This window comes from Tursiops truncatus, chromosome 11 (genome assembly GCF_011762595.2).
Source record: "Tursiops truncatus isolate mTurTru1 chromosome 11, mTurTru1.mat.Y, whole genome shotgun sequence".
Lineage (NCBI taxonomy): Eukaryota > Metazoa > Chordata > Mammalia > Artiodactyla > Delphinidae > Tursiops > Tursiops truncatus.
Genome location: NC_047044.1, coordinates 24,083,572 through 24,144,950, shown reverse-complemented (window position 1 = coordinate 24,144,950; position 61,379 = coordinate 24,083,572). Strand labels below are relative to the sequence as shown.

At 36.2% G+C, this 61,379-nt stretch overlaps 1 protein-coding gene across 4 annotated transcripts; it reads left to right on the top strand.

Moving 5' to 3' along the window:
• Nucleotides 1–1,692: 1,692 nt before the first annotated feature.
• On the top strand, nt 1,693–46,876 carry NEDD1 (NEDD1 gamma-tubulin ring complex targeting factor). 4 transcript variants are annotated; one of them, XM_073788325.1, is made up of 16 exons: nt 1,693–1,781; nt 4,013–4,156; nt 7,028–7,122; nt 11,125–11,241; nt 14,054–14,194; nt 26,402–26,631; nt 28,271–28,472; nt 28,853–29,048; nt 32,603–32,731; nt 35,172–35,219; nt 36,150–36,352; nt 37,221–37,374; nt 38,313–38,469; nt 41,715–41,885; nt 44,630–44,696; nt 45,176–46,876. In XM_073788325.1, the coding sequence occupies exons 2-16, from the start codon at nt 4,021–4,023 to the stop codon at nt 45,278–45,280; spliced, it is 2,151 nt and encodes a 716-aa protein (XP_073644426.1). In that variant the 5' UTR covers nt 1,693–1,781; nt 4,013–4,020; the 3' UTR covers nt 45,281–46,876. The 4 variants fall into 4 exon arrangements, with proteins under 4 accessions (XP_073644426.1, XP_019774072.1, XP_073644427.1 ...); XM_073788326.1 differs by lacking the exon at nt 1,693–1,781 and adding an exon at nt 1,911–2,048; XM_019918513.3 differs by lacking the exon at nt 41,715–41,885.
• Nucleotides 46,877–61,379: the final 14,503 nt, after the last annotated feature.

Here is a 61,379-nt window from a genome sequence, read left to right as displayed (position 1 = left end):
CATTTGGCTTCTATTACTTGTAGACTGTATTATACAGAACTAGGAAACCCTATGCGCATAGATAGACACAGAGGTAGGAACAAGAATGGCAGGACCATTCCACAACCATGTCAGGTGATGAGGCTGTAGGACCAGCAGCGAGAAAGCAGCAGAGGTTAACATTTTGCCCTTTATGCTCTTGACAATATAGCATAATGGTTAAGAGCACAGTTTTTGTAGTCTTACAATTCTAGGTTTAATTGCTGTCCACCATTACTTAACTGTGTGACCTTGGGCAAGTTACTTAACCTCTGTTTCTTCATATGTAAAATGGGGACATATAATAGTACATGTGTTTTACAAACATAAAATTACATATATATAGTATATATATATACTTCATATACATATCTACACACACATATAGTGCTTAGCAAAGTATCTGTTCCATAAATATTTTTATGTCATTGTATAATATATAATATGATATATTGCTATATCACATATTCATATATTCTAGTTTCCACTTTCCTGACTTCAAATTTTCAGAGATTTAGTTAATTGTCTTTTCTTTCTCCTATTTGCCCTTATTCCTCCTGCCCCTACTCCTACTCTATTTTCTTATTTCCCAAACTTTTTGGTCCCCACCCCTGCCAACATGTATTTAATAACCTCAAGAACTGTAAACTACAATTAAGGCGGTTGCTGCTTGCTGTCTTTGTTTTGAGGCTCCCCATCCATCTTTATAGCTTGTCTAGGGCTTCAATTTCTGCTCTGAAAAAATTTCTTCTCTGCATTTATTCGAGTTTTCCGGTTATTTGCAATATTGTTGCAAATAACCGGGGCTTACATACCTAGTTCAGAAACACACTCCAAGTATGTACTTGTGCTGAAAGAATAATTACACTGTTTACAGAAGAAATGCCCTATATTTTTTAAAAGGATTCTCAGCAGAGCTTATTAAAAAAAAAAAAAAAAGCCCTGTTAGAAGGGGAATATGAAAGCTCAAGTCACCTACTCCTTTTCCCACTCTGAGAAGCATCTCCTTCAGAAGAATTCCCAACCAGATGGTGTTCGATGTTCCTGACCCTGCAGCATGATTTGGAAAAAAGATCATAGGTTTTGAAGTCGGATAACTCAGACACTTAGGCTTTCTGTTATTTCTTAGCTTTTCCTAGCATGTCTCCTGGTTTGTAAATTGCATCGGGTATTATCGGCTGTCCATGGTTTCCTCTTCAGGGAAGACATTCCCAAACCCACATCCATGTTCATTTCCCTTTCATACATTTTGTACCTTTCATCTGAGGCAACTCTCAGAGTTTTTGATTTTCATTTAAGTATGTATTTATTAACGTCTGCCCCTAATACTGGACTGTAGCTCCACCAGGCCAGGGACCACGAGCGTTGACCGTACCCCTGTATTCCCAGGCTAGACTCAGCACTGTGCACCCAGAGTCTAGCAGAGTGCCTGGCACACAGTAGGAAGCCAACGAACAAATGGATGACAAAAGGGCAGCAGCCTCTGGCCCTAGCGCCATCGGTGGGGTGTGGAGGGAGCCGCCCAGGCCCGCAGATCCGTCCCAGGCACTAGGACCAGGACCCCCACCAGGCCCAGCACCGCCCCTGGCCCTGGCCCTGCCCCCGGCCACCAACCCGAACCATCGCTTGCGGTAGCGCCTCTCCCGGTGACGCCATCCGGGGGCGGGACTTCCGGCCGCCGAAGTTTAACAGTCCAGGCGGGAGCCGGAAGCCCAGCGCCGGAGAGGGCCGCGCCGGGGCCCCCGGTGTACGGCGGCTGAGAGGTGAGGTTCCGGAGGGTCCGGGGTGGGGGCCGACGCCTGCCGAGTACTTGCCCACTACTGGTGCCCGCTCTCCGGTCAGCTCAGGGGGCGGGTCGGAGGCCCCTGGGGTCCCGGGGCTCCGGCCGGCCTGGCGCTCCGGACGGTTACCGGGCAGGGGTGCGGCGGCGCTTTTGGCGCGGAAGTGCCAGGGAGATGCGGGCCGGGGTCGCGCACCTCCCCCTGCGACGGGCTCCGGTCGGGCCTGAGAGGTGGCCCGGGGCAACTGGGGTAGGTCGGTGGCGGCTCTAGGGGCTGCGCTGCCTCCGGAAAGTTTGCCGCTTGTCCACAGTCCCGTTCTCTTTTTGTAAACCGCTCAAATCCAACTCGTTTAGCAGGCGCTCAAATGCATTTTACGAGGTAACCCCAGTTGAGCAAGACTCCTGCAAGTAAAATGCATTTTGGGTTTTTACTGAAACTTGTAGAACTTTTGTTTAAGCTAAGTCGTAGTGGAATTGTTTTTTGTAGCCGCACTCCCCGAATCCGGGGCTGACGGTGCTACCGCCTTGTGTCCTGACAGCTCAGTTTTGATGGGAGCCTCTTTCTCAGGCTGATATGATGCCGCGCCCTTAAAATGTGCTCAGTTCTCGGAAGACTGAGGTTGGTGGGCCCTTTCCCGCTCCACTTTGAGAGGAGGAGACCGACGTTGGATGACTTGGCCAAAGTGACTGTCACCTAACTCTGGGGCAGATCATCTGAGCCAGGTCTAAAGGGATCTTTCCGCTACATCACGCCGCTCAACAGGCATGTCTAAGATTATAGTAAAGATATCTTTCAGTGGTTTTTACTGGGTTTACAGATGCCTTTCAGCACTTCATTGTTGTTGAGTAGGGATCCGAAAGGGCACATGTTACCACCTGTTAAGGCACCGAATCCAAACACTATGTCTACATTTCAGCAGATGACTAACGGCTCTTAGTAGAACTGTATTTATCTGATGAATGGAGCATAGTGAATCACATAGGTGGCTTTTCTAGTTAACAAAAGTTTTAGCTTCTTTATAAACACATTGAAAATTTTGTCTCTGGAGAATGAAAGGGCCCTGTAACTTGTTAGGCCTTTAGGTTGTCCTCTGAAATAGAGTCTGCTCCTCATAATTGTGATGTTTTGTTGATGACTTGGGAACCTGTCTGTAATATCACTTATGCGCTGCTGCACTCTTGCACTGTCCACACCAGGAAGGTGTGAAGGGTATATTTCTAGGCCCCCATCCCTTCCCTTCCCCTTTCTCCCAGGTATTTCTCAGCATTTTTTTCTTACCCATCATGCATTACTACTTGCCTTTTGTCTTCTAGACTGCCTTGGTTTATGAAATCACTTTGTCAGAATTCTGTGTTTGAACTGTATACTGTGAACAGATAATACAAGCGAAGGCATTGTAGACTGTGTGTTGGTATAGGGACTTAGTGACATCTTCTTAGGCTGTATTTGCTAATTTTAGACTTATTTGGAAAGCCTGCCATGGCGGGATTCTGACCTGCAGGAGTACTACAGTTTATCATAAATTTTTTAAAAGGTAAGGAAGTTACCTATCCAGCAGTTATTTGTTGAGTACCAGCTGTGTGCCAGGAATGTTTCAAGACTGGTAGTAAACAAGATGAAATCCCTGTTCTAAGGATCTTTATTTTGTTCAAGTCAAGGGGAGTCAGACATGAGAGTAAGACTGCAGATAGCAGGAAGGGCCATAAAGAATGAAACAGGGTAATGGGATATAGGACAACTGGTGTGGAGCAGCTTTAGCCATGGTGGTCAGGGAAGGCCTTTCTGAGGAAGAAACATGAGCTGAGACTGGAATGATGTGAAGGAGATGACCTTGGGAAATCGGGAAAGACCATTCCAGGCAGATGGGGCTGCAAACAGAAAGACTCGGAGGTGAGAAAGAAGGCCAGTGAGTTTGGTGGCCCTGGGAAAGAGAGGTAGGAATGTTACAGCAGGCCAGTTTGTGTAAGGCACGCTAAGGAGGTTGGATTTCATTGTAATTGTTCTGGAGAGTCATTGGAAAGGTCATCTAAGAGAATATGATCTGGTTTATGTTTTAGAGAGATCACTCCAAAAACTTTGTGGTGAGCACAGTCTCTGAGACAAAAGTGAACGAGTAGAGCCACTTGTTTTAGATAAGATGCCTCATCTTAACTCTTGTTTTTAAAACCTATCCTTAATTGTTTTTAAAATATGTTGTTTTAAACTATTTGCAGGTGCAGTCATGCAGGAAAACCTCAGATTTGCTTCATCGGGAGATGATGTTAAAATATGGGATGCTTCATCTATGACATTGGTGGATAAGTTCAACCCACACACATCACCACATGGAATCAGCTCAGTGTGTTGGAGCAGCAATAGTATCCTTTTCTTTTTTAAACAACCACTTTTTGTTAGGTTAAATAACCAGTATCAATGAAACTTTTGCATGTGATCCATAATGAGAAATATATTTGGCATAGCTGTGAAATAGGAACTTAGTAAACAGTATGTCATATGATGCACACTGATATTCTCTGTTAATTTCATTAAAAACTTATTTGCAATTCACTACATTGAAAAGCACTGCTATTAAAAATATGTTAGCTACTAGATGCAGATCATAGAATTAGTTTTGTTATTAACAGTTTGTTATTGAATCAAATGGAATAAGGTAGGTAATGGTGGGAAAAGTTCTGAAAGGTTCTGGAATGATGTTTTGTATCTGTGTTTGGATATTTGTAGTTGGGAAATTAAAGACAGAACTTGAAGGCAGAAGCAAAGGTTGAGGGAAGAGATAAAAATAGTCAAACATTCCCATCTTACTGATGTATTCTCTGTATTTCTCTTCCTTTCTATCTGTGATGAAAATAGTCTTGTTTCCCAAAAAGACAGGAAAATTATCTAGATTGAACTTTCCTAAGGTTTTTATGTTTCTGATTGACATCCTCCCTGTCTTAATAAGTTCCTAGATGTGGATAAAATGAACTCATAAATAGGGATTTCTCAGTATCTCACTATTGACATTTTGGGCAAGATAATGCTTCGTTATGGAGGCTGCCCTGTGCATTGTAGGATGTTTAGAAGCCTTCCTGGTCTCTACCAACCAGATGCCAGTAGCCCCAGTGGTGACAGCCAAAAATCATCTCCAGAATTGCTAGATGTCACCTGGGAGCCAGAATCACCCTCGGTTGTGAACCACTGCTGTAAACAAAGTATTCTTACCACCTTTTGTATGAAAATGTTCTGTATACTTGGTATGCTAGAAATAATCATTCGCCTGTGGAACTCATACGCATACACTATTTCTTAAACAACAGATTAAGCTTTAACATGTGTCTGATCTTATCAGTATCAAAGTAGTAATATTCTGCTTCCTGATGAAAGTAAAAATATCAAAGCTTTAAGATATGAATGATTCATGAACAAAAACATTAGAAGTTTTCATGCTCAATCTAACTATTCTTGCAAATACATAACAAAAATGATGAATTTTCTTATTGAATTAAATTTACCTCTTCATCATTCCTTGATTTTGTATTAAAGTATCAAAATAAATAACTTTGGTGCTTTATTAATCAAACTCATGGTGAAGGGACTGCATTTTTGAAGGACTCTAGATGTAGAGTGGGGTAAGATGTTTTAAAAAGAGTCACAAATGTGTGAGGTTCCTTCTATTAGATTTTTATTATGTTTAGAGCTTAATTTTCCTTGTTACTCACTGCATAAAAGTAGCAGTTCTTAATGAGATTTATTATTTTTTTCCTCCAAGGAATTTTATTAGGAGTTGATACATTTACTGATAAACCACTTAATGCTCTATCAACAAAACTGATGTAACTATGTGATGGTGTCCTATGACTTTTGGAAACTGGTCTTATTTCTGTATAGTTTTGTTGTACAAGTACATGTGCACTGAAAACCTTTGTATAGTTTTATACCTATTGAGGCTTTGATGCCTTCCATAGAGGTTAGTTACTGAAGACCAAGGAATTCCCAGACTCAGAGATTTAGGGACCACTTAGCATGGATCCCAAGGACAGCGTTGATGGTGAGGTGCCAGGGAGATTAGTTTTCTTTTTTTTGGTTCTCTAGGTAATATTCCTCACTTTCTCATGATTTCTAAAACTACCTGAGAAATAAAAGGAGTAACTAGAGTACCCTCTTGTATTGTTTTCTCTCAGTCCTTTCTTTAATATATTCTAAGGAGAAAAGTAACAATAAACATAGGAAGAAGCCAAGGAAAGGGAAATGATTTATTTTTCTCAGTGCTGTAATATCTAGGTAGGTGGAAGTGATTTTGTTTGAATCATATATCATAATAAAATTACAGTCCATGGTATGTTCACAAAATATCTGAATGTTATGTAAATCATCCAAAAGTAATGCAGTTAAGACTTGCTTGTTAAAAGTATAGGTTTAAACTTCTGATATTTTAATTTGTTTTGACTCAAAATCAGATTCTTGGTCTTGGTTATATTATTGTATTTAGTCATTTTAGTTTTAAAATACTTACATTGTTTTGTGTTTACTGATTATTCCACTTATAATTTATGTAAAATAAGGAAATTATAATTTTAAATTATTAAATTAAATTTTAAATAATTATTTATTTTAATAATTTAAAATTATATTTTAAATAACTTGAATTTAATTGAATTGAAATAAAGTCAAAACTCTCATAACATAGTTGCTGTGTAACCACACTTATTTATATTTGCTACATATACTGTAATATTCTTAATACATTTAAGATTAAAACACTCTATCACAAAAATTCCATCCTGAGAAAATATCAGGCTTTATCTCTTAGTAGAAAAATAGGAGACTAATGTGGATATTTGCTTCCTAGCTTAAATTGATATCAAGCACTGCGTTACTAAATAGCTGTCTTAAACAGTATTTATAGATGAAAAGGTTGATTGATATTTCCCTGATGTTGCTTTTATCATGCTCTCATTCTTGAAGGATAAAATTAGACCTTCTGGCCTACTCTTTGAAAATGGAGTAGTATTTCACATGGGTTAAATAGCTTTCAAGTGATAGCAGAGTCAGAAAGGATGGTTCTTCCCTGCAGTAGTAGTAAAGAGAATTAGTCTTAGTAATTAGTAATCTGAGCCAGTTTTGAAAGCTAATGTATCAGCTATATTCGTTGCTTAGTGTGCTTGCTTTTATCATCTCAATTCTTATAATGATGGTCGAGTGCTAGAGCTGCTCATGGATTGTTCGATTCTCCATAACTCTTCATTTAGATAACTTTCTAGTGACAGCATCTTCCAGTGGTGACAAAATAGTTGTTTCAAGTTGCAAATGTAAACCTGTTCCACTTTTAGAGCTTGGTGAAGGGGTAAGTGTTTTTTTAACTTTTAAAAATCTGTTTTGCTTGGGTTGTAATTGCTTATTTATTATGGTGCTGGCAACTAAATATGAAGGTGTTTAAAAGCGTTATTCTTAACCTGAGCTTAAAATAATAGAGTAACACTTAAAGGTTAAATAAGTGTGCTTACTGAAACATCTTTAGGTAAAATAATATTGGGTACTAGGGGAGCAATCAAGGACTTCATTTCGTCAACTAGGCAGTTACTTTCTCCATTTCCCCTCTGTGGGAGGTTCTCTGGTATTGCTGTGGTTTTTCAGGATGATGTTCCACCACGGTCACTGAGTTGATTTGAGCAAAAGAGTCCTAATGATGTAGCCCTACCTTTGCTGACATTGGGCTCAGGACCATCAGCTAAAGAGCCTTATCTGATGGTAGCCTTCTGCTTTAGCTTCTGTCCACATGGTACTGCCTGAGTCTCCCCAAGCTCTCCTGCAACAGAATGCCTTTGTCCCAGAGCTTTGGTCCCAGAGCATTTAAATGAAGCTCTCACTATATGTTCTTACCCTTTAGTTTTATAAGTTAATCCCTCTGATTCAGGATAATGCTGGCTTTCTTATTTCCAATCACACACTTCTTGAAAGCTATTTCCATTTTAAATAAGATCTAAATAAAAAGGAATAAGTAGTTAGTTGGTAGCTTGTTCTTTTTTTAAATTTCATAGTTTTCATAGCAGACTCTAAACCATTATGAATTGTCATAATTTTACACACTGGAGTAGATAAGGCAGCCCGATTAATAATTGTTCTACTCCAATTACAGTGGAGTAGAACACAGCAGAGCATTGGAATATAAGCTCATCTAACGTAAAAAGGACTTAGGATTTCTATCAGTCCTTTCCTAAAGGTATCTGTTGGATTGATCTCAGCATCAGTTCCAGCCCACAGATATTAAGAGACTGGGGCGGAGAGAATGTCTGCTAAGGGTAGGAATGACGTTTGCCTATCAACCTCAGTAAGTGAAATTGAGGCAGAGAGTGTCGCTGCTCAATAAAGGCAAACTGTACTCTTCAAGAACAGGCGGAACATCTTAGTCATCTTTGGATCTTCAGATCATGTCAAAGGTGGGCAGCAAACATTTGTGAGTTAAATATCAACATCAAAACAATTTAGATTTCCACCTCTACCACTATTTATCTATCTACACACATGCGTGCACACACACACACACACACACACACACACACACAAACACACACACACTTATGCGTTGCCTTAGAACCAGTTTGGGACCGTTTTTTGTTGTTGTCAATGTGTAAAATATAAAAAATGACATGATATTTACAAGTGTGACACCACTTTAAGGATTTTGTGAATATTTTACATTAGTTGCTGTAGTTCTGTTTCCCACAGTTAAGTCATATCAGAATGCAGGTTGATGCAAGTGAGATCATTGTAGTTATAATTTAAATCTGCTTTGGTTTACTTACAAAACATATTTTACAACCATTGGTTTTTTAGTCTTTATTAGTAATTTCTTATAACATATTAGTGTGTTGGTAACCTTTGCTTCATAGGATCCAAGTCCTATTACTTATGTACCATTTGAGATATTAGACCTTTGCTCATTGGGAAAATAAGGTTCTGTCGTACTTATTTTAACATTATTTTTAAGGTGGAACTTTATTAAGTTTCATATTTATTTTCTTTGATTTTGTATTTTACCTCTTTAAAGTAGACATATTGGTCTTAACAGTATTATAATGGATACGATAGGCTACTATATAGCCTAGAAATTTGACCTGATGTTATTTTCAGATTTTAAAATTCCACCCATTGCTTGTGTCTTAGGGTACAGGATTTCTGTAGTAAGCACTCAATTTCCATTAATTATTTAAGTTCATTAGCTACGTTAATAATCTATTAACATAAAAAGATCTTCTATCATTATGGTAAGCAGCTATAAATACAGGTTTTGTTCTGAGCCCTTAAGAATAATTTGAGTGGTTTTTGATGATTAGAATCCTAATATATTGATCTTTGATGGATGCCCTTCTTCTCTGTTTTCTTTAAAGGTTATTTTATAGCTCTTAGCACACTGTCCTGATCTGCAATGATCACCAGATTCTAACTTTTACTAGTCTGTTTAGACTAAAGTCAATTCCTAGAATGACCTGCAAGAGAATTATAGCAACCATACTGAAACACTGATGGAACGTGCTCCTGATATTTTTGTATGTGTTAATAATTTTGACTCAGTCAGAATTTCAGAGCTGGAAGAAGCCTTGGGGGAGGGAGAGGGGGTTATCTGTACCCTTTTAAGAATCTGGTGCTCTCTTGAGCAGAGGATGTTTTTGAAGATGCAGGACTCTCAAGAACAGTAGATCTGGTCCTCATCTCTCGTTTCTCAGATGTAGAAATGTAGGCTCGGAAAGGTGAGATGACTTGCCTAAACCTGCATAGTTTGCCTTTTAACCTTTAACTAAGTCACAAAATGTCCCCTTTGGAATTCATTTCTCTTTTTTCCCCTCATGGTATTCAGGTGGAGGTGAGAATAATTAATGTAACTATGCAGTGTATCTAAAAATTAAATAGAGAAAAACATGCAATACTGTGCTCTTTGTAGCATAGTTACTGATGGTACTACCAGATAGATGACACTCATAGATAATCATTGTGAGAAAAACTTGGTTACCTCTGTACTTTAGCCGTTTGTTCTATAAATATTTATTGAACATGGATATGGTCTTTGCTCTAAGGAAACTGACATTCTGCTGAGAGACAATAAACTAGTAAACAGAATACTGAGTATAGTGATAAGTTGTTATGCAGAGAGCTAAAATAAGATATTGAGATAGCAAGTTATGTTAAGTGGCCAAGGGAGGTCTCCTGAAGTTGTGGCATTTAAGTTGATATCTATTGACCAGAAGCAGCCATTCAAGCCAAGATTCAGGGAAATTAACTTTCCAGGCAAGACTAGCTGTGTAGAAGCCTTGAGGCAAATATAGTGTTTACGGAATGGAAGATGGTCAGTGTGGCTAGAGAATTAGTGGATAAGGAGGAAAATGGTGAGACCAGGTAAGAAGGGACAGATGAATAGGGCTTTGAAAGCCAGGTTAATGATGAGTTCGGAATTTATTCTAGGTGTGATTGGAAGCCATTGAAGATTTTTAAATGAGAGACACATGATCTGATTTACATTTCTTAAAGGTCACTCTACTTACGGAGCATGGGATGTAAGGAAGCAGGAGTGGAAGCAGGACAGCCGGTTAGGAGGCTGCTGTTGTGTTTTGTCAAGGTTTGGATTAGGGTGCTAGCAGTGACAGTAGATAAAGGGGGGCCCATGTGGGATAGATTTTAGGCTTGGAGTTTAGAGAACTTACTGATAGATTGGGCAGAGGGAGAACAAGGAATCAAGGTTAATTCTGGACTTTTATCTTGAGGAACTGGATGAATGGGACCTTTACAGTGGTGGGGGAGAGTGTAGAGTTAGGTTCTGATGACATGATGTTTGAGACTTGGGCCATTAGGGGGAGATTTGCTGTGACACTGTACTAGTATCTTATCCTCTTTATAAAACTTTGCCCTTCTGTAAAACGAGGGTTTTAAACTAGGCATTCTTTACAGTTCCCTCTACCTTAAGAATTTTCTGAGCTGTGGGTTGATTTTAATATGAGATATTCTGTGGGAGTCTAAGACCAGGTTTTATTAAAGGGAAATATTAAGGGCAAGTAAGCCCTGATGGGAGCCCAAGACTTGCTGGTATTTCCTAAGCTTCCTCTGTCACCACGTTTCTGTGGACTAGAACATGAATCTTGAATCTGGTTGATTTCCTTAAAGCCTTTTTGAACACTTTGCAAACTATTGAATCCATGTGACAGATAATGAGAGGTGACTCTTTAGTACAAGAATTGGCATGTTTATAGCATTTAACTCAACAAATATTTTTCATGTGCTTACCAAGTGTTGGGTGAGACTTGAAAGTCAGCTCTGGGCTCTGTTACGTTAATGTGACTTTTTTTTTCTTTAATAGCAAAAGCAGACATGTGTCAGTTTAAATTCAACATCAATGTATTTGGTAAGCGGAGGCCTAAATAACACTGTTAATATTTGGGATTTAAAATCAAAAAGAGTTCATCGATCTCTTAAGGTAAGCAACTTTTTTTTTTTTTAATCCTTACAGAAATGGGTATCCCACAATGTTTATTAGTAATAGTTACCAAACTTTTAATTTTGAGCTTTTATGATAAAAATAAGCTGCTTCAGAATTGAAGTGAGATTTGTTAGGGAAAAGAAAGATGCTGTGTAGCCAAAAACAATTTTTTTGGTTTATTTTTCCCTCCACATATGTTACTATATTGCTATATTGCTGGGGTTAAAACTTTTTCCTTATTTTTTCACTTTGGTCTGCTCTCGTGTGAGTGAACCACTTACTTCATTTTAAAAAAAAATATGGTTTGTTGTCATTAGAGATCTTTTTAAGGCACTTTGAAATAATGAGAGTGGTTTTGGGATGACAGTATTTGGGGATATGGCTTCTTAGTTCTCTGCTACAGTTTGTATGTATGTATTTTCATCTCGGTAATGAAATGTTTCTAAAATGGTTTACAACTTACAGTTAGTGTTTCTTTAAATAGTTAGCTTTTTGCAGTTTCAGAAAATGAAAATAATCATCATGAAAGCCCCTGGTTGCAATTGTTTTTTTGGACTTCTGTCTTTTTAATATTTGGAAGTTCATTTATTAAATTATTTTTAATTTTTATGTCTTTTAAAAAAGTTTTAATATGCAAAATTTTAAACATATTTTTATCTATACACACACATACCTATATACACAGAGAAAGAACTTCCTTTAACTCATCATCCATGTATTCATCACCTGATTTCAGTGATGATCAACTCATGGCCAGTATTGTTTTATTTATGTGCTCATCTACTCTCTCATCTTCAGACCTTCAGAGTATTTTGAAGCAAATACCAGAGATCATTATAATTTTATTACATATCTTAATGTCATTGAGTTACTTCTTACTAGAGAAATAGTATATAGAAAATGGTTTTCTCTTAGCTAAGTTGAAATATAATCTTATGATTGCTGTTTAAAATATTACTTTTGGAAGTTCATTATTTTAAGTATTAACTAAACTTTGAAGAGTCTTCAGGAAAATTGAAAAGTTGCCAATAATGAGAATACTTAACTTTTATTGAATTCTTTGACATGCCAGCCACTGTGCTTAACATATTTATTCTATCTATTCTACAACTCTGCAGAGCAGGTAGTATTATTCCTAAGTACAGATGGAGAAACTCCGACTCAGAGATGTTAAAGAACTTGTTCAATGTCAAGCAACTAGTAAGGGCAAAGATGAGAGGCACACTCAGATACTATTCATTGTTTAATATTTTAAATTATGAAATAATTGAATTAAAGCTGTTTAGGGGGATATACCTAGTATGACTAAAGAATATCTTAAAGAATTGAGAAGAGATTAGAAGTCTGTGGCCAATTTTGTCACACAGTGTCACACGTTTTAGGAGCATCACTTATTCCCATCCCTCCTTACATGGCAAAATTCTACTCATTTTTCCATCCTCAGCTGAATGACTTATTTTCCACAGTTGAAATCAGGAAGACACACCTGCCTCTTTACAAAGTCATAGAAATTGTATTGGACCCCACGTTATAATTTCTCAAATGGGAATGATGCACTATATGTCCACTCCTTTTTCCTTTCTTATCAGATATTCTTTTCCTCAGGATGACATTTGTTTGATTTAAAAAAGCAGTAAAATGTAAAGGCATTTCCCAGCATGCTTCAAGGACCATTTGAAAAAGTTGTAAAATAAGTGGAATATTATAGCTACTATTCTTGATATTACATTAATCTAATTACAAGATACAAAGGTTGGTTTGTTTATCTTATTAAGGTATGACATCAAACTTAAAAACTATGCTGATCACTATGCTCCTAGGCTAGATATCTCTAATTTAATTTTGGAAAACATAGTCCTTGTGAACTCAGTTTGTTTAAAACTGAACAGTTTTATTTCCTCAAAGTGGATTCCCCTTTGGATTTGGGAGACAGTCGAGTATAATGAGAGGAAAATAAGCTTTGGAATATGACCTGGATTGAATCCTGGCTCTACCACTGGCAGTTCTGTGAGCTTGCACAGTTTCTTAACCTTAGTTAACTCATCTATCAAATGGGGAAAATGGCCTTGCCTCCCATGATTGTTCTAAAGATTAATAATAATATATAAAACTCCCAGCCTTAGTCGGTACTCAGCAGATGGAAGCAGCAGCCATCAAATCTCAAACATGCTTTGCTCATTCTGGCTTTGGGGCTTTTGTTTTTTGCTCTCTTCTATTTTGCAGTGTCAGTTTTCTTTCTCCTCCCCTAACTTACCTCTTATTACTTTTTTTAATGTTGAACTCAAGCTTTCTGTCTTCCATAAAGCTTCCTCTGTCAACTCAGTTCACAGTGATAACTCTCTTTCCTCTGACACTTTGCCTCTGCCACTCATTTAGCATTCATTCTGCCATTTGCATGTTCACTTAAATGTCCTGTCTTCTCAGTTGAACAGTAATATTCTCAAGGGCAGGGACTCTCATAATAATCAACTTGCAATAAATGTTACTTGTCAGTGGAAGTGAATTCTTTAAGGTAGACATAATGCCATTTAGAAAATTACCTTTCCTTTTTGTCTCTTGTTTCAGGGTGCCTGACCATTATTATGATTATGAAAAATAAATCTTTGTTCCCTGAAAAGACTTAGTGTTAATCAGATAGTTTACTACTCACTTGAGTAATTTTTTGGGGGTTATTTGAGGAAAATGTTAAAGCATATATTAGATTGACAAATACATAATAGTTACAAAACATGAAATTTACAAAAAACCGTGGAAATATGCTGTTTGAAGGTTGTGTGGCACTGTATTTACTTTCATTTCTTTCATTCAGGATCATAAAGATGAAGTAACTTGTGTAACATATAATTGGAATGACTGCTACATTGCTTCTGGATCTCTCAGTGGTGAAATTATTTTGCACAGTGTAACCACTAATTTATCTAGTACTCCTTTTGGCCATGGTAGTAACCAGGTACAGTATGGATTTATTCAAAATAAAGTTGATAAGATAGATTTTTAAATTACCTTACATAAGACAATGAATTTGAGTTTTTAAAATTGAGTATTTTAAATTTGCATTTAGCTCACTCAAACTTAGGTAGCTATTCTTTAATGGTAGTATGTAAAAGCTAATTCATACTAGATGACGGTGCTTACCTGAGTTCGGTTATGCCACTGAACATGCTCCTAGAACTTAACTATGTATAAACAATACAGATAATTGCTAATAGATTAAGCCCAAAACATGGATATTAATTATGACATTATAGAAGTGTTGCATAGCTTAAACTATGTCAGCTACAAGACAGATACTTATGTTCATAAATACTCTGTTTGGTGGACATGGAATAATTGTATTGGGTTGGCAAAAAGTTCATTTGGTTAATGAATCCATTGTTCAATAAAGCTCTTGGTGAAAATGAAAAATGTCTTTTATTTTTACTTAAAACTGAATGAACTTTTTTGGCTAACCCAATATTTAGGCACAGGGTAAATTGAGTTTTCTTGTTTGTTTGTTTCAAGTATGTGATAGTTAAAGTATCAAAGCATATTTATGTATTTCAGGTTAATACGAGTATTTAGGGAAAATTTTTATAGAAGAAAATTAGTCAATTATTGAATTTTTTTTCTTTATAAAAATTAGTCTATAAAATTCTTAAAAGAATATATTCAGTTTCTCAAGAAATCTAATTCTTGGCTAACTTTCCATGAAATTCTCCACAGGAATTTCCAATGAGGTGAAACTTCTTTTAATCTTTTTATTGTAATCACTTTGGCCATAAGTATTATTAGATAAAATATGGGAGCTCTTCAATTTTGAAAAGCATTAAAATCATTATTTGAATAGTATTTAGTGTTTAAGGAAAATTTAATGGATATTAAAAATGTACAGAAAAAAGTCTTTTCTCAGATTTCATATGTATTGAGGTAATAAAAGAGATGTACATATAAATGATTTTATGGAAGATTGATGAAAAACAGTCTCATGGTGATCCAGAACAGAGAAGACTGTCTGATTGGGAATAAAATAGAGAAAGTTGAAGGAGGGAGGATTTCATCTGGGTCTAAGGCTTATAACTGATTTTGTTTTGTTTTGTTTTACTAGTATATTAACTGGCCTCTGACAGTTATTTGATTCTAGCTTGTATTAGGGTTAGCTCTTTACATGTCCACATTATAGTTGGAACTGTGTCTTGTTTCTTTGTACTCAGCCATTGTCTAACTTTGTGCCTTATATGGAAAAGATCCTCAATAAATATATGAGTATATGAATACATTTAAAGATAACAAAGATCTTAATAGGCTAATAAAGAACTTTGGGAGAGGGATATTTTATATGGAGGAAATCATATGAAGAAAAACAAGGAGAAAGGAAAGCATATGGGTTTTATATAGGGCTAATGTGAGAAAAAGATTAGAAAGGTAAGCAGGAACATAGTGTTGAAGTGGGACTTTGAATGCCAGACCAAACTTTGGCTTTTATTTTGGAAGGCATTTAGGGAACTCAGAATTTTTTGATTAGTTGAATATTAGAATCATAGAAACCTTGAACTGAGAAAAGACTTTAGAGGTAATCTCACTTTCTGCATTTTATGGTTGAGGATAAGTGATTTGCCACAGAGAATGTATTAATATTGTCATAAAAATAGGAAATAATATTTTGTTTTTGTAATTTTTTTGGTTATTATGATAATGGAGACATAAAACCTAAGCCCACAGAAGTTGGAACTATTGGAAAAAAATCGTATCTAGTGTTCAGATGCCTTGCTTTTTAAAGAAATAGAGTAATCTTCTCCTCCTCCTTCTTCTTTTCTCCTTCCTCTTCCTCTTCTTCTTTTTCTCTTTCTTCTTCCTCTTCTTCTTTTCCTCTTTCTCCTCCTCACTTCTTTGGTATATTAGAAGCATGCTAAATTTAGGTTTATAAATTCTGGGTTGACTTTTCAGTAACATAAATATTAGGTCATATACTACCATGTTTATTCTTAGATTTCAGTTTTTATTGTATTTTGCTAGAGGGTTTTCTTATTAAAACAAAAGATGAAGGAATAGTCGTGAAAACATTAGGTTTGGTTACTGCTCTTGGCCTTATTGTGTGTAAAATCTTAAAGTTTTAAAAATTGAGATAACTTACATATAATAAAGTACATATATCTTAAATACACAGCTTGATGAATTTTTATACATACATACACCTGTGTAACTACATACTACCAGAATCAAGATACAGAATCTTAATCCTTTCCAGTCACTGCCTCATATTTCTTAAAAGAATTATATGTGTCTGGTTTCTCTTAGTCTTCATTATGTTTGCTTTGTTGCATGGAATAATAGTAGTTCATACTGTTTTACTACTGTGTAGTATTCCATTATATGGATGTGCCACAATTTATTTATCCATTCTACAGTTGATGGACACATGAACTGTTTCCAGTTTGTAGCTATTGTGAGAAAGCTACTATAAATATTCTTATATAAGTCTTTTTATGGATATATGTTTTCATTTCTCTTGAGTAAATACTCAGGAGTGAAATTGCTGGGTCTTAGGGTAGGCATCAATTTTTACTTTATTAAAAATTGCCAGAAAGGTTTTAAAGTGCTTGTGCCATTGTCTACTTCTCCCAGCAATGTATGTGAGATCCAGTTGCTCCACGTTTTTGCTTATACCAAATATTGTCTAATTAACTTTAACCACTTTGATGGTTGTGTAGTTGTATCTCATTGTGGTTTTAATTTGCATTTTTCTGTGTTGAATGAGTTGGCACACTTTTATATACTGTGAGGTCACTGTTCAAGTCTGTTTATCCTTTTTGTTTGGGGTTATTTCTGTTTTTCTGATTGATTTATAGTTTATTCTGTATTCCAGATGGAGTCATCTTTTGGATATACACGTTGCATATATCTTCCTTTAGCCTACGGCTTGCCTTTCCACTCTCTTAAGGCCTTTAAAAAAAAATGAACAGAAATTCTTAAATTTATGTCTGTTATGCTCCATTTCAAATTAATTTTTGTATATGGTGTGAGATGGGGTTCATCTTTCTATACAGGTATATAGTTATGCCAACATTATTTATTACAAAGTCCATCCGATTGCCACTGGGGTGAGTGTAGGTGGTGAGAGGGTTCAGAGAGCATTCAGGCAGAGGTTATATCACCTTGTAGAATTCTTACTACCATTTATTGTGTTTCAAGTATAGTGATCATTGCTTTATATTACATTTTCTCATTTATTCTTTGCTACTCACTTGTGAGGTATAGGTTATTCTCATTTTACAAGTGAGAAAACTGAGATTCCAGGACTTTCTGATCACAAGATTCTTAACTGACTGATCTGAAGGTCGACTCTTGAAGAGTGGTAGCATTGTTTCCTTTTGAGTGTCTTTCTAGCTCAGAGACAGCTGAATGTATAAGGATTTGAGGATCCAAACTTCTGGAAACTTTGCAGTATTCTCTTGTCACTTTGTGCAAGAGTCCAACATTTATTCTTATCTCTTCTTCGCATGAAGAAAATTTTTTTAAATTCTAGGTGACAGGTTGCTGTATTGTTGATTTTCAAAGGATTTTTTTCATTGATTACTTTGCATGGCAAAACTGAATATATCTTCTAGTTTAGGAAAACAGTAATGCTCAAAGCTTATCTCTTGTGCAAGGTCAGATGAACCAGAACCTAGATTTTCGCGTTCTTGCTGCCTCTTGTTTGGGCAGTTGGCATCTCTATAAGCTTTTTTGGTATAGCTCTACATTGTAAATCCCACATTTATTTGGAGAGCTAGCTGTGTGAGCCTGGGCAAGTGACTTAACTCTCAAGCCTCCTTTTCCTTAACTGTCAAGTGAGAATGAAAATATACTTTCAACAGGGTTTGGTTTGGTTTTGGTGTTTTTTGTTTTTTTTTTTTTTTTGGTCTAGATGAGATGCTAACATAGTTCCTAACATGTGGAGATTAGGGAACTTTAGTGTGAACTTTTAATGAATAATCATATTAATTTACTAAAATAGCTTTTGTGATTTACTTCTGCAAACTGGTTTGAACATCTTTAGGTTTAATGTGTTCCCTCCAAACCCCTGCTAATTAACCAGTTGTAACTTGACCTCAGTAATCATATTTTGTGTTTTAGAGCAACTTAGAATAAGAAGAGCATTAAGGAAGGTGAAGAAATCGAACTGGAGTGTGTTGGTTTTTTTCCCTTTTCCTGGAACAAATGTTTATATATTTTTCGTGTACTATATTATTTCATTTTTCTCTACAGCATTAAAGCAGAGTGCCATGGGTTAGGAAATACCACTTGGCCTCTTTGTATGTAAGTATGCAGTCTCAGTTTTCTTAGTGAAGAAAGTCACAGTTATGATTTTGTATACTTACGTTTCCATTTTACAGGCAGCATAATTGAAATCTGTGGAGGTTTTTTTTTATTAAGATTCCTCACAATTCATTTATGATTTCAAGTATATTAAATATTCATTTTTTTAATTTAAACAATGTTCATAAAAATTTCAAGTCTGTCTAAAAATTGACATAATTCAATTCTAATACACTGTCACCCAGCCCATTTTCTACACTGACAGTTTTACTATAGGGTTTGGGTTTTTGAGAAAAATAGTAGGTAGGGCACATATAATGATTAAATTAAAATTTTCTATTTTTGTTTCTGTGAACAATCAAGAATTTGAAATCTTTAAAAATCATCAAATTGATTTCTTAGCAAAAGTGACAAAACCATGGAGTCTCACTGAATCTGTATTATACTGAATTTCATATTGGAAATGAGATTGCCTGAATATATTGAGAATCTTACTTTGAAATGTCTGAGCTGAATTGAAGCTGTTAGTTTTTTGTGGATCGCAGTGTCTGTCTGCAGGGGAGAAAGAGCCTTACTGCTTCTGCAGAGCTGCCAGGGCTGACAGACTCCTTAGCATTTAATTGCAAGTCGCTATTTGGCAAGTTCAGCAGCTTAGGCTCACAAATAGGTTAACCTGTGTTGCCTTTCTCAGACTGCACCCTTTTTGAAAGCAGTTAAAAAGTGGATCTATTTTATTGATTTCTTAGATTTAAAAGTGATTTTTAAATGCAATGTCTGTGAGATTTTAAATATAGCATTTTTCAGTATATGTTAAATAAGTCCATTTTCTTCAGTTAAATTTTTGACATTTTAGGTATAGCTTTTGTAAGTATTAATAAGCCTTATGAGTATGGAGATCTGGTAAATAATTATTAATTACATTTTAAAAATAATTATTTTATCAAGAATGAATTTAATTCCAGTTTAGTTAACTTGGTTGACTGGTTTTGTTTACACCTGAACTTTGGCGCTCAAATAGTTTGACTGACTACAAAGCTTTATATCAAGAATAGTGGTTTCCTTTATGTTATATGGGAATGTTGGTATACAGTTGTATACTATGGTATAATATGTTCTTGATTCTCTTTATATATTTCTTTAGTATTTGTATACTTTTCTAGCCTTTATATTATGTTTTTGAGCAGTTTTATGATTGACATGTTGGCATAAAATAAACTTCCATATGTTTATATATTCTTAAAGTATAATTTTTCCTTTTGTTCTTCTCTTCTACATTTTAATAGGAAGTGATTTGAAGAATGTTTTCTTGCAGTTTCTCTGTATAGCTCTGTCTTCCGTCCATAAAGTTATAATCATTCTGTTGGTCCAATCTTGTCTTCTGCTTTTTCTTATTAGTGTTCTGTCCCAGGTATTCTCATATTGCTAGTCTTCATAACTATAATTTTTAATGGCTACATAATATTCCATTGTTCAAATGCCACAGCATATTTAAACATTTCTGTACTTTAGGTGTTTTCCAAATTTTTATAATCACAAGTAACATATGTTAATATTGTTTCCATAAGTGTATGTTTTCTGCTTTGACTTTTTCTTTGAGATTACAAATTCTCTTTCAACATAACTCAGTAGCAGCAGGCTCACATTTTCTTTCCTTGAGGAGTTCAAGTGTGTTACTCTATCATTTTTGGTCTCAAATGTCTGATGATAATTTAAGTATTTTTTTCTTATAAGTCACTTGTTCTTTTTCCCTGTATGTCCAAAAGATTTTTTTTTTCCTTTAAAATTCAGTAATTTTACTAGACTATGTCTTGGTGTTGGTCATTCTGTATTGTTATTCATAGGTACATGGTATGCTCAATTAACATGTAGTTTCAAATCTTTTCTTCTTTCAGGAAGTTTTCTTGAATTATAGTTTTTAGTATTTGATATTTTCTTTATCTCTGTTTTTTTCCTTGTTGGATCTTCTTATCTTCAGTGATTTACTACTGTCTCTCAAATCATTTTTAACTTTTTCCTTATTTTTGACTTTTAAAAAGTCTTTCCTTTTGACCTATCTTTATGGTATTATTTGTTGAATTTATTCATTCTGTATTCCTTTTACCTTTAATGAAGGCTACATAATGTAGCCTGCATTTTTAAAAGGATTAAAATTGCTAATTGTTTTCCAAGTTCTGACATCTCATTTCTGAGTTTTCTAATTCTGATTTATGTTGTTTTTTAAGGTCTTGTATCATTTTATTGTCTTTCTGGTCATCTGTTGAGAATGTCTTTCTTCTTATTCTCTTTGTTCTCATAGTAACTTTGTATGGGATTTATCTGTGAAGTCAGTTTCCCTGAACTCCTAGACAGAGATGGAGTTTAGAGGGCATCTTTTCTAACTTTTCTGAGGTTGCTTGGCTTTGTGCTACTCCTGTACTTGTATGTGAATTTTCACTTTCCTTCAACTATATTGACTCCATCCCATTCAGTTTGTTTCTGCTCTTAGTAGTGTCTTCTCAGTATGGTGCCCTGACCTGGGAAGGAGATACCTTGGCTGGACAGTTTTGGGAGTTCATTGGAGCTAAACTGCTCTAGCCCTTCAGACCTTTCTGCAAACCTCTTGCATAGAACCACTAATGCATTGGATATTCCTGGTCTAGCTGATGTTGTCAATTGGTCACCATGCTTTCCTGTGAAAACCTTTCGGCTCTTTGGGGCTTTTCCTGTTCTCAGATCTGTCTCAGTCCCTGTAATTTCCTTCTGCTTCCTCTTGCACAGATACTAATACTATGAAGGACTATGGCTGTTAAATGTTTGACTTACTAGTGTGTATTTTGGGGCTCATGGGGATACCTGATAGTCTAGTTTTGTTGTAAATGTTTTCATGGGGTTTTAGTTCTGCTATTTGGTTTGCTATCTATCTGTAAAACACACACACACATAACGCACACACTCACATACTTCTACTCACTGTCTGTGCTGGGATTCCCCAAGACCAGGTTTGATGTTTCACTAGGAGGACTCACAGGACTCAACATGTAGTCATACACATGGCTATGATTTATTACAGTGAAAGGATACAAAGCAAAATCAGCAAAGGGAAAAAGGTGCATTGGGTGAAGTCCCAAGGAAGCCAAGTATAAGCTTCCAAGAGTGTTATCTCAGTGGAGAGGATGTACTTAATTTCCCCATCAAATTGTGACAACATGTATGGAACATTGTCTACAGGGAAGCTTGTTAGAGACTCACTGGCCAGGGACTTTGTTGGAGGTTGGTTACCTAGGCACCCTCTACCTAGCATGTACCGAAATTCCAAACTCTACTAAGGAAAGCAGGTGTTCAGCCATGGTTCAGCCATAAACCATATCTTTTGCACAAACAGTTTAGGCACAGTGAGCCACTCTTATCAGTCGGTGAGCCACTCTCTTCAGCTAGGGTGGTGGGAACCCTCCAAAAATCCAAGTTCCAAGACTCCAGCCAAGGGCCAGTCTTGAAAGCAGGACTTTCTAAAGATAAGCAGTCTCAGGCCTGCTTGTGCACACATACACACAAAAATGGGGGGATTCAGGGAGATTAAAAAACTCTGCCACCATCATAACCTCTGTCTTCTCAGAGCTCTCCCGTTACAAGGACTTTAAGCAAGACAGAATTATGTTCAGATATCCAGTTTTGAAGAGGTTATTGCTGCAGTAGTGTGAAGGATGGATAGCAAGCCATTGAGAATGGAAATGGGCAGTAGCTCAGGTGACAGATGATTGGTGCTTGAAATAAGACACTGGGAATGAAGAAGAGGGAGGAATGGAGTTGAACGGATACTGTATATTTACGAGTGTGTATATGTATGTATGTTTGTATATGTACATGCATATATATATATAGTCATATATGTATCAGAGACTATAAAGCTATAAGAATGTGAATGTACATTCCTATCTCTGTGAAGGGGAGGCTTTTCTAAGTGTAGGAACAACGTCATAAGTCATGGGACAAGTTTGATGTATTTAAGTACATAAAAATCTAAAATGTGACAAAAAGCAAGATGATAAAAATCAACAAAGTTGAAAAGAAAATGGGGAAAATATTTATGTCTATGAGAGCATTAATGTCCTTATTATATTAAGATCAATTGCAAATTAGTATTTTAAAACTCTTAATAGCCCAATAGAAAATAAGCAAAATAGATTAATGGGCAGTTCACAAAAGAAGGACGACAAATGGTCACTTAGCATTTTTCAACCGAGAACCTTTAAAGCGTGAACAACAATAAAATACAAATTCTTTTATAAAGTAGCAATTTTTAAAAATAATAGTAGTCAGGGTACTTGGAAATTGGAAATAGCCTGTGTCCATCATTAGATTATTTAGATAAATTGATATACTCGTACATTCATATATTATCCAGCTATTAAAATCATGTAGTAGAAGATATTAATAACACAGCTAACTTTATAATAATAAAGTATGGTCCCAAGTTTGCTGTTGGTACTTTACTCAAACGCAAACATACATATACACAGAAAAATACTTAAAGGATATCCTCCAAATTATTAACCAGTTTTTCTCTAGGTGGTAGGATTATGGATGGTTTTTCTTTTCCTTTTTGTGATTTTTTTTTAAAGAAACATTTCCAAATATTTATAGCAGGGGTCAGCAAATTATGACCTATAGGCTGGCTGTTATTTTTCCTAGAAATATCTTGAATATGGAACAAGATAGGGACTTAACAAATGCTGTTGATACTAAAATGAGTTAATACTTATTTTAAATATAATTTAGATAAACATTTCATTTATCCAGGATCATTAGATATTCTCTTGATATTCTAAATAGATGATGACTTAATAGATGTAGAAGGCTCAGAAATGAAGGTCTGTTATCAAAGAGTTGGTGAGTTATTGACAGAAACCAGTGTGGCTACTTAAGGGTCTTTTAAAAACTTATATGTAAAAGATGCTCAAATGTATGGTACATGAATGAATTCTGTTATTGACAGAAACCAGTGTGGCTACTTAAGGGTCTTTTAAAAACTTATATGTAAAAGATGCTCAAATGTATGGTACATGAATGAATGTGTGAGTCATGAACCTGTGAGAATAGTAGCAACACCTACTATGTACATGGCTTTTTGCAGAAATGCTATTTAATCCTTAAAGTAACCTTGACAGGCAAACAAAAGTGTTTTCTGTGTTGTTCACGAGAACACTGAGGCTTGGAGAGTTTAAGAAGTTTTTACCCAAGTCATACAGAGTTTCGCTCTACTTGAAACGCAGGTTCATCTGAGAGGAAGATTTATGGTTATCTTTAGTCTTGTTTTTCTTTTCTAAATGAGTTGCCATATAGGTCCACAGAATTTGAGGCAATGTATGGAATTTAGGTTTTGACTTAAATTCATTTTAAATTATTTATTAAGTTTTACAGTGGTCCCTCCTTATCTGTGGGCGGTGCATTCCAAGACCCCCAGTGCATGCCTGAAACTGCAGTTAGTACCGAACCCTGTATATACTATGTGCTTTTCTACACATGCATACCTATAATAAAATTTAATTTATAAATTAGGCACAGTAAGAGATTAACAACAATAATAAAATAGAACAATTATAACAATATACTGTAATAAAAGTTTAGTGAATGCGGTCTCTCTCTCAAAATATCTTACTGTACAAATTTAACGCCATTTCCATCCTAACTAAGCATTTATCACACACTGTGGCTATAACTCACAGTTTGAGGTGCGCAGCAAAACTAGCATTAATTTCTTTATCCTTCCTCATAATTTCACGGTTAGAAGATTCATTCTTACCATAGTTTTTTTTCTTTTCTTATTATGATTAAGTTGAGAACTTTTACCTTTTCACTTAACGGAAGCACTGCACCCAGCTTCTCTTTGGCATATCTGAATTGCCAATATCATTAGTGTTGCACTTTGGAGCCATTATTAAGGTTACTTGAACACAAGCACTGCAATACCTTGATAGTTGATTTGACAGCTGAGATGCCTACTAAGTGACTAATGGGCAGGATACCCTGGACAAAGGGTATCCTGGCGTACTGGAGTGAGATTTCATCATGCTACTTAGTGCTCAATTTAATATTTTTGAATTGTTTATTGCTGGAATTTTCCATTTAATATTTTTGGACTGTGGTTGACCACGGTACGTACCTGAAACCATGGAAAGTGAAGTTGTGGACAAGGTAGGGACTACTGTATATAAAACAGTAAGCTCCTTGTTCCCTGCTGTATTCAAGCAGATTCTGGATGGCCCGTATTTTAAGGATGTTTTAGCAAATTACTACTGTGCCTAAGAGGTTGAACTTTATGAACTTTGAGTATCTAGAAGGTCTATGATTTTATGGTGATGTTTTGTTTTTAATGTTCTGCTTGTGCATTTTATCCAAATTTAGATTATGTGAAGGGCTATAACTATATGAACTCTTAAAATGCTACAGAAGTCTTTTACAAATTAATATTTTGCTTATGTTTAGGTAGGTTGGTATATGACTCTGCAAACATTATAATTCACTAAGGCTCTCTATATCTTGTATATAGTCAAGGTCCATGTAGTTTATTTTTTCTTGAGTGCAGACCAGAGGAAAGATTTGTCTATTCAAATGAATATGCTTTTCCTCAACAAAAATGGAAAATATAAACCAAAATTTTGTTTGTACTTTAGCCATATGAAAATGAGGAGCCCAATTTCATGGTTGACCGTAGTGATTATCTTGCCTGAGGTGTCGGGTTACAAATACTCGTTTCCTTAGACAGAATTTGTGTTATGTTATTCCTAAATATTTTTTTGTTGTTGAGGGCTAATACTTACTATTTTGAAACATCTTAGAAGTAGAATATGAGTTTTTTAATATATAAAAGCTGGTGGTTTTAAATCTTTTTGGAGTGTGCAAACAAAAAGCCCTCAGGTTTGACTTTTGTTCTGTGGCAGTTTTATCTGGGACCTATATGTGTAGTTGATACCTGCCATCTAGAACATGATTCATTGCTTGACTCCGGACTATAACTAAACTGTTTGAAGGTGTCTTATAGCTAGTTTCCCACTCTTGTGGATTCTACTTAATATTCATTTCTATACTTACATTGCTATTTCTGTGTGGGGGGAAAATAGCTTAAATGTAAAATACTTAATTCTCAGCACGATAAATGATAATATCAGTCAAGTTTGAAAGCAACATTTTAGTAAAAGTAGATAAAATTCATCCAGTTTTAATCTAAGACCTGTTTACTCAAACTGGATCTTTGTATATTCTTGTCCAGCAGAAACTAGAAAGAATGTCTCCACTGCCTCTAGAGATGAGTGTTTTAGAGAAAGGGAGCGTTGCCCTCAGGCCAAAGCTTTTGAAAGAATGGGTATATAGTCCATCCCCAGTCTAGAGTGTTGCCAATTCCCCTTTGTGTTTTAGTTAATTTTTTATTGTGCTTCAAGTGTTGAATTGCCAGCACATCAGTTTCAAGCATATCCAGATATCAAAAATATATACTGAAAACAAATGCAAAATATTATTGCTTATTCTCTACCAGCGTTCCCTTATACTTATTCACGATTTGACTGTGACTGGGCCTTTTATTTAGGTGGAATGTTCTAATCCTGATGAATTAATGTAGTTTACCTCAATATATTGTATTTTTCTTCTGAAAAAGAGGTGACTGAGGTAACTCTACTCCAACATAATAAAATCATGACAAATATTCAGTTACTAGAATTAAGATGTCTTAGGGTCATCTTATAGCCCACTAAATGATTTTATGGTTGTCATGATTGAAACCTGTTATGCGATAAACCAGAGAAGTTCTAAATCCCTTGTGAATAATGTGGTTGGCCATATTTATACTTTATATAAAATGTTCTTATGTATGCTTACAATTCCGTAAAATTTATTTTTATTTTCATAGTCTGTTCGGCACTTGAAGTATTCCTTGTTTAAGAAGTCGCTACTGGGCAGTGTTTCGGATAATGGAATAGTAACTCTCTGGGATGTGAATAGTCAGAGTCCATACCATAACTTTGACAGTACACATAAAGCTCCAGGTTCAGGCATCTGTTTTTCTCCTGTCAATGAATTGCTATTTGTAACTATAGGCTTGGATAAAAGAATCATTCTCTATGACACTTCAAGTAAGAAGTAAGTATAACATGCTCATTTCTTAATTTAGTAACAAATAATTCTTTCATTAGCAGCCATATTTGTGATTTGTATAGACCTCTGATTAATGTTAGAAGATGTAAAGTTTGTGTATTTGTTATCTAATAAGGTAGAATTTTCTTTTTTTTCCCATGCAGAAAAAACTAGATGAGATGTGGGTGTTCTTTAGAGCAGCAGTCCCCAACCTTCTTGGCACCAGGGTCCGGTTTTGTGGACGGGGTGGGGTGGGGGGATGGCTTAGGCCGTAATGCGAGTGCAGAGCAGCAGATGAAGCTTTGCTCGCTCGCCCTCAGTCCGCTCACTTCCTACTGTGTGCAGCGCGGGCCGCGGACCCGAACCCATCCGTGGCCTGGGGGTTGGGAACCCCTGCTTTAGAGTACTTCTGGATGATGAATGTTGAGGGGTAGCATGTTAATGATTTCACATCTTTATTTTAGCATGCATGCATATTACTCTTTTTCAGAATACAACTAAATTTGTGTATTTTTTAAAGCAATATGATTAATTTGCTTTAAAATTAATTCATTATCTAGAGCAGGGTTTCTAAACTGTTGACATTTTGGGCTGGATAATTCTTGGTTGTGGGGAGCTGTCCTGAGCATTGTAGGATATTCAGCAGCATCCCTGGCCTCTACTTACTAGATGTCAGTAGTACTCCCCAAATTAAAAGTAGTAAAATTACCCCCAGTTGAGAACCACTGATATAGAGCTAAAGGGTACATAATTCTCTAAGTATCTAGGTCTGTTATGCCTTCTTGTTCTTCTTACAGTTATAAGTGTGCTTGGTTAGCTTAAAAAACAAAAAAAACCTGCAAGACTGCAAGAGGTGTATTCAAGACACCTAACAATATCTAATGATCATGTGAAAGGAAGTGGCATTATTATAATATTACTGCTAGGGAAGGACCTACTGTGAGCCCCTTTTTAAAGTTTACTGTTACTTATTTTACTCTTCTTTTTTTTTTTTTTTTTATTCTTTTCTGTTTTGAACTAATTTACTGAGAACCCTAACAGTAAACCATTCCTCTCGTATACCTGACACTCCAGCAAGGAGTTCAGCTTCAGCAGATCAGTATCCATACTTCTGTATTAGCTTCTGGGGGGATTAAACCTCATGAATCCTTTTAGCTTTTGGGTCAAGAGATGCATAACCAAGAGCAAAGTAGCAGCTGCTTCCTTGTCAAAGGTCATAATCCTCTTGAGGCCTAAGCAGGTCACTAAATGGAAAGGGGATACTTGGAGCCTCCTTAACCCTGAGGCTATAGAGCCCTTATTTGTGGAGTAACATGCAGGAATTCTATCATGTTCACTGCCAAAATAATAATTACTCAAAGAAATAGGTCCTGTTTCTAGAAGATGTAGAATGTATTGTATCTATTGGAAGTGAATAGAAAAATAGGATGGAGTGCTTAGCAGTTCCTTTACATGCCATTGTAGTAGAAATGTCTCCAGGTCTAATTCTGCATTTCTGCTTTAAACAAACATTTGAGATGGGTATTCCAAGTAACTGTGCCGAAATCTAAGTAACTTTGGTTTTGGTTTACAGTTGTTTATATGTCGTATAAGCTTATATATATACATTCACATATCTACATATACTTTGCTCTCCTTTCCAAAGGCTAGTGAAAACTTTAGTGGCTGACGCTCCTCTAACTGCAGTAGATTTCATGCCTGATGGAGCCACTTTGGCTATTGGAGCTTCCCGTGGGAAAATATATCAATATGATTTAAGGATGTTGAAATCACCAGTTAAAACCATCAGCGCACATAAGACATCTGTGCAATGTATAGCATTTCAGTACTCCACTGTCCTTTCTAAGGTAAGATATTTTCTTTGTTTTCAGCATTTTTGATTTTACTAAATAAATCTAGTTCAGAATATAGAAATCATATGTTGTCAATTAAACACAGTGTAGTTTTGCTTCATAATAATTTTTATATCAAAGCATTGTAAATAATTTTAGTACAAATCCATTTGATACTTAGTTTTAAAACTTTTTTTGCGCTTTTCACATTTCTCTCTCTTCAAAAATATTAAAAGGTTTTTATGGTTCAGAGGGAAACTCTCACATCCACCAGCAAGCTTAAGATTTCTAAGGGAAAAACAATATTTTTTAAACTAATAGGGAATTTATGAAATATTAATGTCTCGTGTGGAGCATTAGAAACCTGATCTTTTAAATATTCCCTTCCGTTTCAGTCAGGTTTAAATAAAGGCTGTTCAAATAAGCCCACAGCTGTGAACAAACGTACTGTTAACGTGAGCACTGCTAGTGGAGGAGTCCAGAATTCTGGAGTCGTCAGAGAAGCAGCTACCACTTCCATTGCCACAGTTCTGCCACAGGCCACGACAGCAGTTGTGGGGAAAGGAACAGTTGCTCTTCATGACAAAGCAGGTAAATGTTGTTTATATATAGTATTTGGAGTTCCCATCCTGTCTCCTCCCCAAATGGATATCATTATCACTTTCTTTAAGAACCTAGAACTTAAATTCACTTGAGTATTTAGGTAAAATTATTAGTAGATAGTGAAAATCGAAAAAGTGAAAAATTTAACTTTAGCTATAAATGTTTAAAAGGTTAATGAAAGGTACTTCACTTACTCTGTTTAGCTGAACTTCCGTTGTAAGATATTTTAAAAACAGAATAATGCCCTCTCAGAAGTACCGCTACAGACTAGATGACTTTTCATTGTGCTTTTAGATTAATCAGTAGATAATATGAAACTTTGATGCTTTCATTATGATTTGATCTCAGTTTAAAAGAAAAAGCTATTAATGGCCCCTATACTTCAATTTTCAGACTGGAAAGTAAGTCAGGTGATGAAATGAATATATTTAAGTACTGAATAGTACCTGGCACATATTAAGCCGTAAATTAGTCATTTGTTAAATAAAAATAAATGAAAATGTTGAAATTTTTAAGGAATTTCTTCTACTCTGATAATCGTATTGATGAAACAGTTTTTAAAGAAGAGTTCATTTAGACTTTGTGAAGGTATAATATGGTGATAAGCTTCCCCATACTTACTGTAGAAGATATTCTTTGCCTACAATAAAGATCGTAATTCCCTAAATTCCTGAAAGCCTTTTTGTTTTTATTTTAAGAAGTTATGCTATACTGTCACTTTCAACATATTTTTAAAAGTCTACATGATATACCAGTATGTCTCTAAAGTATTCTTACCAGAAATGAATGTACTCATGTCTTTTTGAATTTTCAGGACAAGTACTTAAATTGAGCACAAATATTTGTTGGTGCTTTTTCAATATGAGTTTACTATTCCCAAGTATAAGCAAAACTTTAATTTGTTAGTCTTGGTAGTGTAGAATTTTTTTAAAAATATAATAAGTATATTCACTATAAATTATCTTTGAATATCTATATCATCCTTACATAAAAATCATTATATATTATGTAGAAAAATAATAAGGTCCTTATTTAAGAACTCCTAGAAACTAATACTATTGCTATCTGTTTAAAAGAAGAAATAATGTTTGCCAAGATGTTGAATTAACTATGTTATGAAAATTGGTATTAGTTTAAAAAATTACTATTTATTTTATTCATAATTTTCAAAAATTAAAATAAAGATTCTCTCATTTATTGTAAACTTTCTGAAGTCTCAGTGTCTGTCATTTAGTTTTTAATAAGGAAGTTTATGTGTAACAATGGCAGCATTAATTAGATGTGGAAGACTTGGGTCTGCAGGGCCACCAGTTAATGATAATTCTTGGCTGATTAGCAGTTTCTGGCAAAATGCGTGCTTACTGTGCACCCACAAGGAGAAATTTCGGTTTATTGATTTTATTTGGAAATAATTGCAAACTTACAGAAAAGTTTCAGTAATAATACAAAGAACTCTTGAGTTCTAGTATATCCTTGAGCAGGTTCACCACTTTATAAATTTTACCACATTTGCTGCATCATTTTCTCTCTCTCAACTCACACACATGTACATTTTTCCCCCTGTGAAACATTGAGAGTATGTTAGACTTCAGTCTCAGATCTATCACTTTCCTGCCTGGATGACTTTAGGCAGTTTTCTTTTTTATATATATATTTTTTATTGGGGTATAGTTGTTTTACAATGTTGTGTTAGTTTCTGCTGTACAGCGAAGTGGAGTTCCCTGTGCTATACAGCAGGTTCTTATTAGTAGGCAGTTTTCTTAACCATGCTTTTTTCTCATTTTTCTCTTCCATAGATAATATTTAACATTTGAGGTTATTGTGAAAATCGGAGAAAATGTATCAAAAGGGCATAGCACATGTAGGCACTCAATAAATTATAGTGTTGCTAATATTGTCGTTATGATCATCATTATTGCTATTACTTTAAGCATGGTGTAAAATAAATTTAAAATTTGAAATAAGTTCGTATGGTTTCTACTGAAGGTGTCCTAATTTAGTTATTGAAAAGAACCTCTGCAGGTACTTCCCTGATGGTGCCATGGTTAAGAATCTGCCTGCCAGTGCAGGGGACATGGGTTCCATCCTTGGTTCGGGAAGATCCCACATGTCACGAAGCAACTAAGCTGGCGTGCCACAGCTACTGAGCCTGCGCTCTAGAGCCCGCGAGCCACAACTACTGAGCCTGCATGCCACAACTACTAAAGCCTGTGCGCCTAGAGACCATGCTCCGCAACAAGAGAAGCCACTGCAACGAGCAGCCTGCGCACCGCAACGAAGAGTAGCCCCCACTCGCCACAACTAGAGAAAGCCCGCGCACAGCCTTGAAGACCCAACACAGCCAAAAAAAAATAAATATATTTTAAAAAAAGAACCGCTGTCTGCAGACTTGTTGCTAGTGCTCATTTTCAGTAGGAAACAGCCATTTAAGAAGAGAAAAATAAGGCTTTAGCACTATTTTCAAATGATACCAAGCTTCTATTTCATAAAGTTCCAGAGGCTAGAGTTATGCATCAAACATGTTGAGGACCTAGAAAAGGCAGAGAAATTTCTTCTTTATAACCGATTACACTCTTGGTATAAACACCCTTCAATGACAGTGATGTACAAATGTTTGGTCATAACTTTTGTGAGGTTATTAGGTTTATTTCATTAGCCAGGCTTGGACATTTTTGAATATTGTGAACAAAGCTAATCTTTGTTTTTATCCCAGGCTTTTCAGTTTTCATTTGGGACCAAGATGGCAAATAAAACAGTTTTAAAAATGTAAGACAGTAATATGCTACCGATTCAAATGCCAAGATTTCATCAAAGTTCTTGAATCTCTAGAACTCAGTCCTTGACCCAAAAATGAGCAAGAAGTTACTGAGCCTGCAGAGTTCCTATTATAACGTCCTTGCCCTAAAGTCATGCAATATATACTGAGAGAGGAAGTAAACTGCATGCCTCTTTATTGTTGTCTACTGTACTATTCTTTATGAGTTTGGTGTTCTGGTTTCCTTCCTCTCAGTAAACTATCCCAAGGTTAATGAAGTCATTTAAGGTCAGTAACGCTGAGAGCAGTGTTAGGTTCCCACTGTTAGTGAAGAAAAAAATAAAAGGGAAAAAAGAGACCCATTCACTGCAAGCTGGGGAAAGGAACTAACGTTGCTTGAAAACTGCTATATGTTAGGCATTGTACTATATGCCTTAGAGACTTTTTTTTTAATCACTGGTAGATGATCCTAACAGTGAGTCAGTCACTAACAAAAATAAGTTGTTTAAGAAAAGTACATGAATTATTTAGAAAAGTTCTATCAAAGTAGATTTAAAAAGTGGTGTTATATGAGCAAATAAGTTATTTGCTTTTGAGGAGCCCTTCATTCCATGAAAAGGATGCTTAACTGAGCTATTGTTATATTCTGCTTTCTTTTCCTGATGCCCACAGTTGTAGTGTTACCAATGATATAGGTAAGGCATTCATTTTTAGAGCCTAGCTTCTCATGATAAATTTATTATGAGAAATAATAAAAATGTTTATTTTTATATCCAATTTCTATAAGGTCTGCCTCGAAGCATAAACACAGATATTTTATCTAAGGAAACAGAGAGTGGGAAAACCCAGGATTTCTCCAGCTTTGATGATACTGGAAAAAGTAGTTTAGGTGACATGTTCTCACCTATCCGAGATGGTAAGTCTGTTCAGATCAGAGGATCATGTCCTCTTGCTTGGGTCGTCATGACATTTTTATTCTGGCTAAAAGATGTGGATAATAGCTTCAGTCTCACTCTATTCATGACAGTTGCTAATTTTCTCAATCCCTGAGATGGTATCTTTCCCTTTGCCCAGATATTTCAAATGTTATCATTCCAAAATATATGCTAGTAATTTTCACATAGGAACCAAGCAAATAGCTCTCAAGTTAGCATTTTAATTTCCACAGAAGTTTCTTAAAGGAAGTTTTGCCTCCATAGGCAATCTTTTACTTGTGTCTACTTCTAAATAAATCTTCCCCAAATCTTGGATATTTTGATAGGCAAAAAATATCTTCCTAACATAAAAAAATTTGTTTCTTTGATTATTAGTATTTAACTGGTATTAAATGTTTTCATGGAGAAATATGGCTGGGGGTTAGATTGCCTCATCTTTTACACTAACTATATATGAAAGTACCATACACATACACACACACACACACACACACACACACACACACACACACACACACACACACACACACACACACACACACACACACACACACACACTCCCCATTGCTAGTAGACGTTGCCATTAAAAAGAAAAAAGCCAAAAAAAACCAAAAAAAAATACCTTTGCCAGTTTGTTAAACAGAAACATATATCGTTGTTCACTCTATATGAACTAGGCACATGGCTTGGCTGTGCTATTTTGGTGCTAATGTTCATACTGTTTTCTTTACTGGGATAGTCTCACTACTAATAGCAGTATTATTAACAGTATGGGTTAATTTCTAGAAGACGATTTGGCAGACTTAAATATTCATTCTTTTTGTCCTGTTAATTCCATTTCTATAAATTTACCTAAGAAAATATTCAGAGAAGCCCACAGAGATTTGTGTGTTTACTGTTTATTTATAGTATTGAAAAACAGGAGTGAATCTAAATGTCATCAGTAGCAGGGTGTTTAAATTATTACATCCACTCATGATCTTATAAAATTTAACTTTTTACTTTAAAATTGTCTGGTTTCAAAATTTTCTTCAACTAATTTCATAAGCAGAAAGAATAAATATATACGTAGTGGTACAGAATTATTGAGTGTCTTCTGCCTTACCCCAGCTTGAAAATGACTCCTTAAATTGCCCGGTCAAATTGCTATCTTCCATCTAATAAAAGAGGAAGGATTCCTTTCAGGATGAAGAGAGGTCATACTACCTAGTTGAGGGGTAAAGAGAGGAGAGATGTGGGCAAAGGAGGTAAAAGTGGCTTGGGCTGGAGTTGAGAAAGGTTTTGGAGGTTAGCACCCAATTGTGGAGCTTTGTTTATGAGAACCGCTGGAGTAATTTTTTAATTGAAGGGGCTTTTTGAAAGTGTTTGAGTTATAAATGAAATCCTTTTTAATGGTTTTTGAAAGTAATAAAGGATATAAATTCCTTTTTAATTGCTTTTGCTGTTTAAAAAGATATGATTAGAATTTGAGCCATAGGCCCTTCGTTTATTGGAGTTTGATATTATTGATAAGAAAAAGACATGGATACTAAATATAGTGCTGGTTTTCACTGTCAAGAGATTTGTGTTTTAATCTCAAAGATTCAACACTACTTAGGTAAAGTCTTAATCTGTTTGTGCTTCAATTTCTTCATCTTTTAAATAAGAGTACCTCTGCTTTTGTTAGGAAAAAATGAGTAACTTATATAAAAGTGTCTGTGTTGTGCGATTACTAGGTATAACACACACATGCAGATAGATGAATGGTGGAGAGATGGATGATAGTCCTACTAATATGATAATCATGTATGATAATTTATTGGCCATGTGAATTTCTGGTGAATTTTTTAATGACCTTTGCCCATTTTTCTATTAATCTGTTAAAATGGAGTTAGCAATTTTTGGTTGTTATTTGGTAAATGAATAATATTACAATATTGAAATATTCTTAAACATGTTCTACCATTGAAAAAATTTTAATGAAGCCTTATATTTTTAATAACATTGTGTTGCTTACAAAATATTTTTACATTATTTCAATTGATCCTCAAGACAGTCTTGTGAGATGGTCGGGGCATTGTCCCCATTATATAGGTACAGAAACTGAAGCATAATTATACCCAAGTCTTGTCCAAGGTGACAGAGCTATTCAGTGGTATAAGCAGAACTGGATTACAGGTCTCTGGAGCCTACTCCAGTGCTTTTTCTGGTATACCTTGCTGTCTCATTAAATGACTCTATACATAGAATTATCTTTGCTGCTATGCATGAAGCTAAAAGAATGAAAAGGGAAGTTTATATGAATACTAGCTTTACCTTCACTCAGATTTTTCTTCTTAAAACTGTTAGTCCCTGAACTCTTTGGGGAACGAATAGGAAGCCTAAATTGCTATGGCTTCTTTTTCACTATTTTTTAAATTTTATTTTCTAATTTTATTATAGATGCTGTAGTTAACAAAGGAAGTGATGAGTCCGTAGGAAAAGGAGATGGTAAGAACTGTTGAGAAGTATTTTTATCAAAGTTAAAAGTGATTTTGTGTTATCTACTGCTGTGTAACAAACAAATTACCCCAATATTTTGAAGCTTAAAAGAACACTTACCATCTCATAATTGTGGGTGAAGAATCCAAGCGTGGCTTAGTTGGGTACCTTTGGCTTCGGATGTCTCATGATGTTTTAATTAGGGTATCAGCAGGGCTGCAGTCATCTCAAGGCTTGACTGGGCAAGGATCTGCTTCCAAACTCATTCATGTGGCTATTGGCCGAAGATATCAGTTCCTGCCTATGTGGGCCTCTCCACAGGGCAGCTGACAACACGGCAGCTGGCTTCTCTCAGGGCTGGTGTGAGAAAGTGAGAGGGCACTCAAGATGGAAGCCACAGTGTGTTTGTAACTTAATCTTGGAAGTGAGATCTGCCACTCTTCTGTATACTCTTTGTTAGAAGCAAGTCCCTAGGTCCAACCCACATTCCAAGGGAGGTGATTACACGAGGCCATGGATCCTTGGCAGGAGGCGGAGATCATGAGGAACCATCTTAGAGGCTACCTACCAAGATATACCACAGACATATACCAAATTAACAATTTTGTCAAAAACTTTTATTTACTAAAACATTCATTGTATTTTGCAGTTTTCAATGTATCTTCACATACAATATCTCTTTTAAGCCTCACCACTCAGGGAGGTAGATATCATCATTCACATTTACAGATCACTTAACAGTCACAGAGAGTTTTACGACTTTTACCCAAAAACTCAAATGAAATAAGGGGTAGAGCTGATAAGTGAACCTGTCTTCTGAATCGAAATCCCATGTCTTTCTACCGTATTAACATGTCTATTGTGTTAAGTGCTTTTCTTAAATATCCAAGATTGGGGAACATCCCATATAAGTGCTAGTTTTTTTCTCCTCTTTTTCAGGCCTTGACTTTCTACCACAGCTGAACTCAGTGTTTCCTCCAAGGAAAAATCCAGTAGCTTCAAGCACTTCAGTGTTGCATTCTAGTCCTCTTAATGTCTTTATGGGGTCTCCAGGGAAAGAAGAAAATGAAAATCATGATCTGACAGCTGAATCTAAGAAAATGTATCTGGGAAAACAGGAACCTAAAGACTCCTTCAAGCAGGTATCTGCCTATAAATGACATTGAACTCACTGTGTGTGTTTATCACTAGCAAGTATAATGCATCTCATCACTAGAAAGCAGGCAGCTGCCACTGGATATGTCCTAATTATTGACAGTGCTGTGCACTTACTAGGTAGAAAATATTCTTAAATCTTGATGTCACATGTTAAAAACTGAAGATTACTTTTGAAATCTGTCTTTGGATATGTTGGAGGTAACAGCAGGTGTAATCTTACACTGTTTGTTTCCTAAGACAAGATACTTGATTTAACTGTCTGTGTAAGAATATTTTATACCTGACTTCTTTTAGAATGTATTTCCATTGTAGCACAAAGCACCAAGTTGGTGGTCAAGTCTTTTACTCTAAGTCTTAGAGCAAATTGATGGTGCTGAGAAGGTATTTCATCATCATTACCTTCTGCTGTAATCTAATAGAGTCTATTGTGCAGTATGTCTGTTTATTTTCATTTTTATTTTTTAGAATGATATTGAAAAGATCATTTAAGAAGTACAAAAAAGTCTTTTGACTTATTTTTGAAATATTTCTGACCAGTTATCACATGAGAGTTTGGGGATTTATTTATTTAGTTTTTTGGCCTGTGATTGCCATTTTAAATGATATTCAACTGCAGATTCTTAGTAAATGAGCTTTTGCTTATCATGTTATCATTGAAATTGTTTTTGATTAGTAAAGTTGATTTATTTTGCCACTGGCCCTAGCAACATTTTTTTCTCCTTCAAGATACCTTTCTATTCTTCCTTTTTCTGACCGTACTTACTGGAAAAAAGAGAAAAGTAGATACAAATTATATGGATAATATGGATAAAACCAGAATTTATATATTAATTGTTTATTTTAAATGTGAAGTTTGCAAAGTTGATCTCTGGTGCTGAAACTGGAAATCTAAATACCTCTCCATCATCCAACCAAACAAGAAGTCCTGAGAAATTTGAAAAGCCAGAAAAAGAAATTGAAGGCCAGTTTATATATGAACTTCCAGTCAATGGATCCTCAACTCCAAGTAAGTACATAAAACTTCCTGATGTTTGAGTGCTAAGTTGAAAACTCCCAGTATTTAACTTGAAAAGGATAAGTTAAGAGAGTGATCATAGACAAAAAAGTTCAAGGAATTTAAAATTTATGACACTTCTCTAGTGTGTGACTCTCTTACTAGAAGACGATGAAATGGGTATGAAATGTTAAATTCACCCACATTGATTTGGTACTCTTTGGGTGTGAATTTCGTTTTCAATCCAATATGTAAGTGTCTTGATCTACTGTGGTACAGATAGGAATATAGGACCCTTTGAAAATGGGTCATTAAGTACCTGAAATTGTCTTTTTTTTTTCCATATTAAAGTTCTATCTATAGAGTTCATGGCAGAGACCCTAAAAACTCCATCACATTTAAAGTGATATTAGGTTCAGCGATAAGAGTTACCTATACAAAAAACTCTTTGTATAGTAGTAGCTCTTTTATATAGATACCTATATTTTAAGATTTCTGTGGATATATTGCATTAGCTTAAACTCTAGGGCCTTGCCTGTAGAACTACTTTACTCCTCTGTTCCTTCTGTTTGTTTCTCATAGGCTTGGTTTATCTAGTTTGTGGTGTGGCTTGTCACATTCATCTTTTGTAAGAGAAAATAATTCAGAGATTCTTCAGGATTAATTCCTCTGTCGTATGTTATTACATTAGACACTTGGCAGTTTAGGTAGGTAGGTAGGTAGGTAGATAGATAGATTGATAGATAGAGAGAGAGCTAAATGACTCATTAGAAATAATGTCATTGAAAGTTTCTAAGATTTGTATTCCAGACAGTGAATTTTTCTGAATGTCACAAGCTCACTGTTTCTTACCAGTGTTTCAAGTTTTCTCTTGCCAAATCATATTTAGAAGTGTTTGATGTCTCTTAGTCCAAGTTGACTATTAATATTTTGTCCATTTTTAATTTTAGATCCAAAGATAGCATCTTCTGTCACTGCTGGAGTTGCCAGTTCACTATCAGAAAAAATAGCTGATACCATTGGAAATAATCGGCCAAATGCACCATTGACATCTGTTCAAATCCGTTTTATTCAGAACATGATACAGGAAACATTGGATGACTTTAGGTAATTGAGAAATTATCTAGACCTTGACTAGCTTTTTTTATTAGGTGTAAAACTGTAACTATGAGTAATGTTTGTGGTTACTACTTTTGCCTAAGTTCTGGGGTCCATAAAACCATAGAAGATATGAGTTTTGTTGATCTTGAAGTGTTGAGTTTATTTTATATCAGCTAGGAAAAGGCACATTTCCCTAGGGCAGTTATTAGATAACTTGGCAGGATGGTGTAGCAGGCTGGCTGCCATTGTGGATCTTTTTCATCATCAAACTATGGACAGATTCTGGTAAGCTCAAATGGGATTCTTACAATATTTATAGATCACCTGTTAAGTATGCTATGTGCAGTAATGTAGTAAAGATATTTTTTAAAGGAATTCTGAATATTTTCAAGTAGAATGCATCAGAATGTAATACTTAATTTTAAAAAGTTCTTGCCTGGACCTGTCCTTGTCTCTCATTCTTTGAATTTTGAACATTGTAAGAATGTTCTAGAATGCTGGTGCCTTTTACCTGTTGTCTCAATATATTTTGAAAGCTATTTTCAATTATTAGAATCTTTTGCATTTTTTTTCCTTTTCTGACCTTTAGTTACTTAGTACTCTTGCTCAGATTTGGAATACCATGGGCAAGAATGTTGGAGAAGATGTGCAGTTTTTGTTGGTGCATGTTTCTTTTTAATGTTAAAAATGTTTTGAAAAAATTTTTTAGATGTTAACAAATATATTTTTAAAGAAAAATAATCATTTTGACATTTATAATGTGCCTAGTATGTACTGATACTAAGGATACAAAAACGGATGATCTGCCCACAAAAGCATTATAGTTTAATTAGGGTAGACATAGTGCGGGCTGCTCTGATGTGTGTTTCTTTGATGTTAATTAACTCATTTGTAAATAGGGCAGTAATGACAACATGATAAGGAAATTTTGGTGGTTCATGTAACAGCCACCAAAACAAAGTACATGAACACAGGTAAAGGCAGCAAATCACCTATCCATGTCCATCTCCTCCTATTCCCTTCCTCTTAATTTGGCTTGGCTATGTGCTTTGTGTTAGGAAGTGCTTATTTTGTGATTTTTTCCCCATCTTTGGGCATTTTATCCTTGCCTCCATGCTTGACAGCCCCAATCCTTCTATCTTCTTTCCCCTTTTACCAAATGACCCTCACTTTTTTTTAAGGTAAAATCTTTGATTATTCAATATTTAAACTATGCTAGTATTTTTATTAGGATTTAATTGTTTGTGTTAGTGCTCAGGTTACAAAGATTATATAGGTTTTGAGTGGTCTGCCCAAGTCCTTTCTCCTTAAATCCTGTTACTTTCTTTTTTTTTTTTTTTTTTTTTTTGCTTTTTCAGTATTACTGTGGTAAGAATACTTACCACGAGATACCCTCTTGGATTTTCAAGTGTGCAATATACGGTATTGTTAACTATAGACACAATATTGTAACAGCAGTCCTCTTGAACTTAACTTTGTGTATTGAAATTTTATACTCGTTGATTTTCCCTTCTCCCCAGCCCCTGACACCCACAATTCTGTTCTTTGCTTCCATGAGTTTGACTGTTTTAGATATCTCATATAAATGGGATCATGCAGTATTTGTGCTTCTGTGTCTGGCTTATTTCACTTAGCATTATGCCCTCCAGGTTCATCCACGTCACATGTCAAGATTTCTTTCTTTTTTAAGGCTGAATAATACTCCGTTATATGTACATACCACGTTTAAAAAAATCTGGTCCTATTATTTTTTCCATAAACAGTTTTTTAAAATATATGAGATATTTCAGGAATGCATATATAGGGCAAAATGGCAGAATTGTCTGTTTACAGCTGTAATATAATGTGAATAAAGCAATGTTGAAAACACAGAAAGGGAGAAGTTCTTCTGGGGCAAATTTAGAAAGAAATCATGCCTTGTGTGCCTGTACCTGGGGATTGAGGGTGGGTAGGGGCCTCTCTCTGCTCTTCTGCCCCTCTGTCAGCCATAGGCAGCCTCTGCTTAGAGGACCCAGAATGGCTCAGAGGATTTCTGCAAATTCGCCTGCTCTGACTTCAGCCTCCAGTAGGTGTTGCCAGCTGTACCTTACAACGGAGGGACAGAGTGGGCTATTGAGAGGCTCTCTGCTAGCCATTCTCCCTCAGCTCTGGGGCTGACTTCTCTGTGAGGGCCTGGAGTGCTTCAGAGGGGTTACTGTCAGTTCTCCTCCCCTGCCCTAAGTCTTCACCAGGCTCTGTGCATCTGTGCCCTAGGGGCTGTCTCTCTCAGCCCTCCTGCTCTGCCCCTAATTTTTACGTGAGCACTCAGTGAAGTCCTGTGGCAAAAAGTTGTGGAGGGAATGGAGACTTTATTTTCGGCTGGGACTCCTTGGGATTCTAAACTGCCTTGACAGTCTTCACTTGACCTTTAAAAATCTATAAAAATTTCAGCTAGTTCTCTTTAGCCTATCAGTGGCAGCTTTTTTCCCCTGCTGCCCTGTCTAGGATGAAAACAACTGTGGGTCTTTCTTCTTCTGGAGGGACTCACCATTTTCTGGATTTTAGTTCATTTAGATTTCTTTGCACTCTCAAAGTTGAATTTATTTAAAATGTATGATTTTATACGTTACCTGGCTTGTTCTCATTATTAGGGCTGGGGAGCTAACATCCTAAGCAGAAGTCTGTGGGTTTATTTCTGTTGTCTTTAAAGAAGATTTAAGTTTCTTGCAAGCAGATCATTTTCTGGGTTTTAGGTTTTCTTAGGGCTATTTTATTTCTGGTTTGCCTTTATTCCTAGGGTTTAGTCTGTGCCCTTTTAATATGTGAGCTGAATGTCTGGAGTATTCACCAGGCCTTTTTATCTTGGTGGGTCCCGAACTTAAACCTCCAATTCTTCATCACAGGGCTCTCAAAATCCTTTTCTCCTCTCTAGCTGCCTTTTTTTTTTTTTTTTTTTTTTTTTTTTTTTTGCAGTACGCGGGCCTCTCACTGTTGTGGCCTCTCCCGTTGCGGAGCACAGGCTCCGGACGCGCAGGCTCAGCGGCCATGGCTCACGGGCCCAGCCGCTCCGCGGCATGTGGGATCTTCCCGGACCGGGGCACGAACCCATGTCCCCTGCATCGGCAGGCGGACTCTCAACCACTGCGCCACCAGGGAAGCCCTAGCTGCCACTTTATGTTTGTTTTCCTGCCATCTAACTCAGTACAGGCATTGCTTAGGAGTCAAAGATGTCTTGAGGGGAAATTGCACAGGTTCAGGTTTACTTTCTACAGGTACCCCCTTTCCAGAATCTTGGACCTTGCAGTGCTGGCTGCCTTGGGAGTTCTGAATTCTAATACTCCCCAACCAAGTGAGACTGTTTCAAACTCCAGGCCACTGCTCTCATCTCAGCCTCTTTTTCTCATAATATGGAATCAGCACATCCCGCAGAGGGAAAAGCAGAGGTAAATGTGGAGGTTACCTAGTAGACTCACCTTCTTTACAAGACCATGGTCCCTCCAATCCTGGCTACTTTAGTGGTTCTACGGTGCCTTCACTTTTTGTTGTTGATGTTTGTTTGTGTTTGTTTTTTAATACAGCTCTTGTCATAACTCAAAGCAGAAGAGAAACAAATTTTTTTAAATATCTTTTAGTTGCAACAGAAGAAATAAGGTACTTAGGAATAAATCTAACCAAAGATGGTAAAGATCTGTGTGTGGAAAAACATTAAAAAAAAATTATTAGAAAGCATTAACACTTAAATGGGAAGATATTATGAAGCTGTCAGTTCTTCTAACTTGGTCTATAGATTGAATGCAATTCCAATCAAATCCCAACTGGGTTTTTTGGAAGAAGATGATGAGATAATTCCAAAATGTATATGAAAGAAGGAAGATATGAAATAACCAAGACACTGGAGAAGAATAAGGTTGAAGGGGACTAGTTTGTCAGATAGATAGGCTATCATTAAAATAGTGTATCATTGGGCTTCCCTGGTGGCGCAGTGGTTGAGAGTCCGCCTGCCAATGCAGGGGACACAGGTTCGTGCCCCGGTCCGGGAAGATCCCACATGCCGTGGAGTGGCTGGGCCCGTGAGCCATGGCCGCTGAGCCTGCGCGTCTGGAGCCTGTGCTCCGCAACGGGAGAGGCCACAACAGTGAGGGGCCCGCGTACCACAAAAAAAAGAAAAGTGTATCATTAACACAGGGTGGACAAATTGCCCAAAGGGATCAAATAGGCAGCCCCCCCAAAAAATGCCTATGTATATATGGAAATGTGATATATGACAGAGGAAATGTATATATCCCTGTTGCATGCTATTTAAAAAATCAGTTCCGTACAGGGTAAAAGTTTAAATGTAAATGGAAACATTTTAGGCATTGTAAGAGAATTTATATCAATATATGACTTCAGGGTTTGAGAAGTTACTTAAAAATAAGAGGGTACACTACCTATAAAAATAGATTGATAAATTTGCATTAATATTAGGTTAGTAAATTTGAGAATATTAATAGGAATTGTTTATCCCAGGACACTATTAATAAAATGAAAAGACAAAAGGTATCTGCAGTACTCATATAACCAATAAAGGATCAGATTATGTAAAGACCTCTTATAATTTTTTTAAAAAAGACATTCAGTAGAAAAATAGTTTAAAGACATAGGCAAGCATTTCACAGAAGAGGAATGGCATATGAACATAAGGAAAGATGCTCAGCCCTACAAATTAATCAGACAACTGAAAATGCAATGGGATACCATTTCACACCCAGTAGATGGGAAAATATTGTAAAAAGCTTGGTAACACCAAGTCTTCGTATGGATGTAAAGCTAGATGAGCTCTGTTATACTGATGATGAGTGTGTCCATTGATACTACCACTTTGGAAAATAATTTCTGTTATTTTGTAAGTCTGAGCAGTGTACCTCTGGATCATACCTATAACTCAACATATCTACTCTTGGATATATCATCTACAGAAATTGGCACATGTGGGTTGGAAGACATATACATGATTGTTTATAACAACATTGTAATAATAAACACTTGAAAACAATTCAAATTGACAGGAGAATGTACACACTAGTATAAATCAGTGAATTACAGATATGTAGAATATGAAACTTGAAAACATGATACTGGATTATTTTTTAAATGTCCACTACTCAAGCCTACATAGGATATGGTACCCTTTTTGTAATGCTCAAAAGCAAGCACAACGAAAATAGACTGACTACAGATTCTGTGTTATACATACAAACATACATACATATATATATATATATATATATATATATATATATATATATATATATTTCTTTTTAAAACATTTCTTTGCTCAAACAAAATTCAGCAGCGTAGTGACTTCTTTCTTAGGCTTCTCCCAAGAGGTAAATGTTGGAGTCAGAGAGGAGCACACAGGAAGCTTCTATGATTTTGGTAATGTTCTAGCCCATAAGTTGTGTGGCAGGTGGCTGAATGTTCCTTTTATTGTTATACTTCATAACTTTTATGTCTTTTTCTTTGGCTGCACCGTGTGGCTTGCAGGATCTTAGTTCCCTGACCAGGGATTGAACCTGGGCCACGGCAGTGAAAGTGCTGAGTCCTAACCACTGGGATGCCAGGGAATTCCCACTTTTATGGCTTTTGTAGGCATGAATTAATTGCATTTTATTGAGTAACCTCTGTTACACCCAAATAGGCTCTTTTCATTCTGCTGGAAGTTTTTTTTTTCTTTTTTTTGATAGCTTAAACATTGATAATAGTTAAAGCATTATAACCTAGAGCATTATCTGTATTTCATTGTAATATAAACCTGTGTCTTTCCTTAATGATAATTTCTGTATTAAGGAATGTAGTATAATGAGAGTTCTGGAGGTAGACAGCCTGGGGTTATATCCTACTCCACCATTTACTAGTTGTGTGACATTGGATAAGTTATAACTACTCTGTGACTCAGTTACTTCATTGGTAAAATGGAGGTAATAATTGCACCTAGTTGTGAAGATTAAATGAATTCTTACATCTGAAGTACAAGAAACAGTGCCTAGCACAGAGTAAATAAATACTAGGTGCAGTGGTATTTTTACTATTGTAATAATAATTATTAACAGTAACGTGAAACGATAAGAGTTTAGCCATTTTCTTGAATGATCTAGAGCTGGTAAAACTGTTATAATTCTAATAAATATTTTACATTCTTCCCTAGAGAAGCATGCCATAAGGATATTGTGAATTTGCAAGTGGAGATGATTAAACAGTTTCATATGCAATTGGTATGTATTGACATATTTTATTGTAAGTGAGCATAGCTGTGGACCTAAAAAGTCCATAAAGGGGTGATGTATTTTTACTTAGTTATATCTAATTGCTAAGAAATAAACAGGGAGTTTTAGAAATTTAATAAGTAAAATAGATTTTAACTAGTCACCCTTCTTTGTAACCTGTGATAGTTACAAAGATATGATATGATAGTATGATAAAAAAGTATGATAGCTACTTTTTCACAGCTTTTTTTTTGCAGTAAGTAAGCAAAAAGCTTCCGAAATGTGCAAATATAAGCTTTCCAAATATATAAATTTCACCAGTGCTCTTTCATTTATATTAACAAAGTAGTAAGGGTGGTTAAGTTAAAAAAAAATCATTTAGTTAGTTAATTGAACCTGAGAAAAATGATAGCTGAAAATATGTAAAACGGCTTGCCAAATAAATGAGATGGCAATAATTTTAAAAGCTTTTTTTCCCCCTTTTCTAGAATGAAATGCACTCTTTGTTGGAAAGATACTCAGTGAATGAAGGTTTAGTGGCAGAAATTGAAAGACTACGAGAAGAAAACAAAAGACTACGGGCACACTTTTGAAATTTCAGTGAATACTTTAATGTTTTGTAATTTGGGAAGCTTCTGGCAACACAGAGCTATATAGATTCAGTATTGTTTTCATGGCCTCTGGGAAAATTTTTTTTCAAGTAAAAGGGTGATGGGATTGTATACCAACCACTATTTCATCTTTTCTGTCAAAAATATTTATATTTTTATATTAAAAACTGTACACTGTGTCATCTGCCTAAGAGGAAAGCCAACAGAATCTTTATTTTCTGAAAGCTTTAGCTATACACTAAGTGCCCTTTTTCATAAGAAAAGAAAATTGTGCAGAAAAAAAATAGATTATGTATGTTTTTTAATAACCTCTTTTAAACATAATATTTTTGGTTGACAGTTGCCTTCCAAATTTTTTTGGATGTTTGATGATTAAAGAGTTTGAGATACCTTCTATTTTTATGGAGAAAGTAATTTTAATTGGTGTTTTGGGTTTCTAAGCAGTTGACTAATAAAACACAAGGTTGATTAATAATTATTTTGTTAACTTGATGAAGTCAAGTATGACTATTATTTATTGTACATTTGATAAGAAAATTTTCAGAATTTCGAATTGCACAGATTACATTATATCTATTGCATTTATGTTACTGTATTATACTTCTAACAAATCTCTACTCCTGGTCAGTGTTTTTTAGCTAATTTCACTTTATGAGAACTTTTAAGGGTTTATAAGACTCAACCAGAACTGCATATCTGCTGATTATCTCATGAATTAATAACATACAAAATTATACTATAAAGTTTCAATCAATATAATTCAACTTATAAACAGTGAAAATTTCATATTATATACTAAATATTACAGTATTAGTGCCATTTTTTTTCTCCCAAATGATGTGTGGTTTATTTTGTTTTGTGGTTTATATCATTAAGTTTCTCTAATTCTTTGTGTGTTGTGTGTAATATTTTATACTATTGACCTTACTATAAAATAAATAAAATTAAAAAAAACACAACAGGAAGGTTAATTGTCAAAAGAATTTACACCTCTTTGATAATATGTAGATGTGTACATCTGCCTGCTCTGATCTACATTTTTAGTGATATAAGATTAGGGGGGCCACTGGCTTGTTTACCTTCTTATAGTCTTTTGTCCCAAAGATTTAAACTATGTACCTTGTATATAGCACTCCTGCCCAATTTTGACTTCTGAGATGAAAGTATTTACTAAAAGAACTCTATTAAAAAAAAAAGAAGAAATGTAGCTAGCTTACTAACTTTTTTCCCCTAAGTGCTGAGAGATTTTAAGGGTATATTAAATAAGTGTAAACATACTAATAATTACTTCAAGAAATAAAAGCAGATTACTTTGTCCTAGTGCGGCTCAGAGAATACATTTGTATTAAAGCTTTAGGAGTGCTTCTATAATCTTTTTTCCTGACAGGTTATAAAAGCATTATGGCTTGTAACAGGTTTTCTTATATATCATTATCAAACAGATTTAGAAGACATAAAAGTGTGTTTTGCTACATGCTGTATTTAAATCGGTTAATATTTTCCTATTGCCTTTTTCTATAAATGCACATAATGTGTATTAAAAGAGATTGGATAAATAAAATAATTTTAGTAACTTTATGCATAAAGATGAAATCTTTTTTTGTCATGGAACTTAAAAGCTAAATAAGCACGAAAAATTTTAAATGGTAAAAATGGGAAACTTGAAATTGAATTTTAGCCTCTGGCCAAGATAGCATAATAGAGATTGGATTTATACAACTGAATTTTAAAAAGACCCAAAATATTTGAAATAATTTTCAAATACTGAATTTTTGAAAATAAAAAACTCAACTTAGATTCTGTACCTAGTGAGAATACCTTTTGAAAATGAAGTAAAACTTTTTCAAACCTAGAAAGGCTGAAAGAATTTATCACAAGAAGACTTTTGCCCTACAGGAAATGTTAAAGGTACTGGATAGAAATCTTCTGTGCAAAGGAATAAAGAGCAATAAAAATGGTAAATATGTGTACAAATGTAAGGCTTTTTTCCCTTATTTTAAATTTTCATTAAAGGCTAATAGACATTTAAAGCAAAAATAATAACAGTGTATTGTGTGGTTAACATATGTAAAGTGAAATGTCTGAGAAGAGTATCATCAAGGGTGAGGGGAGGGAAATGAAAGCATACTACTCGTAAGATTCTTATACTAACTGTGAAGCAGAATAATACTACCTGAAAGTGGAATGTTATAAGCTAAGAATGTATACTGTAAACCCCAAAGCAACCACAAAAGAAAAGGTTATAACTAGTAAACCAACAAAGATGATAAAATGTAGCCATAGAAAATAATCCAAAAGAAGGAAGGAAAAGAAGAAAGGGGAACAAAGAATAAATGGGACAAATAGAAAATAAACAGTAAAATAGTAGATTTAAACAGCAGTATCAGTAATTGCATTAAGTTGTCGTTACCCTTATTATGAGAGTGAATCTTTTTTATCCAACTGTATACTGAATCCATGAAATCCACTTTAAATATAAAGATACAAATTGCTTAAACATAAAAAGATGAAATAAAAAATTAGAATGTATAATGAACTGAATGCAAATGAAAACATTATAATTTGTGGGAATCAGCTAAAGCAGTACTTACAGGGAAATTTATATCATTAAATACCTGTATTAGAAAAGGAAAGGACTCAATAACTTCAGCTTCCACCTTAAGCTAGAAAAATAATAGCAAGTAAAACCCAAAAGGAGCAAATGAAAAGAAAAAAGATTAGAGAAGAACTCAGTGCAATAGGAAACAAAATCAATTGAGAAAATCAGTGAAATTAAAAGCTAGTTCTTTGAGATCAATAAAATTGATAAACATTTAGCTAGATTGATGAGAAACATAAAAACCCCCTTAAATTACCAATATCAGGAATGAAAGAAGTGACATCACTACAGATTCTGCAGATATTTCTGACAAAGAAAATGCCAAACCTAAATGGCTACACTGGTGAATTCTTTAAAATATTTAAAGAAGAAAATATCCCAATTCTCAACAAATGCTTCCAGGAAATAGAAGAGGGGATAATTCCCAACTTATTGTTTGAGGTCAGCATTACCCTAACACCAAAATCACAGGAAAACTACAAACCAATATTTATCAGAAATACAGATAGAGAAGTATTAAACAAAATTTTAGCAATTGGAATCCAATGATGTATAAAAAATAATACATATGACAGGCTTATCTCAAGAATGCAAATTTGGGCTAACGTTATAAAATTAATGTAATTCACTATGTTAACAGACTAACATAGGGAAACCATATGATCATCTCAATAAATGCAAAAAGAGCATTTGACAATATCCAACATTTATTTCTGATTAAAAATTCTCAGCAAAGTAAGAATGAAAGAGAACCTCTTCAACTTGATGAAGGGCGTCTTTTACTTATTTTTTTTTGCTGTGCTGCATGGCTTGCAGGATCTTAGTTCCCCGACCAGGGATTGAACCCAGGCCCTTGGCAGTGAAAATGCGGAGTCCTGACCACTGGACAGCCAGCGAATTCCCAAGGGCATCTTTTTTAAAATTTTTAAAATTGAAGTATAGTTGATTTACAATAGTATATTAATTTCAGTTTTGCAATATAGTGATGAAATATTTTTATAGCTTATGCTCCATTTAAAGTTATTACAAAATAATGGCTATATTTCCCCGTGCTGTAAGGTATGTCCTTGTTGCTCATTTTATACAAAGTATTTTGTGTCTCTTAATCTCCTACCCCTATCTTGCCCCTCCTCTCTTCCTTCTCCTCACTGGTAACCACTAGTTTGTTCTCTATATCTGTGAGCCTGTTTCTGTTTTTTTATACACATTTGTTTGTTTTATTTTTTAGATTCCGCATATAAGCAATAACAGAGTATTTGTCTTTGACTTATTTCACTAAGCATAATACTCTCTAGGTCCATCCACGTTGTTGCAAATGGCAGACTTTCATTCTTTTTATGCCTGAGTTATATACATATAATATTACAATATATATTATATATGTATTATATATATCACATCTTCTTTACCCATTCATCTGTTATTGGGCACTTAGGTTGCCTTCATATCTTGGCTGCTATAAATAATGCTGCTATGAACACTGGGGTGCCTAAATCTTTTCAAATTAGTGTTTTCGTTTTCTTTGGATATATACCCAGCAGTGGAATTGCTGGATCATATGGTAGTTCTAGTTTTAGATAAAGGGCATCTTAAGAAAAACGTGCAGCTAACCTTGTACTTAATGGTGAATGGTTTTTCCCTAAGATCAAAGACAAAGCAAAGAAATTAATGGTATCCATATTACAAAGGGAGAAGTAAAGAAGTCTCTTCACAGATGATGTATTCAACTATATAGAAAACCCTATGGAATATATTAAAAATTTAATACTAATACGTGAATTTAATAAGGTTACAGTATACAAGGTCAATATACAAAAATCAATTGCATTTCTATATACTAGCAAAAAACAAATTGAAATTAAAAGTTAATACTACTTACAGTAGAATCAAAAATATGAGATACTGAGGTATAAATTTCATAAAAGTTATGCATGACCTGTACTCTGAATTCTACAAAACATTCCTGAGAGAAAGTAAACCTAAATAAATGACATACTGTGTTCATAGACTGGAAGGCTCAACATTGTTAAATGTCAGTTTTTACCATGTTGATTTTTAGATTCAATGTAATAATAAAAATTTTAGCAGAAACTATTTTTCTCTTCAGCTATGTCTAATTTAGTATTTACCTAATCTGGTAAGTATTTAATATCATCTATTTTATTTTTTAGCTTAGAATTTCCATTTTGTTCTTTTTTATAGTTTCTAATTCTCTTGGTGAATCTTATAATTAAATTCCTTAAATATATTAATTTTAGGTTTTTTAAGTTAAATTTATTTTTTGTAAACTATGCTGAAACAAAGCTATAGAAAAAGTGTGTGTAGTACATAACATACACATATATGTGTTTATCGCATATAACTTTTATAGTTAATTTGAATTTATCTTGAGTAAACAAGCATAATTTAACAAATCCGTTATTTTAAATCACCAATCCAATAAGGATAATCTCAATAGATACAGAAAGAGTATCTGATAAAATTCAGCAAATTGGTAAACTATGAATAGAAGAAATTTTCCTTATCCTGACAAAATATATCTTCCAAAAACCTACAGCAAATATTTTCTTTTCTTTTTTCGTTTTTAATTGAGATATAGTTGATTTACAGTATTATATAAGTTTCAGGAACTTCCCTGGTGGTGCAGTGGTTAAGAATCCACCTGTCAATGCAGGGGATACAGGTTTGAGCCCTGGTCCATGAAGATCCCACATGCTGTGGAGCAACTAAGCCTGTGCACCACAACTATTGAAGCCTGTGTGCCTAGAGCCCATGCTCTGCAACAAGAGACGCCACTGCAATGAGAAGCCCACGCACCCCAACCCCCGCTGGCCACAACTAGAGAAAGCCCGTACGCAGCAACAAAGACCCAATGCAGCCAAAAATAAATTTATAAGTTTCAGGTGTACAACATAGTGATTCACAATTTTTAAAGATTATACTTCATTTATAGTTATTATAAAATATTAGTTACATTCCCTGTGCTGTACAATACAGCCTTGCCGCTTATTTATTTTTTACATAGTAGTTTGTACCTCTTAATCCCCTACCCCTATCTTGCCCCTCCCTTATTCATTTGGAAGTCTGTGTCTGATAACTAATATCTGGATATCCTATGCTTTTGTTTCTATTTTACATTATTTCTCTCAGTTTTTGGTCACATGACCAGTGTCATCTGGTCTTCTTGAATATTTCTTTATTGAGTTATTGATATCATAAAAAATTGTAGAAATACTTTGAGTCTCTGAATGCTATTATCTTCTCCCTGAGAACATTTACTTCCACTGTGGCAGGCAGTTAGGCTAGGGGAATGAGCACACCCATGTCATCATAACGCAATCAGGGATTGAGGTGTTTCCAAGTTGAGTTTAAATTCCTGGTTTATTTTTATTTTTAAGGTGTAACCCTTCAGAGTTTCAAACAAACTCTTGAGGTTCCAGTAGGACCATCCTACTTGGCAAATCATGAACTCTAATTTTTAGTCTCTCCGCTCTATTTCTTTTCAAGATTCTTCTTACCTTGTATCAATAAGGTTTAGATGTATTACTTTGCAGTTAAAGTTAACAGAATGCCAAACAAGTTAATACTGTAGATAATCACTGCATATTTCTAGTAAAAAAATATTTTATGTATTAAATTATCAAGTTCCACATACTTAGATAGGTGGAGCTCTTAAAAAAGACTACAGAGTTAAAAAGGTAAAGACAGAGTCTGTTTAGATTTATGTTATTTGTGGGAAAATCAAGGGTGTGGCTATGGAATCTATAGTTAGAACCTCTGAAAGGAGAAAAAGTGTCTTTTAGTAGACCAGTAATTCTCCAAATGTGGTTTGCTGAGCCCTGAGAATTCCTAAGATCATTTTGGGGGCCTGTGAGGTCAAAATTATTTTCATAACAGTACTAAGTAAGACATTGTCCTTTTTCATTCTTATTTTCTCATGAGCATAGAGTGAAGTTTTCCAGTGCTTATGTGACATGTGATTACATCATTGCCCTGATATCTAATGGAATGGGTTCTTGTACTTTATAGAATTTTCTAAGGTAAGCTCTTTGGAATCTTCAATAATTTTTAATAGTATAAAAGATAACCTGAGGCTAAGAAAATTGAGAACCTGTGGTATGCCTTTTCAACTGGTAAAAAGGACATTTAGGAAGCTTAAGGGCATGGTCCCACATTAGTCTGATATGCACTTATTAGTAACAGTAATTAAGTCAAGAGTGAGAGAGAGAAGCATGTCTAGTAAATAATTGTGGGTATGACTTTTGACTTTTGGCTCGGTAGACTGGAGTCAAATGCATAAACATTTACAAAGTGTTTTAAACAGTTGATTTAGCAAAATCACTGCTGCCACTTAGGACTAAAAGATGCAGGCTTTTCAAAAATATAAAAAATTCTCCAAGCCCTGAACTTTGTAATCCAGGAGGCAGGCTGAGAAAGTTGCTCTGTTGCCCAAATGGCCTATCTTCCAAAGCCCTTTTCAGAAATGGTTGAGGAGGATGAAAAACGAAGGACATCTTGAAGAGCAGTCAAAAACATTGTGGAGAACAATGGATTTGGGAGGCGCCCCCAGGAAGCAGAACCCAGGCCTAATTAAGAAACATTTCCCATCCACAGAGCAACTTGGGCTCAGTTGAATTTCAGAATTGCTGTAGGCCAGTGACTGCTAGGAGCCTCCCATTCTTCTAAAATGGGAGTGTTTATTGCAGTTATCCTGTCCTGGTTTCAGTTTGTAGGCTCCGTGTGTGTGCGCGCATGCGTGTGTCTCGGGAGTTGCTCATTATTCTGTTCACTGAACAAAGAGCAATCCATTGTTCTTATCAAGATGAAACATATCTGAATCTAGTGTAGATTACAAGGTCTTGAACTGAGCCTGATGCTGTGATTGGATGTGACTTTTAGAGTCCTTGGGCTGGGGTGAGCATATATTGCATTTAGGAAGAACATGAATTATTGTGTTCTGGAGGCCAGAATGTGGTATTTTGCATTATTGTCACCAGTCCTAAACCCCTAGCTGTATTCCTGCCCTTTGCCATTTGACTTTGCAGTTCCTACTACTAAAGAGGTGGAATATGTTTCCTCTCCTTGTGACTTTGGGTTTGGCCATGTGGCTTGCTTTGGCCAATAAAGCAGAAATGATGGTGTGTCAATTCCAAGCCCAGGCTTTAAGAGGTCTTGCATGTTTCCACCCACTCTCTTGTACCTCTGACATGGACCTTAAAAAACAAAACTAAACACAAAAAGCTTCCTAGGCTAGCTGCTGGTCCCGAGGAAGATGAGACGTGTGATGCAGAGCTGTCTCAGCCAAGCCACTCAGCCAAACCCAGCTTTAGTCCAGCCCAATAGATCCTCAGATCTATGGGAACAAATGCCTACGATTGTATGCCACTGGGAGCTTCTTGGTTGTTTATTGTGCAGCAATAGCTGACTGATAAACATCTTGACTCACCTTTATTCCAGCTGCTGTGATTTGGAACTTCTTCATACTTTGCTGAAATTTATTGTAAGAGCCTCTTACCTAGGCTTTTTGCCTTACTCTGTTTCTTCTTATCTGTTGCATACACTTCTATAATACTAGTGTTGTCCTCACCAAAAAGGCAAAACTAATTGTCCATAGAAAAAGCCCATGTGTAGTCTTTGATGTGGCATCCTGATCCTTCCTGCTGCTCCACAGCCCTGCCCCAGATATTTCAGTCTCAGGTACCAGAAAGTACCATGCCATTTCATAGCTCTGGGCAATCACTTTCATTGTTCTCTCTGCCTCGCAAACTTCTACAGATCCTTCAGGACACTTTTCACATGTCACCTCTTCTGACACTTTTCCATGACCTAAAGCAATCATGATCTCTTCCGTGCATCCAAAAATTCACTTCCTATCACTATTATAATTCTTATGGAATTGGGTTGGTTTGTCTCCAGGTCTCTCTCCCCACTGGGCAGAGGCCATTTTGGAAATCTCTCTGTAGTTGCAATATCTAGTATGGTGCTTTGACCCCAAGAGAGGTTCAGTATCATCTCATATCTAATTTTATCAATTGTTGAATATATGGAAAACATGTAGAGATTGTAATAAATTATTAATTTCTGTATGGTATTTATGATATTTGCAATAAACTGGAAATTTGGTTAACCCTTCACACATGTCAAATAATAGGATTTATAGTAGTAGGATAAATTTATGAACAAAGAAAAATGACAAGAATGGTTGAAGATAGTTGACATGCCCTTGATGTAGATATTGTGGGTCCTTTTCAAGTGAAATCTGACAACCAGCTCACTTAAAATTAAAATGTTAAAAATCAATTATGGGGCTTCCCTGGTGGCGCAGTGGTTGAGAGTCCACCTGTCGATGCAGGGGACACGGGTTCATGCTCCGGTCCGGGAAGATCCCACATGCCGCGGAGCAGCTGGGCCCGTGAGCCATGGCCAATGAGCCTGCGCGTCCGGAGACTGTGCTCCGCAGTGGGAAAGGCCACAACAGTGAGAGGCCCGCGTACCAAAAAAAAAAAAAAAAAAAATCAATTGTGCCTCATTTTGCATTCTGACAAATTGAACTTTTCAAAATTTGTTTGAAGCACATCTTAGGTCAAAAGACACCTACTCATTATTTGAATACTAGTGAAATGAGAAAACATTTTATTTCTCATTTTTTAAGATGATCATGCACACTAAATCTTTATCTGCCAAAATGAAACAAGAATATCTGGATATCTAAATATTGCTATCGTTACTGAACCCTTTTTAAATATCAAAGTTATTGACTTTGGCAAAGAACCAAGTTGCCTAAATTTAGTAGGAGGGAACAGCTGGAATGTGGGCCATACGAGGAGCTTATACAAGAGAAGACTGGAGAGGAAGGTGGTCTAGATCAGGAAGGGCTTTGTAAGACATAGCTAAGAGTTTAGAATTTATCCAGTAAACAGAGGGATGTTTGCCTGTAGATTACAGAATAAGGGGACTGACTTCTCTGTTTCTACCCTTCTTGTTAGAAAGTATGCACACTCTTAAATCCATTTTTTTTTTTTTTTTTTTTTTTTTGCGGTACGCGGGCCTCTCATTGTTGTGGCCTCTCGCGTTGCGGAGCACAGGCTCCGGACGCGCAGGCCCAGCGGCCATGGCTCACGGGCCCAGCCACTCCGCGGCATGTGGGATCTTCCGGGACCGGGCCCCTGCATCGGCAGGCGGACTCTCAACCACTGCGACACCTGGGAAGCCCTGACATCCATTTTGTACAACAGGTTTGGCTTTCTAAGTATGAAACGGAAATAGCACATCCTCTGAGTGTGGGTGTGAGATGATTTGGGTAAATCTATAGGATATCCCAGATGAAGAAGTTTGGCTTTGCTGGGGTTTCTCTCAGGATTAGTGGTAGATAATACTCGCAGGCATTATCCCCTGGTCTGGGCAACTCCCACAGAGGATTCCATTCCAGACTGTGCTTCAGGAGAGGTGTTCCAACTGACAGGGCTCACTTTTGCTCCCTCGTCTTCATTTTTCTTCATCATTCATTCAGTGAACAGCAGTCACCTCCTATGTGCTAAGCACTGGGGATCATACTGAAGAGCACACTCATCGAGCAGAAATGACAGATGCAGAGACTGAATAATCATGTGCTAAGAGTGGGGAATGGATATATACACAGGGCACTTGTGGAGGCAGCAGAGAGGGGTATTAGTAACAATCTGAAAAGGTAGAGTAGTATCTGAGACGGCTTCTTAGAGGAAATAGGAGATAAAAGTCCTGAACTGAGGATTAAAGATGAATAAGTACCTGGTAAAGAGGGAGGAGGACATGCCTCCCAGACAGGAGGCTGGAAATAGCATGCACAGGACCTGCAAGGGCCAGGCAGGGAAGGCAGGATGTGAGTTGCAGAGATGAGCCATGTCAGATCATCAAGCATGTACCTTGGGAGCATGCCAAGTACTAGGTTCTCTTTGGAGGAACCAATAAAGGGTTTTAATCAGGGACGTGACACAAATTTAGAAATATGATTCTGACCACAGTGAAGAGAATGGCTTTGAGACGAATTAGACTAAGGGCAGTGATGTAGTCTTAGTGTGTTTGGGCTGCTATAACAAAGTACCATGACTGCGTGGCTTATAAACAACAGAAATATATTTTCACAGTTCTGGAGGATGGGAAGTCCAAGATCAAGGTGCTGGCAGATTCGGGCCTGCTTTCTGGTGCACAGGAAGCACCTTCTCACTGTGTCCTCACATGGGAGAAGGGATGAGGGATCTCTCTGTGGCCTCTTTTATAAGAACACTAATCCTATTCAGGAGGGCTCTGCTCTCATGACTTAATCACCTCCCAAAGCCTCCACCTCCTAACAACATCACCTTGGGGGTTAGGGTTTCAAGATATGAATCTGGTGCAGGGGGCAACACAAACATTCACACCATAGCATTCATCATTTAGGAGACTGTTTAGTCCTCCAGGTAAGACACACTGAAGGTCTGAACCATCAAAAGATTAGAGAACTATTGGAAGGTGAAATAAGCAGAGCTTGATCAAAGATAGTGGATTTAAACTGGAATGTATCTAGAAGCTACCTGTTGTACATTAGGTGGGCTCTTGGTTTGAGAAGGCTTTTTAATATTTAATAATTATCCTATAAGCTCTAGTCTTCAAAGTGTTTTAAACATTAAAGGTATGAACAGAAATTTAACAGTTTCCAACATCTGTTGAACATCCCCTCTTTAATACCTACAGATATGAATTGTTGTGATTTATTTTTGAATATGGACGCATCTTTTGTTTGGGGGATAAATTCTACATGGTCAGGGAGGACTCCTCTTTTCATATACTATTGTATCTTTTCCTGGTATTTTACTTCAGAGTTTCAATTCTATTTTCATAAGCAATATAAACCTATAATTATCTTTGCTAGATTTTTTTTGTTTTTTTGTGGTATGTGGGCCTCTCACTGTTGTGGCCTCTCCCGTTGCGGAGCACAGGCTCCGGACACGCAGGCTCAGTGGCCATGGCTCACGGGCCCAGCCGCTCCGCGGCATGTGGGATCCTCCCGGACCGGGGCACGAACCCGTGTCCCCCACATCGGCAGGCGGACTCTCAACCACTCCACCACCAGGGAAGCCCTTTGCTAGATTTTTGTATGGGGATAAGTTAGCTTCTTAACAAAATTAGGTTAAATTAAGTGATGTGTTTATCTGGTCTAGCATATTAGTTAGATTAAAAATGATGTTATAAAGTTATATTTTAAACCATATATGTTTATTATGTTACTTGTGAACTTATAAGCAAGATGAATGGTCTTTTTATGCCTATCTTTATAACTTGAAACATAATATCTTCATTTTAAATTATTGTAGAGGGTCTGAATCCCTTCTTTGCTTTTATTACATATAAATTGACCATATTAGTCATAGCAATGACTTATTTGATGCTGGGTCATCAACTTCCTATTATAAAATTATTCCTGTGGGAAAACACTGACTCAAATAGCAGAGGTGAGGAAGCATTGCAGCAAGGCAGGCTGTGGACTGTTTCCTGTGCTGTAGTGTGTTGTGCAGTAAGTGTGCTCTTCCATTTGTTTTTTTATGGTTGTCTTTTGATCTTTAAATCTGCTATCTTTTTTTTTTCTTTCACCTGAGAGCAACTAGTTGATGAAAATCCAAAGAAACTACTAAGAATGCAAGCCTGGGGGTGGGGGTGGGGGGAGTTACACATTCCAGTAAAGCAGAGCAAATCAATTTAAAGCATTGAATTGTCACTTCCTTTTACTGGGGAGTTGGCTACAAATGCACTTAAATTTTGTTCTAGCCAATGTATTCTTTCAATTGTTCCTTTAGTATTTAAGCCATTTTGGGGGGGGAAAAAAGTAAGAAACACATGACAACAACAAAAACGTCTTCACTAGCTTAGAATGTGTATCAGTTTTCTATTTCTGCATAACAAATTGCCACAAATTAGCAGCTTCAAATAACCCACATTTATTGTCACACAGTTTCTCTAGGTCGGGAGTGTGGCATGGCACAACTGGGTTCTCTGCTCGGGATCGCACAGGGCTACCGTCAAGGTGTTGGCCAGGGCTGCATTCACATCAACAGGCTTGACTGGGTAAGAATTCATTTCTAAGGTCGCTGGCAGAACTCGTTTCCTCGTGGCTACATGCCTGCAGCCCCTGCTTTTTGCTGGCTGTCAGCTGCAGGTTGCCCAAAGTTTCTTGTTAGCTTTTCCAACATGGCTGTTTACTTCATCATCCTCACAAGTGGAGTTTCTTGCTTCGGGGAACATCCAGTCTCTCTTTTGAGGGATTTCATCTGAATAAGTCTGTCCCTTCCTCCTCCAACCTGAATAATCTCCCTTTTAATTGGTCAACACTTGATTTAGGACATTAATTTCATAGGCAAGACTGTAGTTTTGGCCTGCCTTCAAAGGAATGGTGAGGGAGGTGACATTAAGCTGAGATTAGAAGGATGCTGGCAGTAGGGCTTCCCTGGTGGCGCAGTGGTTAAGAATCCACCTGCCAATTCAGGGGACATGGGTTCGAGCCCTGGTCCAGGAAGATCCCACATGCCGCGGAGCTACTAAGCCCACGCACCACAACTACTGAGCCTGCGCTCTAGAGCCTATGAGCCACAACTACTGAGCCCACGTGCCACAACTACTGATGTCCATGCACCTAGAGCCAGTGCTCCACAACAGAAGAAGCCACCACGGTGAGAAGCCCGCGCACCTCAAAGAAGAGTAGCCCCCACTCGCTGCAACTAGAGAAAGCACACTCGCAGCAAGACCCAACACAGCCAAAAATAAATAAATACAACAAACAAACACACAAAAAACAATGAGATTCGTTGGCATCTAGATATTAATGAAAGCCTCAGTAAGTATGGGGTCGCCTAAGGAGAAGTTATAGAATGAGAAGGGGCTATAGTCAAGATTTAAGGAATTCTAACATGTTAAAAGACAGGTAGATGAGAGTGCTTCAGTGCTGGAGACTGAAAAGAAGCCGAATAATGAGTAGGAGAGGAAATAGGGAAACGTGTTATCATCACATAATTAGTGAAATCCTGCCGAAGGTAATAAAGTAGTGTTGAAGGTTTTGAAACAGTGATGAGATTAGAGCTTTTCCTTAGGAAAGTTCATCTGGCAATAGTGTGCAAGGAAGATTAGAGGAGAACCCGGAGTGAAGGGGGGCAGTTAAGAACTATTCCACAGAAAAGGTAGGTTAGATTTAAGCAATGTCATGGAGGTAGAAAACTTTGACAACATGCCGGGATTGGTTGGGCTCTTACAGCTTGGAGTTTGGACATTAGATGTTTTATTAACAGGAACATAAGGATTCAATATTCCTCAGACCAGTGTGTGTTTGAGCTGGACTATTTTTCAGGCTTGTGCCATCTTTTAGTTATGGTAAGATGCTTGAGGCAGTATGTTTTTCATATATATGAAATTTCAAATTCCAAGAGTCTTCTCCAAATTTAGGGATTACTCTATGCTCTATTAGTCAGTGTTTTAAGTAAGTTATATAGACTTCTGTCGGCACCCTTTTAGATTTTCTTTTAATGCAGAAAAATCATGTAATCATAGGGCTGGGGGGTGGTACCTTAGAGATCATTGATTTCAATCTGGTTTTCTGTGAGTGATAGGAGGCCCATGGAGGGTCTCTATCCATGTACTAGTGGTGTCACCATCCTTAGGGGCTTGTTTTCTTCTCTAGTTTTTCCCCTCCCTCTGTCAGTTGTTCCACTGACTTCTCGGTGTTGTCAGATGGCAAAGGTATCAGAATGTAGCACATATTTCATTTATTAATAAAGTACATCTTAAGAACCTACCATGTACTACTTATTGTTTTAGGTTGTGGATATAAAGAAGAAAGCAGATGAGTCATGACCCCAAATTTTCCTATTTTGAGGGTAGTGTTTAATTAGTTTCCAGTACTCTTTAATACCGCATAACATGATAATTTTCTTGGCTGCAGTCAAATAAAAAGTAAATGACATTTTTAATATATATATAATGTGAGGACTCAGGGAGAAGGGTTGAAGAATGGATCCCCCATGGACATGGAATACGGATTTCAAGATTTAGTCAATGTCGTAGTAACCACATGTACTTGGCGTCATAATTCTTTTACGTCTTGTAGTTATTGTTTATAGCATGTACAGTGTAGTGTAACTTGGTGTGGAGTCAGGCAGCAGGTTCTTTCTATTCACCCAGATTTTCTGTTCTTGAAGCTTTTGATAGATAGTATTCTTTGAGACATTCAACTCTTTTTGCTTTCATAATGAATTTTTGCTTATGAATTTTCACTTTGTCCTGGTGTTTATCAATCTGATGTTTGACTTGCTGTCTAGTGTATGCAAGCATACTCTTACCTTCAATATAGTTTTGGAGTAACGGATGCCTTACTCCTGTGGTTCTGAATAATACTGATAGCTGACTCAGATCCCATCCTGTTCAGAGAGTAAGCAGTCATTTATTCAATCAATTTATTTGTTCAATTTATCCTGTGACTCTAAGTCCACACCCTTTTATCAGAAACACTTTGGGGCTTCAGAATTTATAATTCTTTGATTTAATAAAGGTAAGAGTTTATACCTTGTATGGTCTGACCATTCTGGCGGGGTCTGTAAGCAGCATCCTGTAATGACACACATTAGTTGTTCCTTAGCCAAACAGGAATATTCACATTAAGTGGGATAAGGAAGGACTGTGGGCAGCCTTGTGTCCATGAGGGTCATGTCTGTTTTGACACCAAATGAGCCACAAAGGGACTTTTGGTTTTCAGAGGTTTGTGGATTTTGGAATCTTAGATAAGGGAATGTTTGCTTGCTTACGAACAAGGTGAATAAGAGGTAGTGTTTTCACTCAAAGGACACAGACACTTCTTGTTTTGTCCATTAGACCTTTTCTGTTTGTTGTAAGCCAGTTCAAATGTGTTTAGATTAAAAAAAAAAAAGGGTGGTGGTGGTGGTGGAGTAACTTATTGATTCAAGAATTGAGAATTCTAGCAGACAGATTTTGGACAATGCTGTACCCAGGGCTCAAATGATACCATAGGCTGGGTTTCTCTTAATCTTTCACATGCCTTCTGTTCCGGGGATTTCGGTCTCTCTGCCTCTGTATGCTCTAGGGCAACTCTTTGGTGGTGGCAAAGATGGCTAGAGCAGCTCATTTCACAGTTAAATTTTCTAGGGAGGAAAAAGAGCCCCTCTTCCTGTTGGAGCATTCCCAGCAAAAATCTTCTTGCATTTCATTGGCTCTGATCTGGTCACATGCCATCTGTCACTGAGGTCAAGGGGTCACGGAGGTCAGGGAGATGAGATGTGCTGATTGGCTTAGACCTGGATCGCGTGATCCATTTTGGCATCAGGAGAGTCAAGCACATGAACTGAGCAGGTGGGGCTTTCTCAAACAAAGATTGGGAGCTGTTGCCAGAGGACGTGGGGAATGTTGGGTGGCAAAGCATTAATGTAGCCCTGCTGGTTGACACTGGATTTTCTTTGTAATTAAAATTCT

Excerpts from the sequence above, each read along its gene's own strand:
- NEDD1 (XM_073788325.1), top strand. The coding sequence starts at position 4,021 with ATGCAGGAAAACCTCAGATTTGCTTCATCGGGAGATGATGTTAAAATA. Across the intron at positions 4,157-7,027 it reads AGTGTGTTGGAGCAGCAATA|ATAACTTTCTAGTGACAGCA; the intron begins GTATCCTTTTCT and ends CTCTTCATTTAG. Across the intron at positions 11,242-14,053 it reads GAGTTCATCGATCTCTTAAG|GATCATAAAGATGAAGTAAC; the intron begins GTAAGCAACTTT and ends TCTTTCATTCAG.